Source organism: Paramormyrops kingsleyae, chromosome 21 (assembly GCF_048594095.1).
Source record: "Paramormyrops kingsleyae isolate MSU_618 chromosome 21, PKINGS_0.4, whole genome shotgun sequence".
NCBI lineage: Eukaryota > Metazoa > Chordata > Actinopteri > Osteoglossiformes > Mormyridae > Paramormyrops > Paramormyrops kingsleyae.
Window position 1 is genome coordinate 20866574 of NC_132817.1, and position 72089 is coordinate 20938662.

A 72089-nucleotide genomic window follows, 5' to 3' on the forward strand; every position below is an offset into this window, starting at 1 on the left:
AGGAAAGGAGTTAAATTATCTTTTAATTAAACCACCTGATATAACTACTGAACTAAGAAGCCTTAGCTCAGTGAATTGCCAGGCCTACATAATGATCAGAGAAGATCGCTGAAGCGTGTTCAATTCCAGCAGCCCTCATAGAGCCATAAATTAAACCTAACCTGCGGAAAATGCCACTCAAGGGAGGGAGGCAGACAGGAAGGTGACACTTATCTGTCTTATGATGTGAAAAGGCCATAAGCTGTTACTGTTATTGCTTTTTGTCCCTTATAGTCACCCGTAATATTTCAAGTGTATTTGAACTTCAAAGAGACAGAGCACCATTTTCCTAATTCTGTTTATTCATTGTTATATTGTACGGAAAGGGGAACAATGTAACTAAATTAAAATGTGATACTGAGGATGTCTGTGAAACTATTACTTATAAGAACGGGCCATGTTGGATATCTACATTGTGTATGTGGATGTTTCAAATAGCTACATTTCACAGTCGCTAATCAACATGCACAAAAATTTGCATCGTGTACTAGAGTTTGATTTTATTTTAAATTGCTGTACTGTTATTTTGCTATTTTTACTAAATATATTGCTATGGTAATTTCATAGGAGACGGTAAAATCAGAATAAGGCACCTGTGGTCACATCAGAATAGCTGGTCACGAACAGTCTTGCTGGCATAAACATGGGGCACAGTTTGCGGAGTGACCCCTCCGTCCCGCCTTTCTGACCTTTTTCCTGGTAAACAAACGTTATGTGTGCTTTCCTCCTAAGCTAGTCGCCCACAGCACATGGGAGCCAGTCCATTTCGGCCAGTTTCTCAGGATGAGCTGTTTCGACGTTTCCGCGCATATCCACATTTTATGGCGGGTGGTGCGTATGAAAACAACCCGAAAGGAGAGGGGCTTTGATCCCCGCTTCCTGATAGCTGTGCGTGTCGTCTTCTCAGAAGAGCCATTTCGTCTTTCCCGCTATTATTATCAGCTTCCGAAGTATCTGGCCTCAAAAGACAATGCATGAACTTGCATTTATTGCAGGAAGTTGTAAAGGCTTTTGAGCTATGGTCAGAATTCAACATATGACGTCCCCGTGTGAAAGACAAAATTTGCGTGATTTTTTATAGATTATTTCATTAAGTTAATGGGATTGATTTAGCACTTATCCAGCTAACTCTGACTTGAAAGGTTACTCCTTGGATCCAGTCCATATTCAGTCCATAATAATTCGCTATATAATGCATTTGCCATGATTGCCAGTCGAGTGTAGCTTCTCCCTGTTTGATCTCCAAGGCTGTTGTCCTTCCTCTGGTATTTTAAGTTCATAAATCACTGACTTACAGTCAAAGCGTAGAAACAGCATGGTTACATGTCTCACATCTTGCTGATCCTCAATGTGCAATAATACTCAAAGTGTAAAGCTTGGATGGGATTGGATCTGTCAGGCTGATAAGATACAGTAACGCTTTACATATACTGCACCTTTAGAAATTTATATTAGTTATATTCTGTATTTATAGACATTATTGGTGAGTGTTGTTTCTGTTAATGACTCACCGTTTCCACAGAAGTGTGTAAGTTTTCTGTCACCCAGCTCCCTGTTCTCATTGCAGTTTGGCTGACATGTATGTAAGGAGGCTGTGTGTGTGTATGTGTAGGTGTGTGTGTGTGTATGTATGTGTGTGTATATATATATATATATATATTTATATTTCACTATTCTGTTATTGCTCTTCATCATTACATGTTGTTGTTTATGTCTGTACTTGTACATTGTACTTCTACAATAAAGCTTTTGAAAACTTGAAGAAACTAAACAATTTTAATATATACCGTTGACTTAGATTACTACTTCTGTTGAGCAGCAATGATGAAATCTATATAACATGCACATGAGAGACAAGAGACGGGAATCTGCCGAGACTCAAAACCGAGACGGAAAAAAGCTACAATGGGGTCTGGTGTTTCATGCTGAACGTTGTGCGGGATGAAATGGTGCCCTTTTCCTGTCATTCTTAGGTTTTATTTGGATGGTGTGGAGGTGGTTCCATGCCGGGATGTTGGGGGCCCCGCCGGCCCCCCGTCGCTCATCCAGCCAGCGTGGCCCCCACAGGTGGCGGGACCCTCGGGAATGCCATTAAAGGGGGCCACCACAGCTTGGGAAGTGAGTCAACCGTGGCCTGCTTCCGTTCATCCCCGGACCCCCTAGTCCCTAACCCGCCCTGCCAGCTGGTTCTGGGGCAGTTACTGTCAGCTCTGTGTAATCACACCCTAATGCTGTGGTTTTTGCAGTGCTGTGATCTCCATTACTGCGCGGTGGATCACGCTACCCATAACGTCTGACGTAAAGTAATATCCATTAATTAGTATCCACTTCATCTCCTCCACTGAAATTCTTGCCCGCCTGCTGAGGTTTACTATGAATGGATAAGTTTGTATTTTAATATCTTGATATATTGTAACCATTCTCACACTATTTCACCTTTCCTTTCACAAATTTGCTCGCGTCATTGTCCTTTTCCGGAGCACTCTCTCACGGGACGCTTTTGGGGGGATTGGGGGAGAGTTGCGTGTTTTCAGGGAGCGCTGCGAAGGCTGATGACAGAAGGGTCTTCGGAAATGTAGGAGTAGGTGAGAATAAGCAGCCCCCGCTCAGGAAGGAGGGCTTTCCTTTTCAAAGGCCTTTCTTTATTTATATTATACATTTTCATCAGTGGGATTTTCAAAGGAAAAATGCCCCCTCCGATTACTTACGTCTCGTTTTATCGACTGCGCGGTTTTTTTTTTCTGGCGCAAAAATCATTGCTGCTGCATTTTCGGGCGATGTTCAAAGACCTTCTGGTGCAGCTGTAGGACGAGTTATGACACAAGTCTTCAGCACAATCTTGTTTTAAAATGGTTACTGAACCACAAATGGTCTTGTTGGTTATTTCAGTGCAGCTACAGATATAGATAAATATATATAAACAGGCAACAAAATGTCTTCACTGTTAAAATATCTATATTCCTTACCTTTAGTTGAACAATAAAATCAGTTAAAAATCCATTTTAAATCTGTATAAATGATATTTGTTACCTATATCTATGTGGCTGCTGTTATGACCGCATTTATTAATGTGAATTTTATTCAGTTTAAATATGGTGTTATAATGCAGTTTCCATATAATGCAACATTAAAGAACTCACACAAAAATAATATAAAACCAAAATTAATTGTCTATTAATAATGTCTAAATTTGGCAAAATAATAACTACACAAGGTACATTTTAATTTTTTTTGTTGATCATCTTTTCTTAACATTTGTTTTTTGCTGTCTCTTGGTATGCATTTCCATTAGGGTGTCCAGAGTTTCCGCTCTCTGGCTCCATACATCCTTCAGAAATGTCCTCGTACGTGTGGCCACTCGGGGATCATTCATCCTGCCTTGATCTGGAGAGACTCTAGGGAACCTTGACCAGGGACAGCGATGTAAGGATGGCGATGCCCAATAATAAATAACTAATAACAGCTGCATCTCCAACGAGCATATTGATTGTTCTTATTACCTACAGCATCTGTTTTGAAATTAGCTGTCCTCCTGAAACCCTAAGATTGACTGATGGCTGGAGACTGAGGTTGAGAACAAATCATGGAAAAAATGGTGCTAGTATAAGGGTGCAGGAGGCAAAGTCCTGGCTTGGTCCTAATCCCCCAAATTTCATCATGATAGATGGATAGATAGATAGATGTTGTTACAAACTGCTGATAGATTGCTGTGAAATGCACATATTTATACTCAAAATTTTAATTAGTGATGCTAGGCTTCTGTCAGGATTAGTCCCTGTCTTGCACTGTTCAGTCTGTCGTTTCACTGTTTGGCCAGCAGGTGTCGCTAGCCATCCCATCTCCCAATGTTCCCCTGGTTTGTTTTGTCAGTTCCTAAGGTGTGCCCCTGTTTCCTGGGCCACCATGTGGCTAAATGAGCCAAGCGTGCAGTTATGAACAATGTATCCCTATTATTTTTGTGGGTTTGCAGCTGGCCAGTGGCCTGAACTATGTTGATCTTTTAGTATGTTTTGTCTTTTCCCCATGTTAATTATTGTTCTTGCATGTTATATAGATTTCATCACTCTTGCTCAGCAGAAGTAGTAATCTAAGTCAATGATATATATTAAAATTGTTTAGTTTCTTCAAGTTTTCAAAAGCTTTATTGTACAAGTACAGACATAAACAACATGTAATGATCAATAGCAATAACAGAATAGTGAAATATATATATCACAACATAGATTGTCTGTCACTTTACCATGGCCCACTGTAACTGGACGCGACTAATGACTCTTGTAATGTGATGCAAAGACTCAAAGTAGCCAGGGTCAATCTGAATGGTTTTGTTTACATTTTGGTTTCCTTTTGTACAAGCAGCCAAACAGATGATTCTTAGGGCGTGTCACAGGCAGTCCCCTATCTATGCCAGTACCATAATTTTGCTACGTATGTCTTTCTGGAAATAGCCACGCCTCTTCTAACAATCCAGCCTTTTTCTCACAATGTCTCGCACTACCCAGCTCCTTTCAGTCGATCATGACTCCGCCCCTTTCGTAGATAGTGACCAGCATATAATTGGAAAATTTTTATTCTCACCGTTAAATCAATTGATGTAAGACCTTTGGCAGAGAAATGAAAGAAATCAATACACATTTTACTTCCTTCTTACTGTAACTGTGGTTAAGTATTTATGAATTAATTGACATCTTCCTTCAAAATAAAAACCATTAGCCTAACTGTAATTCTAATGTAACCAGTTTCCTAAGGAAAATACAGCCTGATCTTCTAGTAAAATTAAATTTGACTATGGATTAAGAAAATAGAAATGTCACCTCACCAATTCAGTAGATGGATTAAAATTTATTTTAATTGGAATTCCCTGACAAAGTACTTTTTCGACATGCTAAGTGACGAGGCCTTGCCTTGAACTCCTACTTTTCATGAGTGAAGGCTAATATAACTTTATATAGCCCAATTCATGATTTCTGCAAAAAAAAACACTATTTAAATAATTGGTATCATATGCTGATCAGGGCAACTATTATTCTTGGAAAGTATTAGTTAATATGGAAAAAAATCTGAATACATTTGATCATGTGTTTTCAATTGCCCTTCTAGATGTTTAAAGGTACAGTAATTCACTTTTCTCAAATACACACTCAAAGGTTTTGTGAACTTGTCAGAGAGACTAAATCACACAATTTCCCATTTTTTGTGCTACTAGGTAGGCAAGGCTTGCGCTTGGGTGGTACGTTAATAATATCGCTGAAGAAATGTAGAATAACTTCCTTCCTTGTTATGGTCCATCAGTAGTGAGTAGTAAAACTGGAACGTCAACCAGCCAATCGAAAAAAAGCAGCCAGTTTCCATTTAGAGCTTGTAGCATAAAACAAACTAAAGAGACCGTCATTACGAAGCAGTGCGTAAGACCTGAAGACATTATGATGAATAGTAGTGAGCTTCTCTTCATAAACATCTCTATAAACTGTAATGCGTGCACATTTATGTGTCCTAAGTAGTATTTGCTCTGCAATGATTTCTTTATAACGTGTCGAGTTTTTTTCTAAAGCCGTTTATCCCACCGGCCTCCAGATGTGATACAAAACCTCACAGTGAAGACCACCCCTGAAGTCCTCAAAGCCAAACTCGACATAAAAAAATATTTTAAGCAAAGCTTGGTAATGAAAGTTGGAGATTTACATTGCCTGGATTAAAACAAATATGAAGTACGTCAAGCCACCTACGTTGAAATTGAAATGTCATCATGCATAAAAACGGGGGAAAACCTGCGCTGATGGGTTTTTTTTTTTATCCTTTGGCTTCTTGAAGAGTACTTCTTCTCTCACATGGTGGCTATAAACACTTCTCCATTTTTTGACAGAAATGTTATTTCATTTCCTCAGAAGGAGTTATTTTAATACCTGTTGCTTCTGGAAAGCGGGGGTGCATACATAAACATAAACTTTCACTTGTTGTTGTGTTTGGATTTCTGTCACAAAGGTAATTCACCTCCCAGCCCACAGGGGCCGCTAAGCGATGATCATTTTGTATCTTTGCTGGGCCGCTTGGTTTCCTTAGGAGAGCTCAGAAATAGCCCACTGTGTATTTACGTGCCGCTTCCTTCAGCATGACATATATCAAATGTGTTCCTGGGCTTCCTATCTCTTCCTGTAACAAGCAAACCGCTAAGAAAAAAACACAGCCTTTGGTCAGCTTCTCCTCCTCACTTCCTATAAGAATCTATGAACACATCCATAACACATTATAATGCATTCATAAAGCATTATAAACAAGGCTATAAATATTTGTAAAAAGGCATTACACATTATAGCTGTGTTTATTATGCATTATGAATGCTTTATGGTGCGCTCATCTATAATGTACTATAGATACCTTCGTAAAGCATCCATAATTCTGAAACCGATTATTATAATGCATTATGAAGGTATCTGTAGTTTTATGATTCTTTATAATAAAACATGCCTTATGATTGTCAATAGATGATGTGATAATCCATTATTAATTCTTATACGGACCATTATAATGCATTATGAAAGTATCCATAATGCATTATAGGTGACAGCTTTAAGTTAAGTGTTGCCAAATGACTTATGCTATTGCTATGCTGTTATTTCCAAACTCTTTTCAAAAAGTCTCCTTGTTTTTATCGCATATTCAACATTATACAGATAATTATGCAGATGGAGAAAAACAGTTTGTCATTGTGGATTTTTTATTCATATGGTATTGCATAATATGTATTAAATTTAAGTTAAAAAATACATATATTTTTCTTTGCAAACTAAATAGCATCTGAAAACTGATTAAGGTCACAAAGATTATTTCATTCCATCATGCAAAGCAATGTTCTGATTACAAACGGCTTGTCGGGTTTAGCTGAACCCTGATTATGTTTCATTGTGTCTTCAGATCACAAAATGGCTCTGCAGCAGTCTTGTGTGTCATTATATAACTACATTTAAAAACACTGAAATCACCCAACTCTGCATAAAGAGATCTGAAGGCAAACTAATACATGTCAAATATGTTTGCAAACGAGATAAACAATGGTGTGATGAGCATTCGTGAAATCCTGAGCTGAGATGGTCGTAAGATGTGAAATGTTTCTCATTCAAGTTCTTGGGTTCCAAGCACAAACGAGGAGCCTTAAATGCCTGTGAGTGCAGGCGGTCATGACTGAAATGACCGATAGAACAGACCACGCCGGGGACCTGACTGCAGGCTACAGGAAGTCGCTCGTAAGGGCCGCGGATGCAGGAAACAGGCAGGCCAGCTCGGCGTGGAGCGACGTCCGGCGCGACATCTCTCTGAAGATCCACCGACGGTTTTGCAGGCTGCGGAGGAAGGACTCGATGATGTGTTTTATGGGATGCCGGAGGGTGGAAGGGCGCGTTGTCAGAGAAAGGACATGTTAAACATATTGATACAGTCATGTCCAGGAAATCCATTACCCATTCCGCTTTTAGCTGCAGGTTCCACTCAGGAAAACCATTGGGGTTGGGGGAGGGGGGCAGGTCAGGTAGATCAGGGCCCCCACTTACCCTCTGTTTTTATGTCCCATGTGGAGATGTCTGCATGAGCTTGACTCTAAAGGCAGCATGTAGTCTGATGACAGAAATCCAAAAGTTCCCAAAAGTGATCTGGCTGTTTAGCGAAGAGCTGTGTCTACGACAAAATAGCTTAACTGACACGTAACACAATTGCTAATTAATCAGATGTCTCTAAAAACAAACTGAAGAACCAAACAGATGTATTGTTTGTGCTGATGTTTTGTAGGTTTTTATATTTATAAATATATATATATAGTTGCTGATGGGCAGTATTATAAATTAATTTTTTATATATAATAACTAATTCAGATGTCAGCATCAGTTGAGTAACATGCTGGATTTTTAGCAGTAACAGTTGCAATCTTGTTACACCCTTAATACAATATCTTGTCAAATCTTACTCAAGTGATTTGTACAGCTTTATGCATTAAATTTTAGCAGGACATTTGCTAAATCTTAAAATACTAGGCTGCAACATAACCAGATATCTGAATTGACACCTTACATTTTTGTCTCTGTGTTATAAAGCTCAGGTTTAATGGAAGGTGTCCATTACCGAGCATCAGATTACGTATAAATTATGTCATGAGGAGGAAAATGCAAAAAAATTATATCGATTCTTTCCTGCACTCATAGGTATTTTATACAAATTCAATGTCCCTTTAATTATCATTCACATAATGATTCCTACAGTTACGTTACCCGTAACGTAACTGATATCGTTAAGGCCACATGTAGTCATTAAAACTTACAGACAACCAAATTTACGAGATCTATTCATACAGGAAAGACCGGAGGATTCCAAGGTGATCCAAGAAACGCGTGATCTGGTTCATGCTGCGGAGAAGGCGGCTGGAATCCGCTTTCGACCCGGGTCCCTCGGGAGTATACAAGCAGAGCCAAACAATGAAGTAAATCACGAGGGTCCGGCGCTGCTCGCGGACTGTTTGGCATCTGCAGGAAGCCAAGACGACAGGGTGTGGGCTACTTCAGCATGGATAAGATTTCCACATTCTTCCTTTGCCACACCTAAGTCCTTAATTGCTCGGTCACAGACAAAGTATTTTGAGACCACACTGCAGGCAGCATTTATCTGTGGATGTTTAAATTGGTAGGACACCAGCGTTCGCCGGAGCAAAGGAGCGCGCTTGCTGGGGGAAAATAACTAGGGATATACGAGTCTCCAGAACAGCCCAGTGATGACAACTGAACAAATAAAGCCATATGTTCAGCTCCATTGGCAACAGCGGTGCATAGGCAATTTTAAAACTTATGCATTTACCAAGAATGCAGGATGTTGCATCAGCATAAGAAATTTTCAGTTAGGAAACACAGGGGCATAACTTTGAGTTCAGCACTGGTGGGGGGGGGGGTTGAGGTCTCGACCCGTTGGCTGGACTTCAGTATTGGGGAGGTTACAACTCCCACTCCGCCCTTAATTTATGCCCATGATGAAAAAATGATACAGAGTGCTGGTGATATAGATATATATGTTGTGAGGTTGACTCTGTGTCTTTGAATCCTATTTTGTTCCGGTAAGTAGCAGTAAGAACTCAGTCAGGGAAATTGAACATTAAAAACGACATTAATTCCCCATGATAGAAAAATGTTCCTCGGAGTCCATTTCTGTACCTTAAATTAGAGGTACATTTACCTACAATTATGGTACAATTGACAGACCCTTGAGGGTACAGCCTCAGTGAAGGTACAATGGTACAAACTGGTACTTTTTCTGACAGTGTAATACATTGTTAATGGGGTTTGAGGGCCTCTGGAAAATGGGCACCTCCCAGAACAGACGCCTTGTGCCACGGAGGCAATTTTCATGCCCCATCTTCAGCAGAGTCCCAAAAGCTGCCTGCCGCTGTGGACACAGGTGTGTCACCACAGAACACCTCATGTCCTGATTGGCACCAGGCAGGTTCTCACAGAGAGACCATGGGTGGTCCCCCCATGCAGAACGCACAAGGAGAAGCACAGCAGAGCAACTGCTCATCTCCAGCTGGCGTGCCAAGCCGTCTCGCGCCAACTGCCACCTCCTTACCATACGTAGTTCAAACTTTACATCACTACCTACCTAGATGTTGAACTTCTTTTTTCCCACGAAAAGAAAGCAGGACTTTCCGAATGTTGTTACAGGCCGTGATCAAATTTTAACAGAAAAAAACAAATGTAAAACAGACCCCATTTAACGTAAGACTAAACCAATAATATTTTATTGAAACTCTATCAGTGTAAAATCTGTTTTCAGCTACTTCCACCATGAAATTTAATCTTTGACATCTTCCAGAATGTCTGCCTCTGGGATACCAGCTATCCTGGATGGAATATGGTACACAATCTATTAACGTAGGATCGATTGTTTTGCCTAACACGCATCTGCTGTATAACACGCATCTCATTTATAAATACGGACAATCAGCACAAACAGCATTTATGAGCTTAAAAGGCTGGAAATGGCAATAAATTACAAGAAGGTACAATGGCATCATTTGTAGATTGAGAAGATAAAAATTTTATTTACCTCATTTCAAAACAATTGACATTTTTCCCCTTGAACAGTAATCTCTAAAGTGTTCAAGTAAACCACCAAATCCATGTGTAGAGAGATTAAACTTGTTGCCACGACTCCACATTATGAGGCAGAAACAATGTCATGCATTTCATTTCTATAAATTGAATACCTTTCTCATACAGTAACTGTGCTACACATTATATAACAAATATATGTCCATAATTATACAGCTTTGTTTCAGGTATTGTTTGTCCTAAGATTATTTTTAACAGTTTCCTGTAAAGGGCCGCAATAAATGTTCCTAAATCTGACGGATCTTCAGTACCAGAACGCCATAACTCCTAAGTCGTCTTCATACATCGCTACCTGATCTTATGATTCTTAAACTTATTATGACACAGTAAAACAATTTGTCTGTAAGTCATGAATCATTTATTTTTTATCATAAACTCGGGTTACCTTGACACTAGCAGACACATTTAATTGTGTACCATCATTCAGGACAACAAAAGAACATTTTGATTATTTGTGCTCAGGATAATATTTTCTGCCGCTACTTTCTCTGATCAGCTGCTCCACATGTTAAATATTTTAACACATCTGCTTCAGTGTTTACTTTTGGCTTTGCATGGGTAAACTGTCATTGATAAATCGCTAACAAGCAAACATCTTCTACCCATATTAGTTTAATTGTGGCTCTTGCATCCAATGCTAGTTTTGTCCAAGTGCAGCAGTCCAACCAGAACAGGCCCTGGAGGGAAAAAACATAGAACTGAATTAATTGTTTGAGACCGATAAATATAACACAAGAGCAAAATCCTTGTTGAAGTTTAATGAAGTGAAGAGGTACCTCATAATGATTTCTGGATTTGTGAGTGTGAATGTCTGATGTTTCCTTTTACATGGGGAGTGTCAGAATGATCAAAGGTTCTCTATTAGGACCCATCAAGTATTATGTTATTGTTGTGCTATTACTGGTTAGGAACTAGTCCAAACTCCTCAGGGTGAATGATGAGATTCTTTGCGTCTTTTATTGCTTTTTATTGTTAACCGCTATCATCCATCTTCCAGCCAGTTATTCAGCACAGGGTCATAGGGGGGTGCGAGGAGAGGGGGGGTGGATGGGCCTGGAGCCTATCCCAGGCAGACATAGCAAGACCCGGGATGCCAGTCTGTTGCAGGGCACACATACACTCGTACATAATGGACAATTTAGACACCAGTTCACCCAATCGCATGTCTTTGGACTGTGGTAGGAAATCGCAGTCACTACAACGGGAATCCCACAATGCACTGCGCCACTGTGCCGCCCATCCGCCAGCGTGCTTACATGGATGACAGAAAGACAAGCGTGGAAGAGCTCATCACTTACAAGGAAAGTCGGTAAGAATGTATATACGTAGCATATACCTGTTGTTTGTGTGTGTGTGTGTGTATATATATATAATGTATGTATGTATGCTTTTATAATATTTTTGTGTAATTACCTTCCACAATTAGTTGTATTAGTGTTTATTAAAGATGAAATAAACCTTAATGTAACGTTACTCAGAGGTATTTGTGTCCTCGGTACACTGCCTCTGATTCGTGTCCTCGGTACACTGCCTCTGAGCGAAGCTTGGCCAGTACTATGGAACTGAGCCGTTCAAAGACGAGCTGAATTTTAGCAGATTGGCCACCTGCTGCTTTCCGAGGGTCCAGCGCCAAACAAGGAAAATTGCCCTAGTTGCACTCATTCTACTTCAGGCTATTGTTCTTGATTACTAAAACTTACAGACATCCAGCTACTTGTCACTTGAACCCAGTTTTACTGTCATATCCATCCACAAGACGTTCTTAATACTGCTCATTTACTGAGAAACCCCCTTTCAATATGAACTCCGTAATTTCTGTATGAATTCAGACGCCCTGATGTTCTTAATGTGACCCAGTTGGGATGTTGAGAAATTCTCTCTACACATCCATCATGCAGATTGTGGTTGTATATTGTGTGTTTAGATTTAGGCATGTTAACATATTGTAAGTGGATTATAATATCACAGATTAATTATGCATTCAATAACTGTTCATGCTCAAGCATGTACTCGGGTGTTATTTTTATTTTTTTAAGTATTTTGTTTCCATGCGACCTCCCAGCACAGCTAAGGACATCCAACCTGCTGTAGGTATTGACTAGTAGAGCAATTCCCCTAAATTCTCCACCACCAGTTAATCATTCCCTTAGCATTTTCTGCTCAAACGGCTTATCAGCCTCTGTGTCCAAGCAGGACTTCATTGAGATCGCAAATCTCTCTTTCAGTTCGGTGCCTGGAGTCTTTATGCGGTCCTAAGCGGAGCTGATCAGAGTCCTGATTGGCTTTTCAATCATGATAGACCTCATGCGACGGAGCACTGGACACAGCAATGAAGTCTGCAAGCTGTAAATGTCCCATCAGAGAGGATTTTATTAATGAAGATCATCCGGAATTAGGTAAGCGTTTAAATAAGAGCAGCTAACAGGTTATGATTATTTCGCTCTGTTGGGAAGCCTTCAGCTTGAAACACAAAAAACGCGAACAAACCTAATCTCATCCTGAGATTCTACATACCATAGTGTCATGATGACAATTTACATATACATGCTGGACGAATGTGTGAAAGTAAAATACGCCGATTATGTATACATATTAAAAAAAAACTTTATTTCATATGTAAATTAGGAAATTGTTCTTAAACAACGAATACACACTATTATGAAGGTGTGTGTGAAATTGTATAAAATTGATAAACATCAATCCACCTGCTTCCTTTGTTACGCAAAGGAAGCTTCATTTTTCTTTCGTGTGGATATTCAGTTTGAAGAGTTGTGGATTTTAGGCCCGCTCACTCAGCACTTTGCCAAACTTCCTTAGCCCACGTAAGTTTTAACAGTATCTATTATTACATTATATTGTGGGTAACCCGGGCAGTTCTGGTGGTGTTTACGGTAGATGCATGGCTGTCATTCTAAATTCCTTAGTTTAGTTAATTGTTATAAAGAACCTATCAGTGATTACTAGTGGTAACCATGACATAGAGAAATCTAGTATCATATTTCTGGTTTTATTTTATATTTATTTGCCACGCGTGGGGAATGTATTATCTGCACATTTCGACATTTATTCATTTAAAATTCTTGATGACAAACACCGGCTGTTTTTCATATTTTTTGCGAAATGTGACCGCGGCATTATGTTATCCCAGCTGTAACCGCGTTGTCTAAATTTTTTGTTTTCTGGCTTCATTTTTGAGTCTACTAATAATGCAGTACTTCATGACCATCAGACTTGCGTTTCCCCCGAACTGTTTAAAAAATAGATTTCTATGTAATACTTCTAAAAGCCCGGACTACGAAAATTACAAGGGACGAAAACTGAAGAATTCTCCCGCGTCTTTGCTAAATTTGCAAGAGGCATTTGAAATAAGCTACATTTCAAGCATGTTCATTTTGTACATTTAAGATAATTTGGATTATTTATTCTTTAGTCATATATATATATATATGCTTTATAATATTAACCTAAATTTAAGGGAGGCTTACTTTACTGCATTCTTATGTTCGATTTCTTTATGCTTGTGACCTACGCAAAGGAAACAGAATAGCTGGACAAAAATCGCGGGTGCTGAAATAAGTTATAGCTAAAGTTTATAGCACCTCTTGCGCTCCCGTCAAAACAGCTTCTAAACGGAAATATGTATAATCTGTCCATCTGCCACAGTCTATTTGAAAAATGCATTAAAAAACATTCATATGCATGCACACAAATTATTTTTAAATAATGATAATAATGATAATTACAGGAGTGTATCTTTATTCCTGTTTGGAATGATACCGCTTAGCCTAATACGTTTGGTCAGTTCTTATATAGGGCTATGTCATGCAGAATTCTGATATAATTAGCTGTCTTTTTGATTAAATCGATTTTTTAAACATAAACTTTAAGGCTTGAATGAATAAATACGTCTACTTCAAAGTACTGGTTTGTTAATTGACCGAGAGCTTACAGAATTACGAAGAAAGTCGTTCCTCCAGTTTTAAATTTATCGAGATTTAATTACCGTTGCGTTAAAGTGTTTTGTTAAATTCCGAAAAGTCAGACCTTAAATGTTACATGCACATAACAAATGTTGCACAATAGTTAATAACAGCAAATAATAAAAAATGAGTAATATGGAAATAACTGTATATCAACTCAATGATTCTAGAACCGAATAAATTTGTCTTTCCACGGACATCTTTAAAATAAAAAAATCCTACTTTGGCCTGTTCCTTTTAACTTGTAATTATACTAACTGCAATAATAGTGTCAATATCCTTCAAATATTTGGTAATTATATAATTTTTATTTTAATGAAAGCTTAAGATTATCTTGTATAGAAAATAATCCTTTTTTGCTTCATTTCATTTAGTTGCAGTTATTGCAGTATTGTCCCGCGATATATTACTACCCATAATTTTATTTTGCACTAAAGGCGTGTAAGAAATAAATGTAGGACAGACTCCACGCTTGTCTCTAAGCGCGATTGGCCGGCAGAAGTGTGATGTCAGACCACCCACTGGAGCGCTGATTGGACCGGGCAGTGTCAGCGATGAGTAAACAACGCAACCAGGAGAGGTTCTGAAGTTCAGAACTGAGCACGCCGCAGATAGTGTCAGATAAAACGCGCAGAGGGGTGTGTTTCCCGCAACAGTGAAGTTCCGGACACTTCTCTCTAGCTTTCTGATCAATGCTAATAAACATCCATGTGACACTGGGAAGGCAGGTAGCTGCCGACACGTCGTTTTTGTCCGTCCACTTTGCAGGAGCAGGCGTTTAATTTCTTGCGTAGGGAAACAACTGCGAAAAGAAATCTGGTCGCATTTTTCTTCCTGATGCGTTTTAGCAGGCGCCTTAATTCGTACAGCATTCTGTTTTCAGTCTTCGAAGACAGTTCTTGGTGACAAAATTATATTTAATAGATGTCCGTTATATGCATTCCTAGGGTTTGCGTTGCGGTCGGATTTCAATCCATCTGACGCCCGCTCAGGTTAGCTATACGCTGGACTTCACGGGACTTTTCGCATGTGAGAATCCGCATGGTACCATTCGCGTCCAGGTGGTCTGCCGGACGGAACTGAGACCCTCGTTCCGATTTTCAGCGCTGTCATGCTGCCCAAAGTCGAAACTGAATCGCTTGGACTCACGCGATCGCATGGGGAGCAGGGGCACATGCACAGCAACGTACAAGGTAAGCTATGGGGGCGCTTTGCATTCCACGCGGGACGATAGTGGTCCGTAAATGTGAGAAATGATTCTCTCGTTATGAGCAATACTACGGATAAAGCCTTAAATAATTTCATCGATAGTCCTATTACCGCGAATAACTTTGGAATGTGCTGATAATGTTAAAATGGCTACAGGATACTGTTGAAAGTGTCACATAATATGCTAACAAGAGAAAACATGCGATTTGTAAAATTATATTATCCAGAAAACTCTTTATATGTAAACATCCCTGCGTTAGATTGCCGTTCATCCATAACGAATTATACGTCGTATTAGCTGCTAGGTTTTTTTTTTTTTTTTTAATTAAATAAATATATTTTTAAATATAATGTAGGTCTATTATAAATGCGTTTCATTACTATATTAATAATTTATCTCATACATTTGCATGCCAGTCCCTTGATATTTATCTAATAATTGAATTAAATATATACCATTAGGTGCAGTCGTTTGTCACAAGACCACAGAATTATATGCTAAAACGAGCTCTATACTGTAAAAATACCGGAGGGCGAATTATTTAAACAACCTGTTGAAATGAAGGGCACGATTTACATTTACGGTGAAATAACACACTGGCAGAAACTCTATAACTAAGCTAAACTATTTTAGAATTTAATGAAAGTGGAAAGCGTAAATGACATTATTATTGCGCATAATATAACGGAACAATGAGTATTTAGGTGCATAACAAAATTATTTCCACAGTATTACTCGACTTTAGATTTTTTATTAAATTGAAGCTCAATATATACGTAAGAAATTCATTATATCTCAGAATCTGTGTTTTATTTCTTCCACATTTCGCAAAGAGTTTGGGACGCACGAATCTGTGTGCATTCTTAGTCTTGGTATTTAACGCCCATGCATGAATGTTAAGGAGTTGTGTCCACGGTTTCTTCGTTTTCTAAGTTTCAGACCTGTCCGCGCAAAAGCCTGATAGAGAAGAATCTGGAGCAGCATTTATTTTCAGAGTGGTCATGTTGTGGTCTGCAGGACTTTATGGGACTATTATTATTATTATTATTATTGTGGAACTTGGAAAAAGAAAATAAGAGTTTTCAGGGACTAGAGATAAAAATCTGTAATATGTTGAGAGTGAAATCTGCAATCTGCAAACGTGTCGCTTTAATTAAATTAGTATTTTGGCTGGGATTTCTTTTGTTTGATTACTGTTTTTCGTAACCTTTGCTCGTGCGGTGCGATTTCTGCGAAATTCCATTGATTCCGCGCTGTGAGCGCAACAGTTATAAACTTAATTGCATGTCGGTATTTATCACACGTTAAACACATTACGTTAACAACATCTTTTGCAGCGTGGAAGAATTTAAATGTAATCATTCACAAAGAAGCCATGCTAAATTAATTACAAATTTTGTTACTAAATATTAGGTAAACCCAGTTCATATGATAAATCATAATACAACTCTAAATGTATCCAAAAACGCGAAAATTGTTCTTAAAGATTTTGGAATTGCTCGGCGTTTATTGTTGAATTAAACTGATTATATTATATAAATATAAATAGTAATAATAATAATAATAAACATCTTATTGCAGTTTTGCGAGATGGAGAAGAAATATCTTTCTTTTGTTTGGCAATATGTCTGAGTATTTTTACAATGAAGGTGAAGTAATTGATAAAAAAAATGTAAATGTAACTTTAAATTTAATTGCCCGCTCCTTTCACCTGTACACCAGATTATTGTTATTCGTTAATTGTTCATTTGAAATTTGGAAAATATGAAGATCTGGCCTGATCCATTTATTAATTCGTTTTAGCATTCAGACGTTTTAAATTCAGCAGGTTAATTCACCATTAAAGCATCCCTATTATTTATAGGCAATTTCATCAGTTTAATAAAAAATATGAACAAATAGAAAAAAATGTATTTCTCACACACTGGACATTACTTTCACTCCGGAATCTCGCAAACGGTAAACTTAGTATTGAAATGCAGCTCGGGAGATGTATGTTGTGCGCGTGCTCTGTGATGACATGAGACCAGTTTATCCTTGCTTTTATATGTCTTTAAGTATTACTGTCTGTTTTGGGGTATATTTTTTGCAACGTGACTAAAATTTAGGTCTGTTTTACAGTAGCTAATGGATAATTATTTTATCATTCTTCAAAGTTAAGGAAAATTTCTTGCTGCAATATAATTACATGTATGTTGCATAGTTATAGCTTACGATGTTCAATTAGATTTTTTTCCCTTAAGTTCATAACCGATCAGTTTCTTCAAGCCGTATTAGATTCACTTTAATTTGCCAGTGGATTCATATTCTGTTGTTCCATGCATTTCAAGTCTTGCTGTTAAAATTCTGCAATACAATAAAGCATTTAAACCATGACTATGAATGGCCATTCAGTGGAGGGATAAAGTCTCCCCCCACCCTGTCCCAGCATCTGTCCTCCCCACCCTGTCCCAGTCTCAGCCCCCCCCCCACTCTGTCCCAGTCTCTGCCCCCCCACCCTGTCCCAGTCTCTGCCCCCCCACCCTTTCCCAGCGTCTGTCCCCCTCCCCTGTCCCAGTGTCTGTTCCCCCTTTTCTTGTCCCAGCGTCTATCCCCCCTTTTCCTGTCCCAGCGTCTATCCCCCCCTCCCCTGTCCCGGCGTCTGTCCCCCTGCCCTATTCCAGTGTCTGTCCCCCTCCCCCGTCCCAGTGTCTGTCCCCCTGCCCTATTCCAGTCCCAGTGTCTGTCCCCCTGCCCTATTCCAGTGTCTGTCCCCCTCCCCTGTCCCAGTGTCTGTCCCCACTTTTCCTGTCCCCCCTTTTCCTGTCCCAGTGTCTGTCCCCCCTTTTCCTGTCCCAGTGTCTGTCCCCCTGCCCTATTCCAGTGTCTGTCCCCCTCCCCTCTCCCAGCGTCTGTCCCCCTGCCCTATTCTAGTGTCTGTCCCCCTCCCCTGTCCCAGTGTCTGTCCCCCCTTTTCCTGTCCCGGTGTCTGTCCCCCCTTTTCCTGTCCCGGTGTCTGTCCCCCTGCCCTATTCCAGTGTCTGTCCCCCTCCCCCGTCCCAGCGTCTGTCCCCCCTTTTCCTGTCCCAGTGTCTGTCCCCCTGCCCTATTCCAGTGTCTGTCCCCCTCCCCTGTCGCAGTGTCTGTCCCCCCTTTTCCTGTCCCCCCTTTTCCTGTCCCAGCATCTGTCCCCCCTTTTCCTGTCCCAGTGTCTGTCCCCCCTTTTCCTGTCCCAGTGTCTGTCCCCCTCCCCTGTCCCAGTGTCTGTCCCCCCTTTTCCTGTCCCAGTGTCTGTCCCCCCTTTTCCTGTCCCAGCATCTGTCCCCCCTTTTCCTGTCCCAGTGTCTGTCCCCCTCCCCTGTCCCAGCGTCTGTTCCCCCTTTTCCTGTCCCGGTGTCTGTCCCCCAGCCCTGTCTCGGTGTCTGTCCCCCTGCCCTATTCCAGTGTCTGTCCCCCTCCCCCATCCCAGCGTCTGCCCCCCTCCCCTGTCCCAGCGTCTGTCCCCCAGCCCTGTCCCGGTGTCTGTCCCCCAGCCCTGTCTCGGTGTCTGTCCCCCTGCCCTATTCCAGTATCTGTCCCCCTCCCCCATCCCAGCGTCTGTCCCCCTCCCCCGTCCCAGCGTCTGTCCCCCTCCCCCGTCCCAGCGTCTGTCCCCCTCCCCTGTCCCAGTGTCTGTCCCCCTGCCCTGTCCCAGTGTCTGTCCCCATTGCTCTGTCCCAGCATGTGTCCTCCCTTCCCTGTGAACACTTTTCTGCTGCCTGAGAGTGCCTGTACGTTTTCCCAGCCTCCCAGTTTAAAATGATGGAGTACGGCTATGATGAAGACATGGACGAGATCTGCCCCGTGTGTGGAGACAAGGTGTCTGGGTATCATTATGGGCTGCTGACCTGCGAGAGCTGTAAGGTATGGCATTCTCACACCGCATTGCACTTTGTAGTTTTTAGCATAATGAATAGCTTCTCGGAATTTTACATACCGGTTCACCCTTAAAATTGGAACTATTTACCATTTCCGTTATTGAAAATTGCATTGCAGAATATATCTAGAATTTGAGTAAAGATGAAATGTTGTCATTGTCCGGGACTGGCCACATCGAAGGTAGGAAAATTAGCATTTTACCCCATTGATGCGGTCGCTTGATTGGTGTGTGTGGCTCACCTTGTTAGGCTGTGGTGTGTGTGACTGGAAGGTCGCCAGTTCAAATTCTAAGGTCAGCTGAGTGATTTCACCATTAGGCCCATGAGTAAGATCCTTAATAGCCCAATTGCTGCAGGGATTGTCTGTCTTTGCTTTCAATTATTTGTTGTTTTGGATAAAAGTGTCTGCAAAACCATTAAATTATGCTGATTATCATGGGTAATCCAAATATACAATGTATTACTCGATAATTTCTCTATAACCTGCCCTCTTTGACAAATATATTTGTACAGCACAGACTCTGGACACTTTTTGCATACCATCAAAAACTCGATTGTTAAAGATTAGTAGGATGTCCTTATGTTTAAAATAGCATACAGTTCATATCTGTAAGTCTGTGATCACAGTCAAAGCTGTACTTTACTGTTTAGACAGATGCACCATATATTTACAGTTATTTATATGCATTTCTGTACAAATTTTGCTTTGGGTATAAGTTTTACCCTTAAGACTTCTTGAGGTGTAGAACGCTTTTAATCTTTTTCTTTTAATCATTTTAGAAACAGATTGTTTCTCTGTGACATAAAATTATAACAGGTGAATTTTTTTCCTCTACAGTATGTAATAACTGTTTTCAGCTTGCCTCAGGTATTAAAAATATACTTCTGGAAAAAACGTAACATTTTAATTGTGCACTTAAAAGCATTGTTGATTATGAATTACTGGATTATTGTCTTGTGGGACCTTAAGCCTGTAAACATTTACAGTTGTACTCTATGTTTTACTTGTTTACTCAGCATAACTAGTCTGGTGTTCAGCTGATCGAAACACACACCTGTAGGAACATGCCAAGATGGATAATTCTTATTCTAAAAATGTGCCTACAATATTTGGGACATTTATAAAAATTCAAAAACTCAAAAGTAGCTTTATTTACAGAAGAACAGTAGGCATATGAGATGAATATTTTGAATATATGAATATAGTGAATATTTTCTTACGATGAAAAGTGTGATCGCATGTGTGTGTTGTGCGTGATTCTGGATTGTTTGGTGCTTTTTGACTTGCACGTGCCGCCTGGGACTCCCACGACCGCCTTGTTTTGTGGGATTGTTGTCCAGAAGGTGTTTCTGCTCTGGGCAGCTAGTTCTTCTCTTTAGCATTCCTCACAAACGGCGAGCGCGTTCGGTTGTGTGTGCGTGGGCACGAGTGGGTGTCTGAATATCCCCATGTCTCGCTCTCCTCCCACCCTAGGGCTTCTTCAAGCGCACCGTTCAGAACAATAAGAGGTACACCTGCATTGAGAACCAGAGCTGCCAGATCGACAAAACGCAACGGAAGCGCTGCCCGTACTGCCGCTTTCAGAAGTGTCTGACCGTCGGCATGAAGCTGGAAGGTGAGACCACTTCGCCGCAGGCCACTTGCGATAAGGCGCTTGGGGTACTGGGGACCCTCCTTTCTGTATAATACTGTCCACTAAGTGTACATCATGACAAATCATAAGGCCTCCACAAGTGGCCAAAATGATAGAAACACCTAGCATTTTCAGCATTGCGCTTTAAAAATTACTACGTTAATATTGGCAGTGATGTTTGTAAATGATCAAAGAATGTTTGCAAAATCATACATTGGATGATTGAGTAGGTAACTGGACTAACTGGAATAAAGTTCTGCAATCTCTAAATACTGGTCTTTCCACAATTTTGGCCGCTAATGTACATATGGGCATGGAAGCCGTATATTGACAAAATACGCAAATATGGCCGTTGGGTTGTGCAGCACTTGTGTTGTCATTCCAGAATTAGAATCAGCATTTGAATTAACTTTATTAAACCCAGAGAGAAATTCTAGTGCATACAGCGGTTTCTGGAAAGGTTTGGTGCTAGATTTACAGAACAGTGTTTAATTATTGCCCTCTCCCTTTAATTACTTGCTTTCAGTTAATATGCAAATTCTATTAAAATTGTTTATAATTTTATAATAACGTTTTTCTGTCATATTATTGTCAAATTTGGTCATGTTCAAGGAATCAGCATGTCCCAAGTACTGAGATCCAGAGCTGGTCCCCTGGATTAATTCATGACAGGAATGTATTCAACTGTTTAATGTAACTTTTTAAACAGACACATCAGAAATTAATGCTTTTTGAAGTCTTTTCCTTTACCCCAAAAAACGTCGTAGTAATCTAATAAATTACCATTAACTGTAAATTGCCCGAGGGCGGAATTTCCACCGCTGTCATTTTATGCTGCGTCTTCTTTTGATTTGTTTTCATACATTAGTAGCAGGACGCCAAAGACCCTGCAGTGGTTTCCAGTCAGAACCAGGCATCTGAATTATTTTGAATTATGTAGCCTCTAGAATGGGTGGAAAAAATTTGTACCCTTTTTTCCCCCCTTAGACCCCATAATAAACACATGCATATATTTATATAATCCTGAATGCATGTTTCAGATCAGGGTATTTGAAGTTGGGCCAAAAGAATAGCAGTACCTAATACTGGAAATATGGAGGAAATTCAAAATAGCCTTAAATGGCTTGGGTAGGCATAATATCACAAAATCTAATTTCACTGCATCTTTCTAATTCAGAGAATGGTTGTAACACATGTAACGTCTCCAGGAGAGATAATTTTGTCTTAGTTTAAATTTTCCATGTTCTTTCATTTCCAGATGTGCTGAAATGATGCAAGATTATTTCTTTTTAGGTTCTTTACATTGTTCTTCATTTTTAAGCTGTGAAAAATTAGATTCTTTTGACTTTAAACTTAGTCTTTCTGCTGCTTTTACAAACTTTCTCACAAGGCCAAAGTATAATACAAGTACATATTTTTCAGAGACATGCCGAAAGATAAATGCTGAAAGTCTGATATTTTGTTTGGTTACTTATGGTTATGGTTAGGGCTGGGTGGGGGTTAAGGTCATCATAGTTAGCGTTAGCATTTTTTCCATAGAAATGAATGAGTGGTCCCCATAAAGATATGTTTACCTGACATGTGTGTGGGTGTGTGTGTAAGAGAAAGAGATATGTTTACATTGTCCAATATTTGTAACATTTTTAAGTGAAGAAATAAAACAATAAACTTTTTGTCACCTTCCGACCAAAACAAAAGCCATAAGAGATGAAAATAAAGCAAAACAAATTTGAAATGCAGAATGAATTCAAAATTGCCCAACTGCAAAAAAAGCTTTTTGGGCATGTAAATAACCTTGTTTAATTAGACACAGAAAAATCACAGACGCATGTATTCATGGTCCAACTTGCCAGGTCAGAACTAATTGTTTTCCCAAAAGGGAGAACTATTAGCTTTCCGCTAATTAATTACCTTGTTAGTTGAAATCATTAATAAAGTCCTTACAATAGTGTATAATGGATATAAGGGGTTAACACCACCCTGATGTTTTCGATAAAATAAATCCCTTTAAAAGCAGAATTTGTGGCATAGCATCACTCCTGTTGGGTGGGGACATGGTCTGTGGACGTGTGTGTGTGCTACTCTTTGTCATCGGTGTTTAGCGGACACAGACACCGCTGAGACGGAGAACATAAAAATCACTCCGACGGTAGCCTTTGCACGAGATCACTTCAAAATAACTCATCCTGCAGATGTCCAGAGCGAGAGTGTAAGACGTGTGATTGCCCGGTGTAAGACGTGTGATTGCCCGGTGTAAGACGTGTGATTGCCCGGTGTAAGACGTGTGATTGCCCGGTGTAAGTCGTGTGATTGCCCGGTGCCTCCTGAGATGTAATGGAAACCTCCAAGTGCCCAACAAGCCAAGATATCTATTTTTCACTGTCAGCATGAAAGCAAGATAATTAACCCGAAATAATTAGCATGGATCGTTAAAACTATGGGCAGAGTTCAGAGATAATCTGCCTTACACATCCTCTGTCTGTATTTATGTTGGTTTGGCTTGACGTTACTCTGAATTTTTGGTTTTGTTTTACAGTAAACATTCACTCTGCTTCATCCCCACACTTCCAAACACCCGTCAGTCTACTGTTGCTGCAGCACACTTTTGCAATTGTAGAGTCATGCTCTTTTCTGAAAGTATTCCTTATTTCGTGTGAAGTGAGGATAATTTATTTTAATAATCTGGCAAGGATTCGCTTTAGAATGTCTCGTATCGTGGTAACCATGTCGACCCACAGTCATTCTACCGCCGCGTTCACAAGTGCTTTGAGTTGAGTTGAGTGCTTTGGTAGTCTCTGCTTTTAGCCAGACCCGTTATTCTTTAAAAAAGGTTTGTGAGTTGCAGCTGACTGCAAGACTGAGTGTCGAATGTAAGAGGAATATTCTCTGTGCTTGTATACAGTTAAAGAAAAAGCTGTTATGTCAGAGTACATATTGTATGGGTCAGACAGGAAGGTCACCAGGTCAAATCCCCTGGCTAACAAAGTGATTTCACTGTTGGGCCCTTGAACAAGGCCTTTAACCCTGATTTCTTCAGGGATATTGGCTGACTCTGCTCTCTGATCCTCACTTGCACGATGTTTTGGACCAAGGTGCCAGCTAAATAAGTAAACGTAAATGCTACATTTATTTCACTTGACTTTTTTTAACCCGAATTTTGCCCGTATGATATCCAGTAGGAAAAATTGATCAATTTTTTACTCACTCTTGCCTCCATCCACCAGGGCTGAGAGTTCAGTTCCCAGTCCTGACTCCATGTGTGCGGAGTTTGCATGTTCTACCTGTGTTAGTGTGGGTTTTCTTTAGGTGCTCTGCTTAGGGGCAAATCTCAAAAAATCATTGGTGAATTGCCCAAAGGATGTGAGTGTGTAATGATATTCTCTAGGGCGCCCCCTATCTTGGATAAGCATTTATGGCAAGCAGTTAGAAAGGACTGCCACCTGCACACCTAAATGTAGCATAATTGCAAAAAAGAAACATTCTGAAAATTCTTCATTTTTTTGTCCAGTTTATAATCGCGTTGAATGTGTTCTCTATTAAAACCACCATATAAAATACCCTTTACCTTGGTATTGCTGCATTTAAATATGTTCATTTTTCTGTCGCACCCCTAGCGGTGAGGGCGGACCGCATGCGGGGTGGCCGCAACAAGTTCGGCCCGATGTACAAGCGCGACCGGGCCCTGAAGCAGCAGAAGAAGGCGCTGATCCGGGCCAATGGACTCAAAATGGAAGCCATGTCACACACGATGCAGAGCGTGCCCACGGACTTGACGATAAGCTCGGCCATCCAGAACCTCCACTCTGCCTCCAAGGGCCTACCTCTGAGCCATGCTGCCTTGCCCCCCACAGACTACGACCGCAGTCCCTTCGTCACCTCCCCCATCAGCATCGCCATGCCGCCGCACGGGGGCCTGCAGGGCTACGGGGCCTACGGCCACTTCCAGAGCCGCACCATCAAGTCCGAGTACCCCGACCCCTACGCCAGTTCCCCCGAGTCGCTAGTGGGCTACCCTTACATGGACGCGTATCAGAACGGCTCCCCCCCCAGCTTCCCCCACCTCATAGTGGAGCTTCTGAAGTGCGAGCCCGACGAGCCCCAGGTACGCGCCAAGATCCTGGCCTATCTGCAGCAGGAGCAGGCCAGCCGCGGCCGGCACGAGAAGCTGAACACCTTCGGCCTCATGTGCAAGATGGCAGACCAGACGCTGTTCTCCATTGTCGAGTGGGCGAGGAGCAGCGTCTTCTTCAGAGAGCTGAAGGTATGTCCTTCCGATAAACACTGAAGGTAGGCTAATCAAACTGGGATGCTGTAAAGGATAAATGGATGGATGTATGGATGGATGGATGGATGGATGGATGGATGGACATACGAACGGACATTTGGATGGATGGTAAAGTATTGTCATTTATTAATGTATAAGAAGGTTTAATTGTTGCAGTGCTGAGTAATTATAAATTGTGCCAACATTTGAACCTGACAGTATTAATATTGTATTAACCTTTAGAAATTTTATTACCAGTTTTTAGACGTTACCAGTTATCAATATTAATCAATATCAAGATTAATCTTATTAACAGCACAAGTTAACTTTTTAAATTATGTGAGGTGAAATTCAAAATACCATTTTGTAAATATTTTTATTTTACTCCTTTATTATGTGTGCTTATTAAACACATAACAGTGCTGTGAAAATGGAGAGATTAGTACAGCATGGTACAGCTGGAGTGCTTAAATTATGTAAGATATTTGTGTATGTTAAAACCTACACATACTGCTGCAAGGCAACTCCATGTCTCAAACACCTCACCAGAAACATATCTCATGAGGTGCTGGAAAATAACGGTGCTTCTCCACAAGAAATCCAACCTGTGTGGGTGTCTCGAGTGAGCTTTCCCTTGCCGCAACGCTCCCTGTAACTTCCTTTGAACCCTCGGAAGATGCAAAAGAACAGCCCCAAAGCTTGGTGTTTTCGTCAGATGAAAATTCAAATAGGATCACAGAAAAAAAAGAAAAGAAAAATAAAAAAAGTTGGTTGTAAAACACAAATGTTATGTTTAATTTATTTCCAGACCATGCTGGTTTTTGTGGCCTCAGTCTCTTTTCAGAAAGTCAGCCGTAACGACATAGAATGCAGCTAAGTTTACGTAAAATTTGGTCGAGCTAAACCTCCAGCTCTGCATTCAACAACCCCCCCACTTTTCACACTGTTAAATATTTTACAGCATTTGTACAGTACGTTCGATTTATCACAGGCGTAAAAGATGATGTACGCGTGCATTCGGTCAAAACAGTGAAAATCACGTGTAACCCTGAAGTATGTGGTCATTATACGAAATGGTATTGCACCACATCACCAGTTTCGCTACATTTTAGTTCATTTATCCAAATTTGGAATTTTCCCTGAACATTGAGAAAGTATTCAGTTTGTTTCCCATAATTAGTGCTTTGTTTAGCTCCCTTTTTAATAGTTACTTTATAGATTAGTCAATGATTGACTTCAATGTAGATCCCTTTACACGTAGAGTAAAAACATTTGTTTCATTAGTGCTCCATTACATCAACGTAGAGGTTTGTCATGTTTGCCAAATAGAGCTATGCTAACAGTCACGCTAATGACTCTGTATCTCATTATTAATAAATATATTTATCACTAAAGGCCGCAAACACAACAGTGGTCATAAAGTTCAGTATTATCAGGCTCAGTTCAGGAAGTTTTCAGCTGAAGCTGTGAATGTTTGTGTGTGTGTGTATGTGTGTGAACAGTATAGTAGCTCAGTCGATTTCTTAAGTTAGGATAGGATTTTGTGGAGTGAATAATTCGCCATAGTTCAATGGACAATAAGTTCAGGGGTTTGCTTCAAGTTATGTTTAATTGATTTGTATTTATATTCATCATTGTTGTTTCTTCACTGCTGCAGGATGTGTAGAGTTTTCCTCAGTACATTTATCTTTCTCTCCCCCCCCCCCTTATAACTTTGACTCATGTGGCCCTCTTACACTATGCCCTTAACATTTCTAGAATTGAAAGATATGCTATTTGTCTGCTTGTTTATTTATTTTTTTGATTAATCGTACCTGTACATTTTTTAATGTGTTGACTGCATTTGCCTTGACGTTTACTCATTCGCCCAAACGCATCGTTATTACATGTACGTCTTCACCAAATTAAGTTACAAAATACATGCCTCAGGTGAACTGTGCAACTATTATGCTGCATTTTTTAATGATTACACTTTTGTTCAAATAATAATTGTTTTCTCACCTTGCTGTCGTGCAACAAATTTTGCAGTTATGCTTTTTTCTGCAAGACACTGCTAGAGCAATCCAGGTTAAATGCCCCACTCAGAAAGAACAACAGCTAACCAGTGCTGGGGAGTCGAACCTTCGGGCTGCATGTGTACCCATGCTAGCTACCTGTTGGCTCATTCTTAGCCCCTATGTTTATGGAATAGCTTCTGGTCATGGGATAACATTAAAGAGCACAAGAAGTCTCTGGGATTTGTAGAAGCAGGACAGTTAACCAGGCATAGTTGTGTTGCTGTCTTACCAAGAGGCGGTAGAACAAAAAACATTGTTTTTGCCTGTAGATATGTATCAGGTAGAAGCACATACTTCACATACTGAACTCTAGAAATAAAGTTATATGTGCATGTATATATGCATTATATATATATATATATTTATATATATATGGAAACTGTTTTGTTTGTTTGTTTGTTTACACACACACTAAATTTACTGAAGCTTGTAGTATTTGTATATAAACTGTCAAAATTTAATCACTTACCGTAAGCAACAATAAATACTTTCCACTATTCTGGTATTAATAGCTTAGTGAGAACAAAAGCATTATCGTGACTCAACCAAGGTCATCACACACTTGGCATAAGTGTTTAAAGTAAGGATTTTACATCTGCTTATGGCACCAGTAAATTATGTCAATGACTCTCAATTCTCTGTTCCTTAGTCATGTGAAGTTGAACGTTGATTTGAACATTCAACTTGAATTATCTACTTTATTTTTGTCTTTTCATTGATACGTCTTCGACCATTTGAGCTTCAAGTAGTTTCAACTGTTTTCCAAGTGCTGAGTGCTGCAGATTATTTCTACAGTTTCATCATTACACAGATCATTCTAATTGTCACCTTGCATTCCATGGTTCATAGGTTCTATTAGATTTCACACAGAATTTGCGATAAGACATTGTATTATGAATGTGTCATTGCTGTTATTGGATGAATCACATTTTTGTTGGTGGGGCACAGTGTTTTCTGTTTTACTGAAATGCTTCAAAGCCTGCTCATTTACACTTTGTGTACCCAGCGCTGTCCAAACAAACTTTTATCGGTTTCAATGTCATGTGATAGGTCAGATTTTCTAGAACCAGATGAGCTGATCCTAAACCCATTTGAACTTTAAAAAAATACTGAAGACGTGTTTGCGCCGCTGTTTTGCCAAGTGACGGTTACCAGGAAAGCCCTAGAGTGCTGAAGTTACCTCCTCGCGCCCAACCCCCCACCCGGCATGGCGTCCCTCTCGATTTGGTTCGGGGAAACAGATGTAGGCCTCACAATACGGCTTGCTGTCACTGTCGAGGGCCATTCCATTCCGTAGCTCTTCCCCTTGGACTAAGCGCTGCCCCGTGAGATGAATCACAGCTCTGCATTGTGGCATTACCCTATTGTTTACTAGATAGGACTCACATGCTAGGCCTTTCCTTGCACGCTGTGCACAATGGGGAGTCATGAGACCAGGACTAAATATACATACATCGTATTGTGCTTCTTGGTTGTCTTATTGTACTTTAGGACTCGCTTTCAGATTAATCATGAGCTGATCATAACAAAGGAAGGTGCACTCCTTTTTTGGTTTAGATTTACTGTTGAAATATGGCTCCTTCTTCCGAGATGACTGACCGGCCTAGTTCAGTCCTCCAGTTAAACTCAACAGCGCAAGGCCCACGACACCTCGATGTTTGTTTGTTCTCCATCGTTCCCTTCTACAGGGGAGAAGTTTTGAATTGGGGGGAACAAGGTTGCAGTGAATGACAATAGCAGGCCAGTCGCTAAGTATGGATGGCTGCAGAACTGGACTGGGATGTCCTGGTGTGTTCAGCCTGTGTCCAGCAGAGAGCCTGAGGCTTATTGATAAAACAGCTGTAGGAGAAAAACCGCGAGCCCTTGTGGACAAGCAGAGCTGAGGCAGTGCCACGTGTGGAAGACAACTCGCGCTTTCTTTCGTAGTTGTTATGAATTGTTTTTATCTTTTGTATTTCTGTCCTTACACCTGCTTGGCAGTTTTCATGTGCAACTTTAAATTCCCAGCATCTGGACATTCACTGTCCGTGTATGAAATAAAATAAAACACACACGTTTGAGTGCTTTTGAGGTCACTCGGCATTTTTTTGGAGCATGCGGAAGGAGCGATTGAGGGCCGGGAACGCTCGTGACAGAGAGGGGGTGCTCGCCGGTGCTAATGCCACCGTCTCTGGTCCACTGCTTTCTGAATTATTCTACTCCCGCTGTCCCCCCAGTCCCCTCCCAGCCCATACCTCGGCCTTACATTAATGTTCATGGGGAAGATGGGAAGATGAACAAGGGAGAGGAGAGACACCAAGGGCATGGGTGCAGCATGAAGGACGAAGGGAAACAGGTGGAAGGTTAATAGGCCTGCGGAGGATTGGCCAGCCGCTCGGGCTTGATGAATGGCTGGTGGCCTGCCGTGAGTGCTGCCTTCCAAAAGATATATTATTCCTTTTGAGGAGCAGGGTTCCCGTGCTAACATTTGTCCGCTGACACGTGATACGCCTCATTCCGAGCAGCCGTGGTTGGAGGCGGCGCCTGCGTTTTGGCAAAGCTTGCCCTCCCAGTACACTGCAGTTACTGGCTCCATTTTAGTCTCTGGGGGGCTTGGTGTCAAGCTTCCTGTTAAATGCTCATTTGACCTCATACCCGAGTAAGGCTTTTGATTCACAGATAAGTTATTTAGCTAAAGAAGCCCCCAAAAGTGCTTAATCACCCCTGAGAGTCATGGAAAGGAAACACAATCTTCATATTTACCGGCTGTGACGTATTACTCACAAGAAAGGTTGTCTTTCCTTTTTTTAACGAAACACATTTTAAATAATTGCGCAGTTGAGTTGAACTTGATTGACCTTGTAGAGCTGTTTGGACAGTAGAAGTGGCCTGTCCATTTCTTGTATCGTTTCACCCTATCTAGTGGACCAGGTAGCTGATCTCTGCCGGTAAGGTTCTTGTGGAGTCCGATGGGGAGCTCAGCCCGGTTCCTTTGAGAGTTCAGCAGCTGGAGGAAGGAAATGAGAGCACTTGTTAAAAGGAAAGATTTAGGGTCCCATACTCTATGGAGAGACATGAAGGTGGTGCAGTAACTAGGCAGGAAAGCCTGTTCATCTACTTGTTGCTTTGATGAGGGATGAAAAGCCATCATGAGCCTAAAGTAGCTAAGATTGCTAAGAGAGCTAATGTTACCCATATGGTCAGAGCTCTCTGTAGAATCTTGCTTTAAGGACAAACCTCTTAAATAGCTTCTTTAAAATGAATTAGCTGTGTAGCTGAATGCGAGTGAGTGTTCCTCTTCAGACATCTCGTGGTACCTTAAGACTTGCTGTCTTTGAATTGAGAATGTCTCAAGCAGCATAGTGGGTCAGCAAGTCGTAGTGGCACCTGACGGAGTTGCAGGAAGATGTCTGTCCCCATCTTTGTGTAGAGAGTAGATGGGGGCTGTGCAATGCCAGTCCTGGAGGGGCCAGAATCCAACACAGCTTGCAGTTTTCCATGTTTCCTCCAAGACTGAACTTGGGCAGCCCTGGATTAGACGATCTCCCTGCATCTACCTTAATTTCTGTTGGGTGCCCGCAGAGTCTAACTGGTGTTTATATCCTAGGTCATCATTGTAAATGAGACATCGTTCTCAGACGGCCTCGGTCTGCTACGTAAAGTTCACGGAAAAACAGACTTCGCCATGTGAGAGCTTTCCTCTTTGCTATTCCGCCAACTTCCTTCAAGCGAGTCCTAAATTCTGACCAGCAGAAGTATCGGGCCTAATCGTCAGGCTTAATTATATGCTGGCCTGAGTCAGGGCTGTGGGCAGACTATCACGCACTGTCTGCAGCTGTCATCTCGCCCCTATTTACAGCTGTCTATTTTGGCAGTTTGCTGAAAGAGTCAGAAGACAATAGATAGGCCATGAATTCAGGGGAGCGAACTGCAAAATGGGTAAGCTTACATGTAATTTATATTTAGCTACCTTAGGGTATAAATTATGGCCACTGCAAACTGATACGAAACTGTTAAACAAATGAGCAAAGCTATGAAATTAACGCGCATTTTATTTAAAAGAAGCTGAAAATGTTTGCATTATGTCATGTGTTGTGTTTTTTGTTCTAAACTTCATTCCCGAACAACGACAGCGCAAAATAATAGCGCATAATTTATGCTCTTTGCTTTTACAGCACATACTTTTATGCACATTTTTACAGTGCAAATTTGCGAGTATTTTGCATGTTTATCAAAACTGTAAAAAATGCAAATCCCTTTGATTAAAGGACAAGCCAGTTAGACGGCTGCTCACATAGAGAATTGCAGCTGAGTCAATTCTCTGTTCTACTGTAAGGACTCTCTTACTTGTCTAAATTTGGCAGAAATTATTTCCTAGTTGCATACATCAGGGAAATCTTTCTCCTGTGCCTCCATGTAGATTGGATGCCTAATATTCATCTGAATAATTGATTAGTCTGCTCTGTTTTGGATAATTAGTGTATATCTTCTTCGCTTTAAGCCTTAAAGTCTTCTGCTGGCCTCTGAGAGGCCAGTTATTATGCATGTGTATATTAAGCAGCATAACAGTCACAAAAGCCATAATTATAGATTTTGTTTCCTTGCATTTCATGCCCTCATTTCTCTACATTATTCTCAGAGATTTTATTCTTTAATTTAAGTGTCTCTGCAGAGCAGGACCACATGTATTGCTGTTATGAAATGATATTCCTCTTTTAAAAGTCTTACTTTTATTTTGCTTATTACATGCGTGAGAACCGGTGAATAAATAGTGGTAGAATTATTTATAATTTTGCAGTCTTTCTTAAAGGCATATTTTCATAGACCTCCTTGAATTTTAATTTTGAGCATAAGGTTATGCTAGTAATCAACATTCCTGGAACGCGAGTCACCTGAGACTGCCAAGGATTTTATTTGTTTAGGGGAACAGCCATTTCAATGGTTGCATCCTTAGTAGTCCAAGATGATAGCAGTATCATTAGCTAGGTGATACATGCTGAAGATCAAATTGCCAGAGAAGCTGGGAAGATTTTGTTTTTGCTTTGGGAAGATCGGCCTTGCTGTAGTGTTGAATCCATTGTACAGGTCAGGGTCACACCCCAGAGATAGCTAACGTGGTCACTGTGGGAACTGATCCCTAATCAGTCTCCACGCCTCAGTGCTATTGATCAGTGGTCCTCTCGTGCCAACTGCCGCCCAGTGCACAGCGTCAGGTGAGCACCTGATGACCCTATGGAGCCAATCAGCCGCTCTCGCTGAGGGGTCCTCGCTGATTCACATTCACTGCTGCAGCTGTCTATCCCAGTGCCTGCACTCGCTAACCCAGCGATGCATGCACCTGTGCCATGAATTATGAGGCCCTCTAAATCCTCCCAGATGAACCAGCAAATATTGTTTGGCTTTATTTCATATAGGGTACGCCTTGGTTCTGACCCCAGCTGAATGTGTGATAAATAATTGATTTGCGGGATTCTCCTGGTTTACAACAATCACTTTAGAGAAGAGTACTGTCCATTGGGTGAATCAGATTAACCATATTTATGAGATGGGGTCGTTCTTATGCATTTAGATACTTGTCCACATTCATGACAAACACTGAAAATTAAATCCCATTTATCTGGTATTTATGTACTTTTTGGGTCACTCAGGTGACAGAACTGTGCTCAGACTCTTAGAGGGGCAGGTGCTTGAAGGGGGGGTGTTGCTTAGGGTAAATTTTGCCCCCCGGGGGAAACACAGCCCCCCCCCCCTGCCCCTTCCCATGCCTGTTGAAGGTAACATTTTCTTCTAGAAAAAACCTGCACATTCACCTTCACTAATGAATGCGTTCCTTCAAAAATACCATTAGCAGCATCTAAGGCTGCAGCTACGATTCTGTTGCCAGCCAGATTAAGTGCCCAACCGAAGGTTAGACACGGGGCAGGCTTACTGGTTATTTTTAACCAGCAATGTCTTGCTTAAATTATAAAACAACGGCAGATCTTTAACTGAAAAGCTTGGTACCGCAGATTAAGAATCAGGTCTGGCAATTCACAATCCCTGTAAATTGTTCAGACAAACCTTCTGGATTCAGAATTGACTGCGATCGATATGTTGTGTTTTTCTTTTGCTTTTCCCTTAGCTACTATATTGGGATGTTTTCCTGGTTTCTCCACAAGGTATATATTTGCCCCTGTGCTGTCCATGTCTCATGGTCCTCCTGAATCGCCACAGGGGAAAACCTCACCGTAGTTTGTCTGGGAAATCGCCTCCCTGGAAGATCCGCTTCCTTTGCCGCTCCCTGGCATTTTCATGTGCGTGATTCAAAGGGCGTCTGAACCATGCAGAGCTGGAGCCGCAGAACACACCACCACAAGGATGTCAGTCGCACGCTAAGTGTGGGGGTCGCGAATAGGCACCTTCCACTCCTGGGAGCCCTTCCAATAACATCCTTTTCCTCTGTGTGGCCGTGTTATGCCAGGTGACCTGGTAACGGCCAATCACATCTCAGGGTCTCTTACTTTGGGTCTGCGGAGGAAAAGCACATGCTTCTGATGTAACAGTATAAATAAAAGCAGTTTTGGGGGTATGGGCTCAACATTCTTCTCATTCAGTCCATTAAGAAGCAGAAGAAGAGACCCAGTGGCCTATTGATTGATTAGCAGAAAAATGAGACTGCTTGCTAGAAACAGCATTGCTATGATGCCTAATTATACACAGTTTTGGAAATCGCTTAAATGCTCATATTACTTTGTCCAGGCAAAGCCGTTTCTGTTGTGTAAGTACTGAATGTTCTTGGAATTAGAAAAAAAGAAAATGCTGTTATTGCTCGATCTCAATTGCCTAGATTTTTCTGGAACCTGCATTTAATCCTTGGATACTGCAGTGCCAGGCTGTGAGTTCCACTGCATTGCTTACAGTTGTGAGCTCAGCCTTTAGCTTTGCATCAAGTATAATTTTCTCCCACACTGATCTGCCTTTTAACTGTAAGCATGTAGTCAACAGTAATTTACTACATGCAGCCGTTCACTATGCAGTTGGTAAAGCTCTAATGGTAAAAAGTGTTGTTATTCTACAATTCGACGTAGTACAATGTATCATCTCACTTTGTAAAATTAAAACCAGACTGTCTCAGGACAAACAAAGAGTTTGAGAAGTTTTCTTAATTAGACAGAATTGGCAAAACAGTGGTATATCACAGTGTAATAATAAGCCCAGTTCATAATTAGTTATGAGTGACTGATCATAAACTGAACTTAAGACAAGTGAAATTCACAGTGACTTTCAATAAACCGGACAGGCTGGCTGGGAACACAAGGTGCCCTGTGTCCAGTGTGATCTGCACTTTCCCACCAGCAAGATAACAACATTAGCAGCCAGAACAACAAACTACCTCCCTTTTCCTCATTCTTTAGCATTTCCTCCTTGGTCTTTCTCTACATGCCATATATTCCGCTTGCTACAGTGTATAATTATTAACACAACTCAGTGTGAGAAGGGAAGCCAAAGGGACAAGGGTGGCGTTGTTTCTGGTCCTCGTCCTCCGCAGCGAAACATGGGGGCCTGGCCTTCTTGCAGTGTGGGGTATTTTCTGATACCATTAATCATCACTGATAGCATATCGGCACACGCTGACGCATCACGAGCCGGAGAGATACGTCGGCCTGACTAATAGAGATGAATGTGGGAACTCCCGGCGTGACTGCGGGTCGAGACACGAATGGGAACTCGTCTGCCGCATGGCCGCCACGATCGATTTGTTGTTGTTGCCTGTGTTTCATAGGACAAAGTTTCCAGCATATGACCGACTTACAACAGCTGTATTACAATAGAAGCTTAAGATTAACATGGAATCAATGCCTTTGCCTTTAATCTTTTCTTTAAATGTCACTATTTTTGATTAAAATTTGTTAAACAGAATAAACTTACCACAGCATTTATTTAAGTCAGCTTGGAGACTCTAGGAAAGCCGAACGGTAGCACAACTTAAACTGGCCTGTGTCACGTAAAACACTGGGGACATGTGGCCACTTACAGGTTACAATCCTCTACATAACAGGTGTTTAAGAAAAAGCAGCACATTCATTTTCTGATTTGAGCTGTTTGTAATATACCAATTGATTTATATGAACATTCATTTTCTGATTTGAGCTGTTTGTAATATACCGATTCATTTATATGAACATTCATTTTCTGATTTGAGCTGTTTGTAATATACCGATTCATTTACCTGTATATGAACATTCATTTTCTGATTTGAACTGTTTGTAATATACCGATTCATTTATATGAACATTCATTTTCTGATTTGAGCTGTTTGTAATATACCGATTCATTTATATGAACATTCTTTTTCTGATTTGAGCTGTTTGTAATATACCGATTCATTTATATGAACATTCATTTTCTGATTTGAGCTGTTTGTAATATACCGATTGATTTATATGAATTGTATTATTTTTCTGGGCAGGTGGATGATCAGATGAAGCTACTACAGAATTGCTGGAGCGAACTTTTAATTCTGGATCACATATTTCGTCAGGTTGTGCATGGGAAAGAAGGATCTGTTCTTCTTGTCACTGGTCAACAGGTATGTCAAAAGGCCTATTGTTAAGATACCATAATACCTAAACTGTCATTAGGCCATTATAACAGGTTTATTACATATATATTATAACAGGATTATAACATAATTTCAGTAATACTTTCTATGAAGCTCATGGTTATAAGTATCTATGTACATATTCATAACACATTATAATTCATTCATAATGAATTATAAACATAGCTATAAATATTTATAAAAAGGCACAGTATAGCCATGTTTATTATGCATTATGAATGCTGTCATCTATAATACATTATACAGACCTTCATAATAAATTATTATGGTCAGTATAATGCATTACGAAGGTATTTATAGTGCATTATAGATGAGAGCATTCGTCAATTCGTCAAAGGACGTCATCATCTTTTAGCTTTATGCCGATTCACGCTGGACTTCTAATTCTTGTCATTTTGTTTGCCATCCCCAGTTTAATGTATTTTAGCAGAATCCGGAATAATTTATGCCGTTCACAAAACTTGGGTTTTCTGTGTCCTGGAAAAAAAAGACACTGGAATGCCGATTCTAGAGTGAAAGCAGAAGATGAATATTGTGGTCCTGCCTGTTAGAGATTAGTGGACTTTACGAAGATGAAATAAAAGACATAAGACAGCAAAGGGCTCCGTATTACATTAATCTTAATTAAGGCAACAGAGCAGCCTCCTTGTTTATGTACAACTACTGACTGGTCTTAACGTTTTTGCTTGGTTGTTTGTTTTTTTTCGGGGAATGCAATCCCCGACTCCCCCATATTTGCAAAGAATGGAAGGCTGGGGGTTACAATCATGCTGATAACGTGCCCCCTCCCCGCAGAATTATAAATGCACTTGTAGGCTCGTGACTGTGAAATACTGTATCCAGGAAAGTTCGCAGGCAGCAGATCGGTTCGCACTGGTTACTCCTCATCTCCCGGCATTTATCTCTCGTTGCTCTCTGTTTGACGCCTGCCTTCCAAGAAGAGATGGGGAGGATGAGCTATGCCGACACCTTGGGCCTGGTTGCCCACGGGAACATATAGGTAGAGCCTCTGAAGAGCATCAGCACCGTTTCTTGTGTTCCCATTGACGTGTTACTTTTCTGTCTATATCGTACGATTATTTAGTTTGTCGAGCGTCAGGTCACTGCAGGGGAATGATATATTACATCAGAGGGTTATTTCAGGCATGAAAGGAAGCAGTGTCAATATCAGCTTTGGTTATCTTACTAAATCACCCTTATACCGCTGAGAAAGAGCTGTGTATATACAATGCATTGAACAAATATATGTATATCACTACAGTTTCTCTGTTGCGGTGGACCAGCATTCCATCTGGGGTGTCTCCTACCTCAAGTCCTGTGCATTCTGGGATGGATTCAGATTTTACCGTGACCTCATACTGAATAAGTGGCGATGATTAATGGGTTGATTATGAGATGTTACCGATGATAACGGCTCACGTCTATGTTCAGCTAAATCACAAGCTCATCAAATCAGGAGCTGTTTAATTGAAGTGCCCCGGTAAAGGCAAACTGTAACAAAGTATAACATACGGAGCGCAAGTCGCCTGTTTTGATGCGTACACCTTCCGTTTCTGGAGCATCGAACAACAGATGGGCATTTTTTACGGTAGTTAAGACAGGTAATAGAAATAAGTGGGAAGCCAAACCTTGATTTCTTGCCGAAGTTATTTCATGCACGGTTGATTTTATTTAAATTGAGTGACACCGCCAGTGCCCGGAGCAGGTGAGCTGGGTCTGCTTTTAAGTGACTCATAATTTTTTACGACTTTGAAAAAGGGCAAGAAAGGTTAAAGGAAAAAAAACACACACACATACACACACACACTCACTCACTCACTCACTCACTCAATGTGCTTCTGGAATCCTCCATCCCCAGCTCAGAAATTCTACTCATCATATTTACACAATAAAAAAAAATCCAATCTACCTTGTTTTTAATTGCAAATCCTGCTCTGGGGAGCCTTTCTTCTGCTTGGGAGGCAAGGGTCTGCCTTCTTCCAGAAACCGTGGTGCAGTCAATTATGGTAATGAATTGTCAATAAATATAAAAAATTAATATGGCCGGCTCTCTCTGAGTGGCAGCTGAGGACTTGCCTCCCAGACAAATTTGCTGCTTCTGCAGATATTAAGGGCACCTGAAAGGGTAGCTGTGTACCAAGGGGGCTTCTGAGCGAGGCCTGGTGCAGCAGCTATGGGGGTCTCAAGCCAACCCCCCTCTCCCCGTCCACTCCTCGCAGCCCCCACCAAGCAGCCATGTGTTTATCTGGTCTGAATAGCCAATCCACCACTGTCCTGATGAGACACACAGCCTAGTGCAGTGCAGCCTAGAGAACTACTATTAAAGAGGAAAAAAGTCTGGGAAGCTACTGAATCGCAGTGGTATACTTTGGTGATCGGGGGGGGACCGCCCCCCTCAGTATATTTTTACGTCCGGGGGGGGAAGGGTCTTCCTTGATATATTTTGCCAACCGAGGGTCCTCTTCAGTATATTTTGCCGTTGGGGGGGGGGTGTCCCTCTCAATATAATTTGCCAACCATGGGTCCCCCTCGCAATTTTTTGCCAGTCAACTAGAAATGTTGGCCACTGGTGTAGTGGTGGGGGGGGGGGGTTGCTGATTCTTCCACAGAAGCTTCATCTCACCCATTTGATGGAGTCGTATTGAAGTTCTCTCCGTCTCCATCCAGGTGGACTGCGCTGCCATCGCTTCCCAGGCCGGAGCCACTCTCAGGAGCCTCCTGGTTCACTCCCAGGACCTGGTGTCCAAGCTACGTTCCCTCCAGCTCGACCAGAGGGAGTACGTCTGCTTGAAGTTCCTGGTGCTCTTCAGCCTGGGTGAGTGGGCCGGCAGTGCCGGAGCACCGTCTTGGGGTTCGCCGGAGTAACTGTGAGCGGTACCTTTTGTCTAGTAAACCAAGCCAAGCTGTAGGCCTTGCAGGAATAGGCAATAGTGTCTGTAGACATTCAATGGACAGGGAGCCTTTTTACACGAATGCTGGGTTGTATGTGGCGAAGACATTAGATGGTTTTCCTGAATACACATTAGGGCAGGCGTTAGGCTGGGAGAGGAGCTAATGCACGCAACTAGAGCAGTCGTGGTGTCCACTGTGCGTCAACGTTTGCAAAATGATACCAGAAATGTTAATGACGGTTATCCATATGCATTTTGAACAATTAATATACGATGATCATCATGTACTGTGTAGTCTATTATTTGAGTCTCATCCCAAAAATTGAGTTTCCCTTTTCTGTATGTGGAAAAAAAAAATGTATATTTCGACAGCAAACCCCAAACGGGATGTCAGAGGTGCATCGTTTACCATTACATAACCTCTGCTGTGTCTAATTTATTTTGAGTGATGGAGCCAGTCCCATCGTCCACCAGTGTTTGCCAGGCTTCTCGTTTGGAACTGCAGGAACATGTGACCTTTGCAAAACCACCCTATCATCCCCAGATGTGTCAGATACTTTGTCTCCATCGTAGCCTAATCAGTTGCTCGCCTTGCGGGGTTAAGGTTCCTGATGGGTTTCTTTATTTTTCAGGCCCTTCAAATATTTTTTTGTTTACAGAAACACCATGCATAATGAACATCTCACCTGAGGGGTGCGTATAGCCTGCAGCAGAGGAGGAGACAAAATGAAAGTCTGGCAACCATGCTGATTAACGCAGCCCCTCACATATCGCTCCGGTCGCTGGGCTAAACGTAGGGCCAAGTAGAAGCCAGCACACGAAATGATGCGCGAGAGTGGAAGCCACGTCCGATGCATACGCAGTGTTTCCGGGGTGGGGGGGTGTATTGCAGGTAAACCCGCGCAAACCGTACCCACCCCCACCCCCACCCCCACCCCCACCACAGGCTTCTCTAGCAACAGTTTCAGTTCTTCTGCAGACCGTAGCCTTTCTGTTTGCCGGCCTTTCTGCCTGCGATGCCAAAGACTCTGTGCTTGAAGTCAGTTTGAGGTGAAAGTTCTGTTCTGGCCAAGACCAGGTGGAAATGGGCTAACCACAGCCTCCATTACTCATAAGAATGTGCACTCACGCCCCAGTGAGTTGTGGCACATCTGGCGAAACTTATAATTTCTTCATCCTGCCAAATCTCCCCACTTCTCTGGGATGTTTTTATTTATCTCCTATGCAGACTTTTAACTTGATGTCTCTCTATGTGTCCGGGCCTGAGATTCGTCATCATCTAATATTGAATGATTGAGGCAATTGGCAATAAGGAGACGGGCGGAGACTCTTGAGTGACGCAGCCAATTAAAAACACAATCTGGGTGTGATACTCCAGGCGTTGGCTGTCGGAGTCTGGATAGTGTCTTTAGCCGTGGCAGGGAGTTTGAAAGCAGTGACGCTTAACTGGCATCATTAATGGGGGCCAAGGTGGTCACATGGTCAATTGGGAGCATCGGCGTTCCCCCCTCGTAGGGGAGGCCCACCAGTCACATACGTGTGAGTGCCTGTGCGTGTCCGTCTGCTTGCGCGTGCACAGTGTGTAGTGTGTTTGCCAGATGCGGTGGGAAGGCCCCGTTTTGGGAACTCTCGTCGACCCGGGACCTGAGGTCGGCTCCCGTCGCTTCCAATTGTTCGTCAAGCGTGGCCGTCACTACTTGTCAGACGCGTATTGCAGAAAGAAGTCCAGGCCTGTCTCTTAAATGCTCCCCATGAAGGGTAAGCAGAGGGGAAGGGACTGTGGTAAATAACAGGGTCCCACGCTGCACCCACTTGCATCAATGGAGGGCGCTGTATCTGAGTTTCTTTTCACATATTTTATGTCTGATATGTTTTGATTAAAGCCATAGTTCTGCTCAGTTTGGCTCCCCCCACCCAGGCTTGGCTGTTGGCTTATAGCCAAGTTACATCAAAGGACCAGATATTAATTTCTGGGGAATCATTCAGCAGAGTAGACGTTCTGATCGTTCCATATTTGTTTGTCCAGGGAAAACAATGGTCTGTACAATCACAATTGTGCTTTAATTAAATGCAAGCTATTAGGGCCGGGTTTTTATAGTGAGTCTCCCAAAAGGAGGAGACCTCAAATCAAACAGTAGGCGTGAACCACTGAGGCAATGGACCAACCAAAGGGCAGCATAACAACACATACACCAGCACCCAAGGCATAGGAAAGAGTACATGTGAGGAACAGGATAGAGGAACAGGATAGAGGAACGGGCTTCTTGTCTTCCCTGTTTGTTAGAGGACACAAAGCTCAGGACAGAAATACATTTAAATGTATTTTTTTCAATAGAGACTCTTAACTGTCCTTGGAATACAAACTTCTTTTGACAGAATTGTGAAAATATAGGTAACATTTCATTTAATTTCTTCTGAGAGTCACAACTCCTCCATTGTAGGAAAACAACTTACTTCCATGGATTTTGTGTTTTGTTTCTGGTTTCATGTGATATTCGAAGCACAAATGACAGTTTATCTGTTTAAAAATATTTTTGCTCACTCCTTACTGTGAAACTTAATATGACACATAGACATATAGACAATACAGATTATAATATGATATTAAGTTTGAATATCTTCCATAGAAGGAAAAATGTAGAGTGAATTGCGATTGGTTCGTTTATGAAGATTGTCTTCAGTTGACCAAAATCCAAAGCAGTTTGAAGACCTTCATACTAAGTGTTCAGAAAACCTTTGATTTAACAAGAGCCTCAATGGCTTTCACTCTGCATCAGCCTTTAAAATATCCAGATCTCCAGGCTGTTCTGATTAAAAAGGAACTCTGCGTGTTACCTTTGACTTCAATCCCTGTGGAATTTCTTCTGGATATTCAAAACAAACTCCAATTTCTTTGTATTTATGCATCTGTGGCAGCATTTTCCCTAAAAAAGAACATTCTTACAGTGATTCATTGATTGCTATTATTGCTGTTGTTTTAGTCACAAGTAAAAGGCTCCAAGTTTGACTTCTGGCCAAGAGACTGTGGGTTCAGTCTCAGCGGGCCTTGATGTAAACTAAGATCAGTCAGGACAATAATCAAGTACTATTCTTAAGTTTTGTGTGGTTTCAATCTTCTGTGTGCCTTTTTCCCAGGCATCAGATTTTATTGTCAGTTTTTATCTTAAGTTTTAATTAAAATTCTTTCGAAAGTTTGCCTTTTTGCTGACACGTAGAATACTCGTGTTTATTGCTAACATAGTATCTATTGTATTTTGTTGTCTCTTCTGATCCTTCGGCAATGCATGAATTTCACTTTAATTATTAATTATCATGCGGACTGTTTCACGCTGCCCTCCATATACAAAGCTCGGAACGAGCAGTGGTTTGTAGCTAGAGCTTCTAAGAAATGCTGTGGCTTTCACATCAGGTAACTAAAAGGACAGCACATTTAGTTTGGCAACCCTAACCCTAACCCTAACCCTAACCCATCTGTTATAAAGTATTCAGAACGCAGAGGAACTCTCTCGGTTACATGTGACATCGGGCCCATGATTTATTTCCAGTTGTGTCGCATGTACTTTCTTCCTCTGTCTCCTATTAGCATTCGGGCTTTACATTGGGTAATGATGGATCAACAATAACAGTTACGAGTAACTACAGGAAATCAATGCTTGGCTTTTATTTCCACACTCATCCTGCCAGCAACCAGCCACTTATCTGTCGAAGGCTGGGATTAGTGTGTCCCTGATCTGCCAAGTGACCACTAAGAGATACTTAGACATTAAAAATAAGTAATGCGATCAAATAAGCCTTATGTGTTTGTATATAGGTGTTTATCAATATGCATATTTGACCGTTTTTGTGTTCCGATGTACCCTTTTGACATCATCTTCCATTGCCAAAGTACAGTTCTAATACTCAAGAGCAGAACTACGAAGTATGGTGAAAATTCCTAGATGTCGTTCTTATCCTTTTTCCACGCTAACGAACAATCCCATGATTCATTGTGTCCCAAATTCGTTCTTGGCAGGCAAAGCAGCAAGACCGCTTTTGCCAACAACACAAGCACAATCTTAGCTTTTTTATTGAGAAACAGCTCCGTTCTTCTGCAAATGTATCTCTTTTTAGCACATAGGGTGGAAAAAAAGAAATAAGCAGGTCTCATTAGTGTATAACGAAAGTAAAATCAATGGCAGCATCTAGGAGTCGGATGCCGAGGTGGGAATTTCAGGTCCAGAAAGTAAAAATCCAGACCAAGATTTTGTTTCAACCAACCAGTTGAGCATAAACAGTTGCAGTCACAGAGTACTCAACTGGTTGGTTGAAACAAAATTTTGGCCCGGATTTTTACTTTCTGGACCTGGACTGTTCACTTCTGGTTGAATGTGTTGAAAATGAAGTATAACTGATGTAATACATGCAGGGGCACCATAGGGCCATGGATACCCTGGCAGCTTCAGGAGACCCAGGACTGTACAAGGACCCTTCTATACCTAAAATGTATCATGGGGGACATTTCATTAGAGGGCCCAGAATTTCTAGCTATTCAGTACATGGGCCCAGGATGCCTGCATACTTTTACCGAACTTCCGAGTCTAAGGTGTAATGATGCCACAGGGTGCTCGAGGGATTTTTAAGGTGCTTTACATGTCTGAATATTTGCAGAAAGGAGGCATCTCCTTGCCGTTCCAAAACGGTGGCTTTAACGGCGTGATTAATTGCATCAACAGGGAGTATAGTCATCTATAGTGTCATTTCTCTGGGAGTGTGGTTTCACGTCTCGGAGTCTGGTGTCATCTCTCACAGAGTGTGGTCTCTCCTCTGATGGAGCGCGGTATCATGCCTTAATCAGAACGCTCCGAAACCAGACCTCCACGCCCTTGTGGTGGCTCTGCTTCGCTCATTTGGGAGACGGCGTGGGAGGTCAGTGCGGGGAGGGGGGGCAAGGGTGTAGCTTTGGGTATGGACAGTAGGGACATGTCTCTACCAGTATTGTGCGAGTGCCGTGTGTGTTTAGGGGGGGGCGGGAGGTTTGGGGCTGATTTGGTCCCTACCAATGCTGAGACGAAACCTACGTCCTTGGGAAAAAGGAATAGCAGTTGCCGGTATTTCCATTAATCAGTCCACCACCTGGCTTATTCAAACATTGCACGCAAACACAGATAAGAGCTTGCACAACCCATAAAAGCCATGCCATTTCTCTATCGATCCGGCAGACGAATTCCTGAACGGTGGTCGTCTATAAAGCTGTCCCAGTTGCACAAGAGAAAATAGACCAAGCAACCATGCCAGAAGCCTGTGTGTCAAAGACACATAAAAACACTCATCTCCCTGAATACTCTGGGTAAAATAGAAGAGGACACGTCGCCTTGAATTCACCAATGGTCAGTCCTTGCCTTGGGGCATTGCAAGATAGGAATGCAGATGGTTTAATGTTTCTCATTGTGAAACGACTATGGTAGCCAACTCTTTGTGTTTCCCTGACCGTCCCTTATAGGGCACAGAATATTATGGTCAAATCCCCAACGGACACTTCTGTCGATGTTGCTCACTAGGATCATCTGACCAGGTCCCCCGCTTAGCGTAATCACGCAATGCAGGCCGAGAAAAGCCTGTTGTAATCGGAGACCGCCTTTAACTGGTCACTCACTAACGGGCCGACAGGTGTGCTGGCCTTTGCCTTCCATTCCCCATTTGTCTCCCCGCACTATAGGAACAAGCAAAGATTATTTAAGGCAGTGGCGCTCGCCCATGCCAAGATGGCCGTCCATTGGAAATATGTGTCATCACTCATTGTCTTGAGTTACCGTAACCCAAACCTGCAAGCCACAGCAACAGCAGCAAAGGGTCAGGGGGTGCCTGCATTGTTTCCAGCCGACTCAGTGTCCCAAATATATATATGACCCCAAAATCCTACTAATCATGCTACAATTCAGCTACAGTGTCCTTAGGTGAATTCCTGTGTTTGAATTAAAACCTTTAGAATAGTATGTAGGGTACCAGTTGAATGACATTGAAATTATTTTACGAAATTTATTTATTGTCGGTATCAAAGTATTACCATTATGTAGTACATAAAATTAGAAAATTACTGTTATGTAATACTTGTAATAAGAAACAGAAATGCATGCTGGGAGTATGTGTGGCATAGATAAACAACCAGACAAACAAGTAGATAGATAGATAGATAGATAATCCAGACTGCACATATATTTGTACATCCATCCATCTTCCATACTACTTATCCAGGGTCGCGATTTTAGCACATAAACCCAATTTACTGCATTTTCACTGGATTGTGGAGGTAATGCTGAGCTGGAGTCAGGCGATTTTCCAGTGACTGCCATAAGTTGGAATGTGGCCCAGCCTCATGGACGTCATTGTCCTGGAATCAGCGGCAGTGGCACATGCAGAAACGGTCATCGTTCCCCCACCGCGAGACGCGGAAATGTCTTGCTTGGGGCGGCCACCTACAGTTTAGTTTCGCTGACCCCCCTCCCTGGGAGAGGTAACTGGAGCAGAGTCCGCATAGTAGCTGGCGATCTACCTCCACCTTGGATTTACGTAAAACAGATCGGTGCTCGGTGGTGATTAATTATTTACTCAGTTGAAATTGTTTGTTCAAGTCAGGAGTAGCTATTTGCAAATGAAGGTGATTTAACAACAATTCGATGACGAACGAGCGGATGGCAAAATAACAAAATCCAAAAAAAAATGCGCGCATGTTTCCCATGGCTTTAATAGGACATGCTAATAGAGCAACTTATTGGCAGCGTAAACAGGGTGTCACACCTCCCAGGGTGGGAGGGGCCACGGGTTAAACGCAAGAATGCAACTTAGAATTATAGGGGTTCATGTCACATGGTATAAGGGCGAAAATGCAGATGACCTTGGCGTCCTCCCCAGTCTGGCTCCACACATTGTCAGGCGTTGAAGAATAAAGCGAAAAATAAAGAACTCCAACCAGTGTACTGGAGAATGGGGGGCAGGGGAGGGGGGGAGAAATTACACTATGGATTAACTGTCATTCACACATAAAATATACATCCCTAGGCACTCTCCTGAATTATTAATTTAAATTTGTTCAAAAAAAAGGAGAGGAGAGAGAAAAAGAAAAAATATATTGACGGCAGCGTGGCTTTAATGACCTCATTATGTGTGAGCGCTCACCGTGGATGGGGTCCTGAAGCTTACAGGGAGAGGGCATGTTTGACCCCCGAATGATTTTCTGTCACTTTATCATAAACAAGACCCCCGACATGCCCTCCGCACTCAAACCCATGAAGAGACGGAAGAAAAAAATCCTGCTGAATGCAAACCAGAATCGCTCTCAGGCAATTTGGGGGGGCTGGGGGGGGGGTGGTGGTGATTGTCATTTGCTCTCCCCGATTCCTCTATCTTAAAAATAAACCTGGTCTCACCTTTACAGCATCACCGCCTACCTGAAACACAAACCTTCATTGAACTTCAGTTGTTGTCTGCAACACGCAGACAGATATGTTTGAACATGCATTATTAATAAAATGTGTCTTCTTTTACGGACAAATTCTCGTTTGCCTTTATGAGAATACTTAGTGTAATGTTAATTAAGGTATGCATGCTCACAGAGGTCCTCTGTGCTTAGATATTGCATCGTACGTGTGTCGTCCAGGAAAAACAGCCGCTCCAACTTTGTGAGACGCTGTTGGCTGCTCGTTCTTGCTGAGAAGCACCTCTCACGGCCTTGTAGGGCTTTGGAGAAGGTTAATGAAATGTTTCACTGACGCTTGGCAGCTTTACAAGGGGAGGGGGCCAAACTTGCCGAGTTTGACGCACTGAGGCATATTTGTATCTGTTCAGGACATGGATTTCTGGACCATAGCCACGGATTCTGTGGTAAAATGTTGGCCACCTTTTAATTTCTTTTTTCACCATCTTTTTTGCCAGATCTCCTTGATATGATTTGTTTTCAGACCATAGATTCATGCATTCCTCACCTCACTCTCATGCATCGTTAATTTACAACTGCCGTTAAATGCTGGTGATGACAGTCCTGCAAGACCTAACTAAGGAAAAAGAACTTCAACACAAACTGGAATTCCAGACTGCCTGAGTGCGTTTTCCATGTTGGGCAGAAAAGCCCAGTATATGTTAAACTCATTGAAAGAATGAAGTGAGAATGAATGTGTGCGCATATGCATTATTTTTCATATACAGGGTGTCCATAAAGTCTCAAAATTTCAAAAATGTATTATAAAGGCAATGATGATGAGATATCTTCATCAGATTTGTTCTATGTACTCAGTGGTTATCAAAGTTTTTAAATCACATTACAAAGGTAGGGGACGTCACTAAAGCAGAGGATCACTGATGCCATTGCCACCACTGATGAGGGTTAGCTACAGCGAACATGGCAAGAAATCGAGTACCGTCTTGATGAGGCAAAAAAACTCAAAAAATATATACACCTCATTTTGTAATAATTTCCACATATCTATCTTTTCATTTGCCTTTGTAATAAATATTTGAAACTGTAAAGAGACTTTATGGACACCCTGTATATAATATATCACACGTACGCCGATTCTCAGTTAACAAGTGGCTACAATGCAAGGAATTCGGTGTAATAAGCAAAGATATATCAATGATAAATGTTTGCAGATCCATGAAAACAGCAAGCAGGAAAAGACGCGGGTGCATGTTACGTTGAGGCGATTTGTAGTTGTTCCAGATAATAAAATTCTCAGTCCACGACTCCTGGTCCTTAATAACAGCGGCATGCATCCACCAGCAAAGAATAAATACATGTAAATGTATTTCCCCCCCCCCCCCCAAGAAGTAGAGTGCCTCTCAGCTAGCATCTGTAACGAGAAGGCTTTGTGTAAGTTTCCCTTGTTAATTTTATCAGATCGAGCCCCCACCCCACCCCCCCTTTTGAGCTGTTGAATGAGTGGACTTGTCCTCAGGCATCCAGGCTTATTCCTGCTACCTGCTTAGCACAACAACCAGAGCTTAAATTTGACTTAATGTATCCCCACTTGAATTCGCACGTCTGCCGTCCTCCACCACAGCGGCCGGGAATTTCTACCCGCCGGTTACTCATCAGCCAGGTAAGCGAATCGGACTTTAATGCTCCATCAGTAGAATTACATGCCACAGAGAAACACTGCGAGACCCCCAGTGCCCCCCCCCCCCCCGTGAAGCTCCATGCCAGCCTAAGTCTCATTAGCAAACAGGCATCCGTGTTGTCAGCCATTGTCTGGGGCTGGATTAGCTGCTTAGTCTCACAAAGCCTCTTATAGATGCATTATTCTAAATTTGAGAGACAGGAATACAAAATGCCCCAACTTTGCCAAACGACTGAAATCCGCTATGGCCGTGGCACCGACCCACAATGGCTCTCAAGGAACTTCACACGCAATTAAGCATATTAACATATGTAATCTGTACTTTATCTAAAGAGGACATTAAACTATAATAAGCACCTGATTGTGATCTCCTTTTTGTTTAATGCATGAAAATGAGGATTCAGCGGGATACTACTAGGGGGATAGTACCGGCTGCGAGGTAGACAGCTCGAGGGAAGACGGCACTAATTCATAAATCATTTCTAACGTAAATCTCGGACATGAAACGGGAAGTCCTATGCACGTTCTTCAGCTCCCAGACAAATGAAGGTGGTCAGTGAAGTGTTAAGAAAAAATAAAAGGCCACGTGGATTTTGTGAAGCTCCTTATTGCGGCTCATTAATCACATAAACAGTCCTTAAAATGGCAACCTGGTCGATGTAAGCGAAGAAGCGCTGAGTAAACTTCAGAGACTGATAAGCCTGGGTTGTAAAACACGGCGTGTTTGTATTGGGACAGCTCTGTTTTTTTGTTTTCCACGGTCGGGCATTTTACTCACCTGGTGATTCACCCAGGACGACATTCCACTGGGTTTCATTACCCCCCGCCCCCCCATACCCTGGGTCAGTGCTGGTATTGTTGGGGGCAGTGATCTCATGGACGTTGGCCCCTAAACATTCTGCTTGTCAACAGGAGGTGCTAGGATTGCATCATTCCCCAGCCTTCGAGACCTTGGCTCCTCTGGTTTTATGGGTGCAGTAAAGTGGGACAATGAGACAATAGGCCAATCAAAAATTCAGATGAGCCCTTTCCAGCCAATTGCACCTGATGGTCACGAGAAAAAAAATAATAAAAAGAAAATTCCAGAGCGCAGGTGATTACGGCGTATCATAAAGTTCTCCACTAACTTTAGTAGCTTTCTGGGTGCTCCTACCCACCTCTGTTCACAAACACATGCCTTCTTCTTTAAATACCTCCGGTGATCTCTAACAGCTTGTGTTTGCTTGCCAAACCTACAGCTGGACACGTATCGTTTCATTCAGTCTGTCGTTTAACATCCTCGCTCCTCTAATGGTTGGGCTTTGCGTAGACCGGCTTTTTTTTTATGTCTGGTGACATGTTGACATGCTGTGGAATCCAAATTCCAGCCTTTAAATAATGACAGCGCTATAAAATCCTGGATGTGTCTTTGCATTTAGTCCCAACGTATTATGAATAATATCAGTAGAGCTGAAGAACCATGTTTTCAAATTGATGTAATGAATAGATCGGGCCATTTACTGATTTATTTATCTGCTCATTCATACATTTATTGATTTATTGCATGTTTTATTAATCTGCTGCAAATGTCTATCCCCAGCTAAGCAGGTAAAACCTCACGGCACCTGCAGCACCCCTTGGGCTCACCGTGCATTTATTTATTGATGCGTTTACAAACCGTGCTAGGCGTGAATGCGACGCGGACGTCTAAATTATAAAACGATGCTTCCAAAGGAAACGTGGGGGGGGGCGGAAGAGAGGGTGGAGGAGGAGACAAGTGGGCCTTCCCTTTTCTCATTGCAGAAGGGAGGGGGGGCGCGATTTAGAAGTATTTGTTGAGTCTAATTAAAGCGGAAGAAGCCGTATAGGTATCGATTCTGCACGTGACTTGCAGACTTGCACGCCGCGATTGTTGCTCAAATGAACAATATACCCCAAAAGACCTGAGGGTTTGCGGTGGAGTGTCGAGGAAGAAATGCAAACCACCGACCCCCCCCCCCGCCGCCCCCAATCCCCAGCCCCCCCATCACTATCTACCCACACCCCCCTGAGTATTGACTGGGAGGCTGTTTCATGTTAAAGTTGATAATTAGTCCCCAAGTGAATAGTGCAGAGAAGGAGGGAAAGAGACCGTTACTTAACGTACTACAACCTGTCCGTCTCTGGGTAGCCGCCGCAATAGGGCTGTAATCGTGTCATTCTCTTGGCTTTCTTCCTGCCTTGTCCCGCTAACATGGTCGGACCCAGGATGTAGATGTGATCTTGTTTTTTCCATAACCTCTGCACAACATCTGTAGTATAATCCGCCCCCCAAAATGAGCCACTAAACCTTTTTTATTCTATGTTCAATCTCATCTGCCCTCTACCCATATTATTAAATAGCAGCTACTGCACAAGAATCAGCGGTCAGAACTGCGGGGTTGTATCTCACCGCGTCAGCATTGTAGTCACGGATGTATGGAGAAGCACGGGAGAGTCTCCTGCTTCTGTATGCGCTGCTGGTGAGCTGGATTGTTCTGGGATGTGGTGAGAGCTGGGATATTGGTCCAGTTCATTAGCACGTTCCGGGTCTCTTGGAATTGTTTTTGGGGTCATAGGTGGGTGTAACAGAACAGCGTGAAAGATCCTGCAATCTTCCATGTGTCCGTTCACATGCTTTCTCACCCAGCCTTAGTCTGCCTCTTCACCCGCTCCTGGAAGTTTTCTTAATGCCATTACAGTGATAATTATTATACAGTGTTAATGACAGATTACTGTACAGGATGCTCATTTTCTTAGCTGGGGCATATAATGTGACTTTTTCAAAAAAAAAAATTAATGGAATTCTGTTTGGCTTTCCACTTAATACCAGGAGTCAACACCCTGGCAAAATATCATTCTATATGTGGAAATTAAGGAAGAGGAGTGTAGCCTGGTTTTCTTTACACTTGTAACGGGCACAAAGGAGGTACATTCAGCTCAGGAAGCCAAACTGATTAATCACCTTCAATGGGTTCATTTCACATTCATCAGCCACTAACGGCTAACGGGCATCTCTGCCTTGCCCCCCCTCCCCCAACAGACGTGAAGAACCTGGAGAACGTCCACCTGGTGGAGAGTGTGCAGGAGCAGGTCAACGCGGCGCTGCTGGACTATACCGCGTGTAGCTACCCACAGCACACGGACAAGTTCAGCCAGCTACTTCTACGGCTCCCGGAGGTGAGGGCCATCAGCGTTCAGGCTGAAGAGTACCTCTACTACAAGCATCTGAACGGAGCCGTACCCTGCAACAACTTGCTCATCGAAATGCTGCACGCCAAGCGTGCCTGAAAAAAACCCCATTCCCCACCTCATCCCCCCTCCCCCCCCACCAATCCCATGAGAGCCCTGGGAGCATGCTCAGAACTTCTCACCACAGAAGGTTACCGGTTTTCCATCTGGTGGAATCACCACAGGTATTCTTCTCTGGATCTCCTGCTAACCTGGAAGTTGGCCCGATTACATGAATGGTTCAAATCAAGATGCCTGAACAACTTTGAGAACATCATGACCCCACTAACACAGAAGAGCCTTTTTGGCCATTGTAATATGAACTCAGTAAGTGAGGAACAAGTAAACCAAGTGAACTGTGCACTTAGCAAACCTTGCGGCGGCTGTACATTGCTCTCTGTGGTCTTTGGCATGAGAGAGGCCAGCTTTGTATTTATTTGACCACAAGTGTAAACATTGGTACTGTATATGGTCGAAGTTCTGAAGGTTGTCCGCATTGCAGAAGGTTGTGTCATGTACTGTTGTCCATTTTAAAGGCATCATTGCTCGCAGGATGCAGGAGACCAAGGTCACCGTGGCTCAGGTGGTATAATGACATTGATTTCACTTAAAAAAGACTCACTTGTTGAAATCCATTGCCAAAAAAAGCAAAGACATTGTTTCTCAAGGGCAGCAACTACTTTCTCTTCACCTTGTGAGCTTTTGCTCTGAAGAAAGAGTGAGCTTCCCTGAGCTGTTTACTGTAGTAGTGACGATGGACCAAAACTACATTGGAGTTTCAGTATTAAAAAAATTATGAAATTCTTTTTAGTTGTATATACATTATAAAGAGTAAAATAAAGTACACCCTCGGTAAATAAGTCGAATTAGTTCTTTTTTCCAAGTCCTTTGACTGAAGAAAAACAGGAGCAGAAAAAGGTAAGATGTCAGAGGATACAGGAATCCTGCCTGTCAACACTAGACCAAAGCCTGGAGCAGAAATTCGCTAGTTAAAAAAACAACACTAATATCAGTATTAGCAGTTTTCCACAACACAGTTCTTCAAATCTTGCCTTAGTTTACTTTTACGCTAGCTAGCCACAGGTGTGGAATCAACTATATTCATAACTATATGAAGTAATGTTTCAAATCACAAAAATAATGTTCCTTGGTATGTCTGTACTGTAGTTGTACTGGAAAAGAAAAGGCGAAGTAACTATCTTGGCTTATATTTTAATGTTTGTCAAACTTGCGACAAATTCATAAACTACATAAATTACCGCAGCTTATGCAAGCTTTCATCCCCTTAACTATATCAATTTCACAAGTACAAAAACATTTTGTTGTGTTCCTGGTGTTTCAATTGAGCATCTGTGGTGGGTCCTGCATTTTTTTTCGTAACGTCATGTTAGCTAGACCTGAACTCTGATATGACGTTCCCCAGTGTAGCCATTGATGTAACTGGAGAGCACTGTTATGATGTGAATTGCAAAGCAGTGGTTTCACACAAATCTCTATGTTCAGCTTCTTTGTGCATTTATTCTTTTGACTTAGTCCTCTGCTTAGTCCTGTCGTGAGACACTAAAATCAAAACTAGCCATTTTGATTCACGCTAATTCATTCATCACTGACCATAGAATCTTTACAACATATTGTACCTTGGGTTTTATTTTAGGTATCTGAATTTCTGTATTTATGTTTGTAATGTTATTTCTGGTGTCTGCTGTATATCACTGGTTCAGCTCAACAATGGAGATAATTTATTGCTTGTTGGTTTCAGCCTTGTGTATGTTATTGTACGGAGTGTTAAAGCCAAATATATTTGTTACTGTTGCTAGCATGTTTAAAAACTATTGTTAAAATGCAGTTCAGGGAGAAAAAATATCTTTAAAATGATCACAGTAAAATTCGTTAAACATATATGGAACTTGCGGCTGTAAATTTAAAAGGAAATGTATTTAAGTTTAGTGGTGTGACGGATTGTTGCATCGTTTTTGTACATTAACTTTCAGATGACTTAATTTTTACATTTACGATGTACCATGTCTGTCGTATGTTTTCAATACCAAAGACTTTGCATCTGCCATATTTATTGCATTTATCTGTTTCTCCTGTTTAAATGAAGGTCACCTATTTAACCATTAATGAGGAGGTCAACACTTTGCTGTCACAAGTTCTTTACATAAGTTGGTAAAGCCTCACTCGGTAATGAGCGATACAGAAAGACGACTGAATAATTCTGGCCTGCTAGCTTAAGTGCCGTGTCTATTTGAATAGCTCAATTATATCTGCACGTGTTTTTACACATTGTTAGAATTCCCTCCAGCTCACGTTAATAAAATGATTATAGCTTATTATGAAATATCTCGACAATACAGTATCTCAAATTCATCTGAGTTGCTTTACCTCATCAAATCATTTTAATATGACGTTATTTGAATTATATCAGGTATGATTAATGAATCTCTTTCATCTATTTAGAGTGAAAAAACAGCCACCTCAGTCCAGGGTCTCACCACTCGCAAGCACTATCTGCCGTGTCCAGCTGGATTCAGTGCAGAATAATTCTGATCCTAAACTGAGAATGTGTTGGTTTTTTTGCTTAATCCTAGGATTTGGGTTAATAATTCTCCCTTTTTTTTTGTGGTGAGATGAGACAATCTGTAGGTTTCCCACGTCGTTTGCTAACTCTCTGCACTAACACTCGACACCCAGTAGCTCTCAGCTGCTTTGTCTCTTGACACTGCAGTTGGAATGATGCTGTATTTCCAGTAAATATGTTTCTTTTCAACTTAACAGATGACAAATATCAATATTTGTTATTTTCATATTCATGGACAGATACACAGAAACAGCCTGATTACAGATTATTAATATGATTTGTGCATATTCCTTATATTCCGGTCTTTAGTTTTACATTCAAATGTAACAGTTCTAATTTCTTAAAAAAAAAAATTGATGCGTTGATTGAGCGGTTTTTTACCATTCTCTTCTAAGGGTGATACGCTTCTAGGCTCCGGTCCTTCACCGTGAACTTGACATCCTCTCATTGTGTATCAGGCTGCCCCTGCTTCATTGGCAGGCTTAAAAATGCCATTGTTACTTTTTATGCGCATAAACAGCAATGGGATCACTGGGGACTCGGTAAATGACAGTCAATACAAATTTAGCGTCCCTCTCTAATGCCACATTATTGGCTGACTGAGGTTATTGCCTGCAAAGAAAATATTTAAAAATAATTAAGTGAGAAAAATGAGCTTGTGTGTGGGTTGTCTTTGTTGGTATTGAATGTTTTTGTCGCACATTTTCCACACCTTGGGCGGGACTGGCCAAGCCTGGTCCTGCTGTCGCAGGCCTGCGGGTTTCAGAGAAAGGATTTCTATTCAAATTTGCTAACTGATACCTGATGTTCAATTAAGTGATTAGGAGCCACAAACATGACCTTTAAGGGCCACTTTTCACAATTCTTAAAGCATTGCTCTTCTGGCACCTGCTGGAAAAATGGAGGATCTGGGGATAAAAAGAAATCTGCAGGTCTGAACATCTGACAAGCTTTCACACCGGATCTCCGGCCTCCAACGGCTTAATTCTTCATAAACAGCCAGACCGTCGGCTCTATGAGCATTTCCAAGTCACGCTGATGGTATAATGAAACACAGAAAACCACTTGTAACCAGATTATAAAAAGCTATGTTGTCGTGTCTGAGGTGAGAACACATTATGATGCCACGATACCATAATCATTTGAGCTTTAAAACTTAGGAGCATTCAAATTCACATTGTAGCAAAGCCCCACAACCCCACAACATATACTGAGGGTTGCTTTAAGAAAAATGTAGGAGTCCTACAGTATATCGGCATAACATGCAGTTCGTAAAGTCTCTACCTATAACTTCATAGATCAATAAAAATATGTATTTCTCTGGCTATTAAGGACAACCACTGTGTTCCGGCATCTTAGTGCTTAGTTTATTTTTCTCAGATTACTCACTCTTTTTATTTGCATAAATTGTACCAAAACAATGAGGGAATTCTCGCATGTACATTTCAGAATGACTTAATATAGCTGCAACAATAGAGTGGGCGTGGCCAGTAGAGTCAGGTGACCACACTTGTTTGCATTGATTCACTTCACCTAACCCTTGCTCAGGCCTGAAGGTATAAAGTGACATGATCTGTTAGTTATGGGCTCGAGGATACCCCCCCCACCACCACCACCAGGATGACCACTCGATATTTTATATGTTCCTCCTCACAAATTTTAATTTCAACTGAGAAACAAAGTAAATGTAAAGCACATTGGGTATATAACAAATAAAATTACTCTTTATCCATAGAAATATTAATATTAATCCAATGAATACTTTAATAAAAAATGGCTCTCCTTTGGTTCTTTAAAGTACTTTGGGTGTCTTGAAAAGCACAATATATAAAAGCAACATTCATTCAAAGAAAAAACAACAGAGGCATACTCTCAAATCATTGAAATTTTTGTTTTTTGCTGTTAAAGACAATAATTGGCTCCCATTAGTCTGAGAAACATTCATTTCATGCCCTTTTAATATGGCTGTTAGAAGTAGATAGTCACAGGTTCGATGTTGGTCAAAGACACTCTCTCTAGGAGAAAACACAGAGTTGAAAAAGCCGATGCTTCACCTGAACAAACACGTGTACACACGACGAACAAACGTGAGACTGGCCAACAGCAGACGACTTTTCATTTTTGCCCCTTTTCAAAACAGAAAACAAAAAGGATTCTTCAAAGAACTTGGACATCGTGACTCAAATCACACTCTTGTCAGGCATCCAGCTCTTCCTACAGTCGTCATTCATGACAAAACAAAAAAATCTTGACATGTCTAAATCAAAGAAAATGCCAGTCAAAAATGGATCTAAGAAAATAGACAAAACGTAGGCATGGGCATCTGTTTCTGTTTTATAGGGCCTGGGGTTCCGACCAGGAAAACCACACAGTTTACTAAAATGGTGTGCTTGGAGAATTCCCTGCAAGTCGTCTGGGTGGTATCACTAATGAAAGGGGTATATACGTTCATCTCAACTGGTTATACTGGCACAGAACAGCCAACGTTCTGCAAATGTCAACCAAAAAATACATTTCTTTTGGATTAAAATGTAAAAGTCAACCATCTAAGCCCAATGTCTTCAATTGACTGAAACTTGCACTGTATGATAGATGCAAAGTTTCAGTATGTTTGTTTTGCCAGATATAATTCTTGCCAGATGTAAAGTATTATAACTTTTTAATCCATGTTAGTCAAAAAAGGAACCATTGACACATTTGTTTGCAAAGTACTTTAAGTGGGAAAGTGTACCCTCCGTTCTTATTGCCAGTTACACATGAGATGGTTGGTAGACCTTTATTCCATGCATGATAGTGTCCATAATTTAGTAACCGCTGTTCATGACAGTTCCTTCCTAAACACATTTTGTTTTGCTTGTACCTCCTTGTTGGACACTATTTCTTAATCCATGTTTATTGCTGTCCTCACTTTTATAATGGCAGGCATGCACAATTTTTTAATTACATGTTGTATGGCAGGTATGAAAAACAATCAGCAACCAAGCCACAAACATCACATTTAATTGCCTTTCACGTTCCTAAGAATATTGATTTACATAAAAAAGTGGAAATACTGAAATACAAAAATCAAATTCAAATGGTTTATTTTGATTGAAGGACGTGGCCATTTCTTAATGTCTGCTTTTGTTGTAAGACTGTATTTGTTTTTTTTTCTTTTTTTCATTTTTCTGCTATTTTAGAAACTTTTAAGAGACCCACAGTCAGAGCATTCACTTAATTAAATAAACAATGGGTCAGTTTTGCCCACAGATTTTTCTATTTGAAAATAACAATTGTGAGTAAGCATTCAGTCCCTTCATGCTATGCTGGCACTTGAGTCATAAAGGGTTGACAGAGAAAAGATTCAAGGCTACAGCCAATTGAAAACCCTTGAAGCAGCACTTCAGAAATCCATTTAGGGCCGGACAGAAGGCGTCTTATTCAAACATCCCATTCCGTTACAAAATGGTCTCACTTGATCCTTAAAAACAAAATCATGCATGTGTCTGTGTCCTTTGAAAGAGAGATGAACCTTCTATTTAACTGGGGGTGCAAAAGACCTTCCTAATCTGGACAAGTTCAAAATGGTATATGAACAATTTGTGTCTTAGATATTAAAATAATAGGAGTGAACTCATTTAATAACATATGCCGGCAGAATAGATTCATGTGTGTAAATACTGATCCTATTTAAAAAACTTTGCAGTTCTGAAAAACACATAATACATAAATATACTGTATATAACACTTTTTTGTAAATATCCTCATTACAGCAATTTTCTTTTTTTTTTGGTGAATGCACACATATACACATTTATTGAAGTGTGACATCAACAAGTGTGAATCAAACAGTCAAATGTTTCTTGTATCCTTATAAATAAAGCAATAAAAACAGCTAAATAAGTTGAAGCCTATACATGGTTTTATTTTATGAAAAGCACACAATTACCTTATTATGATAATTATAGTAAAATAATTTTGGGTATTACATAAATAGAGCAGTTTTTGGTGTGCATTTTTCTCAGGGAAAAGGTAGTAAGACTCTACCCAATATTACAATGTTATGATGAGATTGAGTCTCAGTAGTAATGGACATAAACAGCTGTTTATCGTTCCTTCCACATTTTATAAGCAAATATCCAGGGTTTAAATATCATTGGAGCCCTGCGGAGCCCAGCACAGCCTCTTCTTGTCCAAATCACACCTTGTCAGAGCCCAACTCCTTCTCCTTATGTCCAAATCGCACCATCTCAGAGCCCAGCTCCTCCTCCTTATGTCCAAATCGCACCATGTCAGAGCCCAGCTCCTCCTCCTTACTGTATGTCCAAATCGCACCATGTCAGAGCCCAGCTCCTCCTCCTTATGTCAAAATTGCACCATGTCAGAGCCCAGCTCCTCCTCCTCTTGTCCAAATCGCACCTTGCCAGAGCAGAGCTCCTCCTCTTTATGTCCAAATCGCACCTTGCCAGAGCTCAGCTGTACCTCCTTATGTCCAAATCATACCTTGTCAGAGCCCAGCTCCTCCTCCTTATGTCCAAATCGCACCATGTTAGAGCCCAGCTCCTCCTCCTTATGTCCAAATCGCACCATGTCAGAGCCCAGCTCCACCTCCTTACATCCAAATCGCACCATGTCAGAGCCCAGCTCCTCCTCCTTATGTCAAAATCGCACCATATCAGAGCCCAGCTCCTCCTCCTTATGTCCAAATCGCACCATGTCAGAGCCCAGCTCCTCCTCCTTATGTCAAAATCGCACCATATCAGAGCCCAGCTCCTCCTCCTTATGTCCAAATCACACCTTGCCAGAGCCCAGCTCCTCCTCCTTATGTCCAAATCGCACCATGTCAGAGCCCAGCTCCTCCTCCTTATGTCCAAATCGCACCATGTCAGAGCCCAGCTCCTCCTCCTTATGTCAAAATCGCACCATATCAGAGCCCAGCTCCTCCTCCTTATGTCCAAATCGCACCATGTCAGAGCCCAGCTCCTCCTCCTTATGTCAAAATCGCACCATATCAGAGCCCAGCTCCTGCTCCTTATGTCCAAATCGCACCTTGCCAGAGCCCAGCTCCTCCTCCTTATGTCCAAATCGCACCATGTCAGAGCCCAGCTCCTCCTCCTTATGTCCAAATCACACCTTGCCAGAGCCCAGCACCTCCTCCTTATGTCCAAATCGCACCATGTCAGAGCCCAGCTCCTCCTCCATATGTCCAAATCGCACCATGTCAGAGCCCAGCTCCTGCTCCTTACTGTATGTCCAAATCGCACCATGTCAGAGCCCAGCTCCACCTCCTTCAACACTAACCTTTTTTAATGTCTCAAAATTAAGAAAAACATTCAAAGTAAATGTTTTCATAAAAGGCCAGTTTTGCCCTATAAATTATATCTTTTCATCTTTTATGTAATTTTTATTAGTCCCTCAGATGTTTCAATTGGATGAGATATTCCTAAATGACACCTTGATTTCTGTCCAATGTTTTTGTAATTTGACATTTGACTCATTTTGCTTGACCTTCCCCCCCCAGCCCCCCGCTGCATAGTGTACCTCACAGGGCTTCCCTTCCTCTGTGATTTAGATTGAACCCCCGAGAAACACACCAAACCACAGAGGGATACATAAAGTCCTTGTAGGCAAATAATACTTGAGAAAAAAACCCTGCATCACCTATAAGAAGAATGATAACTGTACCCTCCAGAGCCCTGACCCGCGAGGACGGCAGCCGCATCTCACCCTCCTCATGCTAACCTTGGACCTCTGTTTGGGGCCTAGCTGGGGCTCAGCCTGGGTTAATATGGAGCCAGTAGGAAAACAAACAAGAGATACTGTCGGCCTTTGATGAAAGAAGGCTGACCTCCGAAACGGCAGGTCAAATAGGAATATGTGCATATTTTCAGATTTAACAATAATCCCAAATACACACCACAAAACGTTTAGGAATGATGGTCTTCCCAAAAAAATATTTAAAATTAATTCTATCTGTGTATATAATACTCAAATAAATACTCTAAGAAAAACAGCAGATAACATAGTATTTTGATCAGATTGGTTGTTAAACCAAATAAAGAGCCTAGTTTAGTATGTTTTATAGTGATTATATCTCCATGTATGTGTATATAATATATAACAATATGAATTGTGCATATTTTGAATTATTGGAAATCCATCCATGCTCTCTCCACTTACCCTGGTCAGGGTTGTGAGTCTTTTGCTTTTTTGTGTTCTTTCTTAAAGAACACTTTGACAGCTTGCACATAAACAGACTCTCCCCACGCTGGATGGGTTTCTTACTTCCAGCCCCCCCCGGTTCCCCCTGCCCAGGTACTCAGGCGTCCCCACAGTCAGCCCCAGCCGTTTCAGATGGCCTCTTCCCTTAAACGAAAGTGACACATGCACACAGAGGGCCACGGGTCATGTGGGTAAATCTCGATCAAAGGGAATGAAGAATCAGTGCAGGGAATCCCCATTCGCATCTACTAGGTCACTGGGTATGGGGGGGAGGGGTAAGCCGCCCTACATCTGGTCCAGAAAGCCAGCCTGCTGGGCTGCGGTTGACCTTTGGCTGCCCTTTAATCTGTTCTGCCAGCCTGAATCAGCACTGTGAAGCAGGCGACATACAGCAAACCAGATTGAGAGATCCCAAAATCACGCGTCTTTAAGTGCCTTTGATGGTAACTTAGAGTTATTCCCGTGAATCATTTCGAAACATGCAAAGCCACTTTTGAACGTGTCTACAACTGAAAAGGGGATCTGGCAATTATTTAATCTCTTGAAATGATATCTTAATTAATGGCAAATGACAAACAGTCTTAACAAGTTAAAGATACATTCAAGTATTTAAATATTTGTTCATGCTTTCAATATCTTTAAATTAGATATCTCTGTATGGATTGTGAAAGTGAAAGAGGGAAATGTGAGTTTTGTGCTCTAATTGAGAGTCACCAGAAATTATACAACATTATAGGAAGCCACACTGTTTCTCTGAATGTGTGTATGCTTGTGTGAACTGGGTTCATTTTAGTTCTAGGGAATCGTTGGACCAAATGCAAAACTGAGAAGGTAAGATATTATACCTGTGGGCTCCCAGGAGGCATGTGAGTGACACGGTAATGTCTTGCATTTCCACAACATCAGCCCAGTCTTCACATTAGATTTCAGTTAGTGAAGCCCAACTGGCCTGGATATGACTGACTGATTTGTTAACCGCTAAATATGGTCAAATGGGGAGCTTATAAAGAAGCACTGGAGAAATGATATTTGGATATTTTTGGAACTGGAAAAAAGGCACCTGGAAGTTTCTGTTTGAAATTAGTGTCTTTTGCTCATTGTCCTTAAAAGGCCAATAACAAAGCTTTGTTTACGTTCATGTTTATGTGGCAGTGTTCATCTCGGCAACCTGCCATAAATCTGAAGGACCACAAGGCTCATAAAAACGGGGGATGTCGTGCTTGGTGTTACATAAGCAAATGACAGCCATTCTCCTGAGCTTCTCTGAGAAACACTCTTCATTCCTGGTTATCAAAACTGCAGTATTCGCGGTCTTACTTTTGTAGAAAGCAATTCCCAGGAACGTCGCAGTGGTTATGAATGCAGCGAACACAACAATTATCAGACCTTATTGAAGTTTTTTGCATTTGTTTTATCGGGTGAGGCTAAGGTGTGTGAGTTGAAGGAGGGAACAATGGCTTCACAAAAGATCTGCAGATAGGTGGGAATATTTGCACAATGTTCACAAGGCTGAGAAGGATCACCAGCTGCCCGAAAATGTCGGCGCATCCTTCATTCCTAAAGCACGAGTCCTAACGATGATATACAGGCACCGTTGGCTTCTCAGCCTCAACATCATTGTCCGTCAGGATCGCAAGCTCTTAAATTAAACATCATCGGCCGACACGCAGGAAAGGAAATTCCAGCCCGGTTCTCACCCTCAGAGAACCAGAACGTACCTCAGAGCCATTTGACTCCATGATGAGTTTCGCCTCTCAGTTTAACGAACAGAGCAGGACGTCGAAGATACAGGCGCTCCACACGTTTTTATAAACAATGTTTTTTTTTCTTTCCCCGTGAGAGGTTATTCATGCATTGTATTGTGCTGTATAACAAATACACGGCAACTGAGCTGCAATTATTCCCAAACAGTGGTCAGTAATAGAGTCTCCGTTATCTCTGTTTCTGACCTGCATTCTGTGGTAAACAGGAAGAAGTTGACTAGGAAGGAAGGAAATCATATTTTTACTGCTGTTTTTTAAGCGGTGTAACATTGTACTAAAGACAAGTAAGGAAACGGGAGTTTTATCATTCAGGTGACAATTTCACATTTTAGATTCAGTAAGAACATGAAGAAGCTGCAGACAGCAGCCATTTTTAACGTTACATCCCTGCCACGTTATTCTCTAAGCTACTTTTTAAAATAGAAAACAACATCAATACACATGACAATGTTTAAATTAACTAACTAAGGTTAATATGTAACTTTAGTGGATAAATTATGATTATATATATACATTTTTCGTGATATTTTAGACAATTTCTAAGCATTTTTTCCACAGCTGTTAAAACGCATATTATTAAAGGTCTGAGTTTTTAGGTATTGCACCGTTACTTCCTGACATTTACTGAAGTTTTATTTGATATCATTTACATCCACGTCCATCCGTCCGTCCGCCCGTCCATCTTTTAATTGCTTATACTGTTTAGGGTTGTGTGCAGCCTGGGCAGTGCAGAGCTGGGTTATACCCTGAACAGGATGTCAGTCCAACATGCTGTAAAAATGTTTGTGTGCATATTAATATCAATACACAATTAAGTTTTCACATCTATGCTTATGTGTATGTGACTTTTAAGCTGATGCCTGTGTGGACTGTTTAATTAGCAAAGCAATTAAAGTTTGAACATCCAGAAAATTAAATATGTTTTTAAATATGTTTTTTTTTCTGCTGATTGAGTAGAGTACATCCCTAAAAAATGAGCCCTGTTCCCCCCCCATACCTCATAAGGAAATGACCCCCGCTCCCAAGCCCCAGCCAGGTCAGGGAGAGGCCCGCAGGAAGTGATTTCACAAGCAGAAAGATGTAGGGCTGTGAACCTTCAGCGGCCTTCCTGTTGTGCGCCAGTGTGACACTGGGGACGGCTGCGGAGTCACATGGACCCGCACGCCTCTCTGATGCAGGTGCGACCGCTGCACGGAGAGCGGCTTCCAATTTCTCAGTAAAGGGGAAAAAAGCCAGAGGAAAAATAACAAAACGGTTACTTACCTAGAATGAGGCAACATTACCTTCACAACAATGAACATAAAACACATAATAACAATGAAATTATCCTTTTGCCATCTTGCTCTCCATGACACATATGTAGGTAAAAACAAGTTAAGCGGTGAAGGGCAGCCACCATGCAATTGGGGGTTAGGGGCCTCACTCAAGGGCCCACAGCCAGGCTTCAATGATGAATTCGATGAAGCCAGGCTTCAATCGGTGATTTCCTGATCACAGACACAGTGACATTGTCAGCTGAGTCAGAAGCTACCCCGGTCCTGACAGAAGACAGAACATTCTAGAGAAACAGTGTCTACGTAGTCGCCAGGAGCTGACATCGACCCAGTGACTTAATAATGGAAACAGAAAGCAAAGAACACGTCAGCAGGTTGCTGTGTCTGTAATCTGAAGGTCACCATTTTGTCAGAAAGAGTGATTTTACTGATAGGCCACCGAGCTTGACCTTTAACCCCCCACTGTCTGATCCTGCTTTCTCTACTGTACGATGCTTTGGATAAAACTGTCCGCTAGATAAAGAAATGATTTTAACTGACAATCATGCTAAAAAGGTTTTAATTGGTGAATATGCTAGCTAAAATCTAGCTAAAAAGCTAGCTAAAATGTTTTAATTGGCAAACATACTAGCTAAAATCTAGCTATGAAGCTAGCTAAAATGTTTTAATTGGCAAACATACTACTGTAGCTAAAATCTAGCTTGTATATAAAGCCAGCGGAAAAGGTTTTAATTGGCAAACATACTAGCTAAAATTTGGCAGAAAGTTCTCGGTAATTCACAGCATAGTATGATATGTTTCTGCATGACAGACTGCTGACTAACCAGTTGCGGAGCATGTATGTCATTAGAACATACAAGGATGTATCACCGTGGACACAGAGGCTGGAAACAGGGGAATAAAGACATGCCTCATTAGCAAAGTATGGTTTAATTGCTGTTAACCCAAGGTCACAGTCAGGAGGGTTGACTGAAGCGAGATTGGGAAACCCCAGTATCGTCCTCTGGGCTACAACCCCTGGGTGGATGGTTTTTTTTCTGCAAAGCAGTTGTTAATTAGCTCTTGTGAAGGAGTTGACCACTTCTCTAAAATCTGTGCGGGGGGCCTTGCAGGTGTGAGTCATGTAAAGGATTAGCAGCACGCCCGTGGTTGGCTTTCATGGTTAATAAAAGCCGTGGTGTGGAGTTGGGGGGCGTGGGGGGGGTCGGCATGTTTCTGACACCAGTCGGCCAGGATGTGTGAGTACACATGGGCAAAACAGGAAGGTCCGGCTATCTGACCAGAGGACGTGAGTCTGTGTGTGTGTGTGTGTGTGTGTGTGGATCAGGTTTATATTACATTGTGGGGACCAAATGAATGCAATTAAAAAACTAAAAATGCCAAAAGTCTCATATTTTGTTTGGTTACTTATGGTTAAGGTTAGGGCTGCATAGCAGTTAAGGTTGTCTGGTTGGGATTTGAGTTTTCCCCATAGAAATGAATGGCGAGTCCCCACAATGATATAATTATAATGTGTGTGTGTGGCCTTCTAGGGCAGAACTTCTGTGGGGGGGATGTGTCACGTGTAAGCCCACCATGCTGAGGGTCGAGGGTGGAGGGGGCATGTAATGGCCGATCCCAGCTGTTCCAGTTCAAGCTGCAGGAACAGACACCAGTTTGCAGGGATGGATTTACATTTGTGTGCGTCTATAAAGCAGGTGAGAATCTCAAGAGGAAGATCAGTATTAATATTACATAAGATCAATATTACATCCGTTTTAAATTGAATTATACTGCTGCATAATTAGTCACACTCACAATGTTAGCCAGGTAAACAGACAATGCCCTGCAGTTTCTGATTAAGTGCCTGATTGCAAGGTACAACAGTTGAACCCATTCTGGGATTTAAACAGAAAGACCTAGAGTCCAAGTGCTTAAACACTACAGTTCCTGTTGCGTCCACACAACTCTTTGCATTATTAGTTAACGCTAATAATGCAATTAGTTAATTGACCTCTGGGGTTCCCTTTTATACTTTGAAACTTTTGAAGTTACAGACATGCAAAAAAAGAGCATTTTGAGGTTTTGATGTCTGGTACTACATTAATCCTGACGGCTTGATTAGAAAATGAAGTGCATCGCATGCAGAATCCAGTCCCATCACTGTTAAATCTCAATGTCGCGCAAAGCTCCGATCATGTGACATGCACTTACTGTTTCACCCGGCGTGACCCACAGCGTTGGCGCGAAGGGCCTCCTCGAGCGGAACGGGCATCACGTTCCCGGCCCGCTGTCACCCAGGCATCAGCGCCTGGGACAGGGAGGCCAGCTGAGTCTTTGAAGTAGATCCACACCTGGGGGATTCGATAATTTACTGTGTATAACACATGTGTACATTTTCATTTCTTCCCCCTGTACACTTCAGTATTATATTTCTCACGGACCGCTAAGACACGGACCACCCAGAACCACCAAGTGAAAGAAATCTGGATTTAAGTCAGGAGCAATTATTTGCTGGCAGACAATCCATAATCACCCATTTTTGGGCATGGTGCAATATTGTTCCTGCGGATGTTTCATGAGCTGTAGCTAGTCAGTAACTAGCGCCCCCTATGCAACTAATTCATTCTTTTGTCTTGTTTTGATACTGAAAATGTATCATTCATACAGATTAAGTTTATTCTTGCTTCTGCGTTCCTATAGATTCCACAATGTAATACTTCCAATCATAGACTACAGCGTCCCACTTCCACTGTGTGTTAATGCACCCTAACCCTAAGCGTTAGGGTGCACTAGGGCCTCCAGCTCAGCTGGGTACAAGTTCAAAATCTAGATAATGTCTCCTTTTTTGCAGCTTCATCCTCCGCGTTTCAGCAGCACCAGCAGAAATCAAAGCTGCCTTCCCTGTTTTTGTTCTCTCACTCTCAGCGTAACTCACTTTGACTTAAAGCATAGAGCTGCCAAGCTCCCGTGAGGCTCTGGGGATGGCGGCTGGTGGTGGGGGCTGGGATGGGGGGGGATCCAGAGCAAGGGTGAGACTGGGGACGTCGACGGCCCCCTGACGCTCCCCTGCGGTCTCCGCGCGCTTTCATTCATCTGCAATTACCTGGGATCAATCGAACCTTTCCAGAGCCTCTGCATTTTCTCCTCATCTGGTGCATCAGTGTTAAAAATTCAAAACCAGAAAGGTGGTCCAGCAAGGGATGGCCAGTAAACAGCAGGTCGTAGCAGGAAAACCTTCAACAGAGTGGACGACAGCTTTTAAGAATTAAGTAAATAAACTTTAAGAGTAACTGCAAGATCATTTAATAACTGAAGTACTCAGGTAATCCATCTCACCAGCCTAAAAGGCTGCATTGCCATTATCAGCCCACAGATCACCTGTCCTGAGCCAGGAGGCCACTGGCAATTGGCAGGTATCCTTAGACAGAAGGATGGTTTGTTTCCGCCTTGTTTTCTAAGTGAAAGGTGGTTGAAGGGAGCTGCCCTTATTTTAATAGTCATGTTTTCTCAGATACTGACCTTTCTGGCTCAGCCATGGACACCGGGCGCGTCTGAATAACCTGCAGGTTCCCCCCGATTCGCCCCGCATCCAGTCAGCAGCTCCTTCACCCCAAGGGAGGCCTGCAAACCTAAATTAATCAAATGTGCTTGAGTCACGCTTAAACCCCCCCTAACCTGTGGCTGTCCCCGGCTGCGGCTCCACTCTGAACCACTCCCGCGACGTTAAAGGCGTCCTCCATCAGCAAAGGCTGTGCAAGTAAAATATAGCAAGAAAGGGCTAAGTATGAGCTTCAGAGCGGCCGCTTCTGACACTGGGTCTGAGGGAATTCCGGGGAAGCGCTGGGATTAACTGGGCAAAAGGTGGAACACTTCCCCTGCTGATGTGGGATATCAATCGCGTTCATGGTTTCTCTCAAAATGGGACACCCACCTGTTTCTCTGCATACAAAATATGAATGTATCTCATTAGTCACAGCAGAGGTAAAGCAGACAAGACCCAAAATCGAATTGGGAAGCCAATGACTGGCCAAACATGTCACGCTGGGCATTTTCAAGTAGTACAGAACAAACGTGGCGCGGCGTAAATTCACACCAGATCTGATAATGGAAGTCTGCCTTGTTCCTATAGATGCGGAGAACGAGCTCACAATTTCCTGGCTCTCGATTTTCATGTAACTAATTACAGTAACTCAGCAGTAATTAATGGGCCTAATGTTAGAGTGTGATTTTCTCACTATTAAAAGGTCATCACAGGAAAAGACTGGTGGATTTATTATACCTAGAATAAGCTGTATGTACAACATTAAACCCACAGTATTAAATAGTTCATTTAATTTGCCTATTTCAGAAGGAGTCATTGCACTGGTGTATGGACAAGTTAAATGGGAAAAATCCTGCCCTGATTCTACTGTACGCCCTGATTTTAGCAGAATGTGGACAGGCCCTCTTTACCTCCCCCCCAAGGGCTGGGTTTATGTCAGAGGCCCACTCCCCCCCACCCCCCAGTAATCTGTGTCTCAGGTGTCCCTCACAAGGACTAATATCCCGAGGATGGAGGCGGGAGCGTGGATGGGCGGGGCAGCCAATCCCATTCCACACGTGACTATAAAAGCATGTCCCATTAGAGGCACCTACATGTGTCTCTGTCTCATTAGTGCAGCCTCTGGCCAGCCAGGAAAGGTCAACGCCCAGGTGACGTAAATCACTCCAGTGTCCCCTAGAAGAGGAAGTGACACCTTCGGCTGAAAATCAGTGGGAATCGTCGTACGTCCCTCTGCCTCTTGCCAATTGTGGCCAGCTGTGTCTTTACCCTTCATTCACATCGTGTAAAATTTAACTAAAATGTCAAGGCTTGCAGATTTGACTGACATTATTTTTAAGCCACTGGTGGTTCTAGATCATTTCAACTGGAGGGGGGGGGGGCAGACTGAGGCCAGTTGTTCTGTTGGGGGGTGCAGATGCATTTGACCTTATTGTCCTCCAAGTATTACTTACAACAGACTGCCAGCATTAAGAAGCAAAAGACAATTTTGAAAGCCGATAAGTTATTTACCCAAAGCTATGCCGTCACATTTTACAGTTTTTACAAATATGCAACTCACTCCTCAAGCTTGATTATTTTTTCCTGTCGTTAACGTCGCTTTTCACCCGCTGAAGCGACTCGACCGCCCGCCGCCCCCCCGTCAGAAACACGTGCTTATGTTTGTGTCCCGCCTGCTCCCAGCGCACAAAATGTTAGCACACATACATACATGTAAATAACAATAATAATAATAATAATAATAATAATAATAATAATAATAATAATGATGCATTTATTTCAGACCCACGCAGCATGCATATTTAGGGGGCTCACAGAGGGGGGCATGCATGTTGTCGTGGGGGCACTGTTCCCCCCTGCCCCCCCCTGAGAACCACCGCTTTTTAAAGCATCTTCTAATTGGTTAATTATTTGTAAAGGAACCAAATGGTCAGAACATGTGCAAACGGCCCAACTGTTCCTGGTAAATCAATTGTTTATTTAAATGGTGACACAAAACCTTGTGGATATTCCAGCCCTTGGTGACAGGAGACTGTAGCCCCATGGAAGTTCAGTCATGCCCCCTTTTACTCAGCACTAATGAACGAACACCAAGCACACGGACATGGGAGCCGCGTGTCTCCTCCTGTTGGGCGGTTTGATCCATTTCATGGTACCGGTCTTTGTTCCAGGGACCGGAGAAAACGGGCCCCTCCCAACATTGGGAAAGCGTGGGCCTGGGGGGCAGCGCTGTGGGGCGAAAACAACACCTGAAAAACAAGGAAAAAGGGGTTAGGTGTCAAATCAACCAAATCTAAGCCAGTTCCATACGGGCAGGATGCATGTTCATTTGAACTTCTGACGTCTGTCGTTTATTGTGGTTAAAACAGATTGGGTAGTAATCCCATGATTTAAAAGAATGGACAAGAATCAAAAACAAACCAATTGTGAAGCAAAAATGCAAGTTGACCAGAGAGACAATGCAATAAGAAAAAAAATATTTATTTATTTATTGTCTTTTCTTATTGTACAATAATTGGATTTCATTTTTTTATTTTGTTTCTGAAGTTCAAGTCAGTCAGAATTCATTTTTAGTATTTTTAGTACAGTACAGTACATCATTTTTGCTGATTTGAGGATGCAGAAGGAAAATTTTCACAGCTCTGAATTTGACCAAACCCACAAAACAAGCAAATAACTAACGAGCAACGTATCCAGCAGGCCTTGTCATCACATAACTGAGTGGGAAAGGTGAACTGTGTCCGGTTTCTCCGGTTCTGTCCTTTCTCCTGTGAGCGAAGCCAGACGCAGCCAGATAATCATGCTCTAATAGGCCGGAATATTGAAAGCAGCGGCACCTGGATCATATACTGTTTCCTACACGTTTCTGTTTCGGCAAAAAAAAATGTTTGCACATGGTCACAAATCAATAACATATCAATTAACCACCGGGAGCGGAGCCCCCGCGTTGGAGTCCTCTGGGAACGTCTGCAGGTTTGCGAGTGTGGGAAAGCCGGACGCGGGGAATTCCGTCACACACGTGCTGAGTGCCGTGACACTGACCCATGGCTGACAGAAGCTAAACACTGTGGATAGGTTTGCTTTTGAGTAGCGTATTTTAAAAGAACTGATTCTCCAAGCTGTGATCCACCCAACCATTTATCCCTTTCAAAAAAGACACAAATAAAAATTCTCGCTGATATTCCATCCATCCATCTTCCCTATCCGTCTATCCAGTAAAGGATTGTGGCAAGTTTGGATCCAAGCAAGGCAAGGGCACAAAGCAGAAAACACCCGGGACAGAATGCATGCCAGCACTCACTGATATTCCATATTTTAAATTTGTCAATCAAATCCATTCATTTTCTCCATTCGCTTATCCTATTCAGGGTCCTGGGGGTCTGGAGTCTGTCCCAGGATGGGCACAAAGCTGGGAATAACCCAGGACGGGGCGCCAACCCCTCACACATTTAACGTTTGCAAGCAAACAAATTACGTAGTTTAACCACAGCTGTCATGCAGAATATTGACATTGTTGATTACTTAATTTGCGCTTTTGTTGAGCTTGGTTGGGCTAACGAAGTCCTTACCGTATTCCCCGCAGGATTTACAATTTGTCAGCCTGTGTCAAATGGCTCCGCACATCTGCAGCTCTTAATTAACGGTCCAAGGACATTTGTTGTCAGGGATAATCAGCAGCATTGTCATTTGTAAAACCACGACAAATGAATAAGCAAATAAGCAAAATCAATGCTTTTCATTAGAAGAGGCCGGTCTTCTGGCAGGAGGAGGCAAAAAAAAAATTTGCCCAAACAAAACCGGTGCAATGATGTGATTTTTAGCGAGTCAATATCTGGACAGGCACTGTATTAGTGCATGACAGGATGCAATTTCCATGTACTGTGGGTGTTTGCCCCCCCCCCCCCCACCCCGGACCCTCATCTCTCCAACCGCCTCAGTCACCCCTGACGTCTTCTCATATTGTCACAGTCCTGCACCCCACAACGGCTCCATGATTCATCCCCCCCCCCTTCATGGTGACCTCTGAGGTCATAACACAGTGATGGGTGACTGGCTCTCGCCGCGAAACCCGGCTGGCACTTGACAAAGTGTCGTGCTCCGAATGAATTTACTTCTCTTTTCCTCAATCATCAAACAGGCGCCTGCCCTGACCCCCCCCCCTCCTGACGGCTATAACAAGATCAGATCCCCATCTCAGCCTGAACAATTTACTGTCGCATCTACTCTCCAATGAGCTCCGGTGAGCACCTCTTTCACCTTCGGGGGAGCACGGCCTGCTGGGTGCCGGTCGCGGGGCACTGGGCCCATGCGCGGTGTGTGTCGGGTTTACCAGACGGCCCGCTGGGTGCCGGTCGCGGGGCACTGGGCCCATGCGCGGTGTGTCGGGTTTACCAGACGGCCCGCTGGGTGCCGGTCGCGGGGCACTGGGCCCATGCGCGGTGTGTCGGGTTTACCAGACGGCCCGCTGGGTGCCGGTCGCGGGGCACTGGGCCCATGCGCGGTGTGTCGGGTTTACCAGACGGCCCGCTGGGTGCCGGTCGCGGGGCACTGGGCCCATGCGCGGTGTGTGTCGGGTTTACCAGACGGCCCGCTGGGTCCCGGTCGCGGGGCACTGGGCCCATGCGCGGTGTGTCGCGGGTTTACCAGACGGCCTGCTGGGTGCCGGTCGCGGGGCACTGGGCCCATGCGCGGTGTGTCGCGGGTTTACCAGACGGCCCGCTGGGCGCCGGTCGCGGGGCACTGGGCCCATGCGCGGTGTGTCGCGGGTTTACCAGACGGCCTGCTGGGTGCCGGTCGCGGGGCACTGGTCCCATGCGCGGTGTGTGTTGGGTTTACCAGACGCCCATGATTCCCCCTTTGGGCGCCACCCAAATATATATGGCCGGCTTTTCTGTATACAGTAGCTAAGTACTGTCAAGTGGAAATAGTCGGGCATAAATTCATCCAGTTCTTATACTACCAAGTCAGCTCCTCTTAAGACACCTGAAATAACAGAGGAATGTTTTGTGAACCTGACATTTACTAAAACAGGGAAGGCTTTTTGAAAGCCTTGTTTTATTTTTCGCCAGAACTCCTTTTTTTGGTGCATTCTTGTAAAATTTTGTGTCAGTCTGCTTGTTTGCCTGCCTGATGTATTTCCATGCTGTCCGTACTCCTTTCACAAAGTTTCACATCCCATGAACATCACGTCTTCTCCGGCATTGGCTGCCGCTTTTCTCCATGGATACCCAGTGCCAATGGCCGGCATGGTCTGCACCCCCTTCACGAGTCTTTCTAAATTCAGCCCAACAGGGGCGTTTTGTGCACATGGGCACTGCACAGTGACATACATCAACAGGGGCGTTTTGTGCACATGGGCACTGCACAGTGACATACATCAACAGGGGCGTTTTGTGCACATGGGCACTGCACAGTGACATACATCAACAGGGGCGTTTTGTGCACATGGGCACTGCACAGTGACATACATCAACAGGGGCGTTTTGTGCACATGGGCACTGCACAGTGACATACATCAACAGGGGCGTTTTGTGCACATGGGCACTGCACAGTGACATACATCAACAGGGGCGTTTTGTGCACATGGGCACTGCACAGTGACATACATCAACAGGGGTATTTTGTGCACATGGGCACTGCACAGTGACATACATCAACAGGGGCCATCATTTCTGATTAACGAGTGCCCAGAGCTAACGATTTTCATTTAAAAACCATTATAGTACAATTAGATCA

At 42.4% G+C, this 72089-nt stretch overlaps 1 protein-coding gene across 2 annotated transcripts; it reads left to right on the top strand.

The window, feature by feature from the left end:
• Positions 1–14759: 14759 nt before the first annotated feature.
• On the top strand, positions 14760–53352 carry LOC111840994 (nuclear receptor subfamily 5 group A member 2-like). Of its 2 annotated transcripts, none has more exons than XM_023806396.2 (7): positions 14760–15354; positions 19135–19253; positions 20742–20883; positions 24516–25162; positions 35651–35770; positions 38471–38618; positions 50824–53352. In XM_023806396.2, exons 1-7 carry the CDS (start codon positions 15273–15275, stop codon positions 51069–51071), a joined length of 1506 nt encoding a protein of 501 aa, XP_023662164.1. In that variant the 5' UTR covers positions 14760–15272; the 3' UTR covers positions 51072–53352. The 2 variants fall into 2 exon arrangements, with proteins under 2 accessions (XP_023662164.1, XP_072560460.1); XM_072704359.1 differs by having other exon boundaries at positions 35723–35770.
• The last annotated feature ends 18737 nt before the right edge of the window (positions 53353–72089 follow it).

What these genes read in the sequence shown, in the direction of transcription:
- LOC111840994 (XM_023806396.2), top strand. Translation starts at nt 15,273, where the DNA reads ATGCTGCCCAAAGTCGAAACTGAATCGCTTGGACTCACGCGATCGCAT. An exon ending in CGTCGGCATGAAGCTGGAAG is followed by an intron (nt 20,884 to 24,515) that starts GTGAGACCACTT and finishes TCGCACCCCTAG; the next exon opens with CGGTGAGGGCGGACCGCATG. An exon ending in CCTGGTGCTCTTCAGCCTGG is followed by an intron (nt 38,619 to 50,823) that starts GTGAGTGGGCCG and finishes CTCCCCCAACAG; the next exon opens with ACGTGAAGAACCTGGAGAAC.